The sequence below is a fragment of the Orussus abietinus genome, unplaced genomic scaffold (assembly GCF_000612105.2).
Source record: "Orussus abietinus isolate OABI.00-Male unplaced genomic scaffold, Oabi_2.0 scaffold220, whole genome shotgun sequence".
Classification (NCBI taxonomy): Eukaryota; Metazoa; Arthropoda; class Insecta; order Hymenoptera; family Orussidae; genus Orussus; species Orussus abietinus.
This window is the reverse complement of record NW_019394408.1, coordinates 6,030-78,118: the sequence shown is the minus strand read 5'-3', so window position 1 is coordinate 78,118 and position 72,089 is coordinate 6,030. Positions and strand designations below refer to the sequence as shown.

General features: G+C 38.6%; 2 protein-coding genes across 4 annotated transcripts in view; one reads left to right on the top strand and one right to left on the bottom strand.

Annotated features, from left to right (window-relative positions):
• The window catches only part of LOC105696143 (nucleolar protein 6), a 12,824-nt gene extending 4,124 nt beyond the window's left edge, over positions 1-8,700 (top strand). For all 3 annotated transcript variants that reach the window (XM_012418369.2, XM_012418368.2, XM_012418370.2), the window contains 5 exons: positions 407-844; positions 2,329-2,492; positions 5,630-5,883; positions 5,967-6,376; positions 8,373-8,700. In XM_012418369.2, the coding sequence (XP_012273792.1) occupies positions 407-844; positions 2,329-2,492; positions 5,630-5,883; positions 5,967-6,376; positions 8,373-8,609 (1,503 nt within the window). In that variant the 3' untranslated portion in view covers positions 8,610-8,700. The remainder of the gene's footprint in view (positions 1-406; positions 845-2,328; positions 2,493-5,629; positions 5,884-5,966; positions 6,377-8,372) is intronic.
• Positions 8,701-26,690: 17,990 nt separating this feature from the next.
• LOC105696136 (casein kinase I) lies at positions 26,691-66,099 on the bottom strand (the record flags this gene model as incomplete). The annotated part of the gene is made up of 7 exons (XM_023432191.1): positions 26,691-27,267; positions 37,964-38,070; positions 44,390-44,515; positions 50,460-50,540; positions 52,172-52,246; positions 52,787-53,106; positions 65,865-66,099. Coding segments are annotated over 7 exons (1,014 nt in total), but the record flags the coding sequence as incomplete, so codon positions are not given.
• Positions 66,100-72,089: the final 5,990 nt, after the last annotated feature.

Sequence of the window (72,089 nt, the reverse complement as noted above, 5' to 3'; positions counted from 1 at the left end):
TTTTGCCTTTATCCCGTTCAAATGCAAGTGTATCGATTACCAGAGTGTTCTAAATTGTCTTAACATTGTCCTGACCTTTTCGTTTCTCACATCAGAGTCTTCGATAATTGTATATTGATCGAAATATGAGAGCTCGACGCCATTTTGGTTCTGGTCTGGGCTAAGTTAACATTTTCTGTTTTTAAATTCAAATTTTAAATGTGTCAGGACAATTCTTAAATGATCACGAGTAATGTGTCATAGTTACGGACAGTTTGGTCCAATACCCTTACAAAAAAGTGTTGTATTCGAATCGATTGATTAGAAGGGGGTTTCACTTCACCTTAATCAGAATTTTGATACACGAAGTGTGATGCACGTATGTATGCTTGAAAATAAATTCGTACAATCTTGATATTTCATATAGACTAAAACAACAAAGTTTACATACGGCACCGGAGAGGAAGCAGCGCTTGAAGTTATTTTAGCATTTAATGATTTAGAAAAGAAATTAGCATCGTTAACGGATTTACCTCTGGCAATAACTGGGGTGCAGGGATCCAGCTCAGTGCTTCGATATACCAAAGTGTTTCCACCTCTCGCAACGGCACCTCGAGTTCAACCTGGAATTACCGAAGAAAGTGAAAATTGTCTTATACTGAAAGAGCGTATGTTGGAAATAGTTCCTCGACTTGTTCATTCAGTCGAGGGAACCATACAATTATCTACCAGCGGAAAATGGCCAGATGAGCTGGAAGCTATTCAAAAAATGAAGGCTGCCTTTAATATTCAGATTGGAGAGGGTCTTAGGAAACAGTATCAATTAAGAACACATGCCAGTCTGCAGCATCTTGACGTAATGAAAGTATGTAGTCAACATCATTTTATAGGAGTTAAGTTTCCGATAAGGTGCATTAATTAGTGTAATGGGTTTCCACGGGGGTAATGTTTGCATGAATATCTGCTCTAATTGTAAGTTTTTTTGGCTAATAAGCAATAACCGTCAGATGGCATGGCACTCGGGAATATTTTCAGCGCGGAAACCATATGCCACTTTTGGTTTTAATGAAACAATACCTGGAATGTACCTTACCGATTCTTTTTATCGATTCATATCTCTTGGTTCACGAAATACCAAATGTTTTGATTTTTAAAGCTGGTAGCCAGTTTTATAACATGGCACGACATATAGCTGGTAATTTGGGAATTTATTGCTTAGCAATTTACTATTTTGATCATCTATTTATTATAAAATCTTTATTTCACTCATTAAAGTTAACATGGTTTTTTCAAGTTTTGTTGCCATTACCTCCGTCTTGCAATTATTCTATCTGTCAAAGCAATATTAAAATAATCTATAAAGTCGGCTTCCCCCCCACATTAGGAATTTTCAGACCTGTATAAACGACCGTGTTCCCCGTTAACTTTCTTATGTTGATATACTTTCAACAGAATGTGGCAGAACAAACAGACCGTTAAGATAAAGTGAAACCCTCCTTAAGATGATATGAAAGGCGTTGAGGAATTTAATCGAGATCGATAAATTAAAATTCATCTATACCCTTTTTACTGGTAACGTCATTTTGAATTTGTTTTCTTTTTTTTCTTTTCTTGCTACGACACCCTTTCAAGAAGTTTTCCTCTTCACTATCCGAAGATCCTTCTATTTCTCCACTTTCAATGCAAACTTTCACTCTCATCTTCNAACACAAAGAATTTTTTATCAGAGCTTTCATAAAAGCCTTCAACAAAAAAGACTTGCAACAAATAATTTCACAATATTGAATGTGCAAGTTTGCAATAGATATCTAACTAGTGAATTGACAAGTTTGAACATGAAAACTATCGAATCAGATTGTTTACAAAAAGTTTCTATGGACAAGGAATAAGTTACATACATGTGGGTAAAACGACCTACTTAAAAAATATTTAATGAGTCAATTGACTCACATCCGTTAAAATAGGTATAGCACATATGGATTTTTGGAACTAAGGAGGGGGGAGAGGAAGAAATTAGCATTTGTATACATTTCATAATTTTATTAAAAACCAACATATGTTTTAAAAATAAATTATTCAAGTTCTTCTATATATATATAGCAATAAAATCGTAAATAAGTCAAATTGATTCGTTTTAGTAATCTAGTGTTAAAACTCTATCGAGCTTTTTGACCGATAGAATTCGTTTTCATTCCATATAGGTTGACTATTCAATTAATATATATTTAGTTGAAACTTTACCAAGATTCGTGATAAACGCTTATAATAAAATTTCTTTAGATGGTTATCTAGTTCCCAATCGATGAATGTGTGTCTGGTAAACATAGTTGATGGTTGTATTTGTTCTAGGAAGGCTTTGTGTTTCGACTGAGGATAGCGCAACAAAAAGAAATAGCTTTATTAAAACAAGAAATTGGCGAAGACGGTGTAATTAAGTATAGAGATAACGAGGAATCAATCGCCCTGGAAACAAAATTATTTAATTTACCTAAATTGAATGGTGCTTTGCATGGGTAATTATATTGTTTCTTTCTTCACGTGTATACTATGTTTAAGGCCCCAGTAGACGTGAGTTGGCCATTTTGAATTGGTGGCAGCCAATATTTTGCGAAACGACTGACATTTTCAATCTTACACGGAAGGTACCTGAGGTGTCCCCCTCCGATTTTGTTCATTTTTAAATTTGTTATAGAGGACTAAAATCTAAGGGACCCGTGTTTTTTTTTATCGGCGGATAACCACTTAGGGGGTGAAATCAGGCTTCAAAGTTGGCCGTGCAAGGGGGTGAGTTGGCTGTTTCATATAGAAGCACTTGACCGATTTTCATGAAACAACCGTCAAAATGTAGGGAGTGAAGAATTATGAAACATGTATTTGGAATTTTTCGAAAAAATTCATTTTTAAGGGGTGAGCCACCCCTTTGAATACTTCTTTTGCCCCTTACGCGAGTAGTAATTGCTCTATCCAAATGAAACTTGGTTAATTAATAGACCAGGATAATACAAAAAAAAGCATATTTTGTTTTTTTTCGAAAAACGAATTTTAAGGGTTGTAACAACCCTTTAATAAAATGATGTATAATCTCGTTTTAAAACCAGCTTTGTTCGACTTTCTTGGACTAAAAGGACTTTAACGATTAAAATTAATAAAAGAATACGGTCAGGTACCATCCGATACATTCGAAGGGTAAATTACCCCTTGGGTTCAAAGGAATGTGATTCGTAGAATATAAGACAATGGAGTTAGCTGTCCTCGTAACTAGTGCGTAGTCGAGTGGTAATGCCGCGCGAGCGAGCAGTATGCAGTGCCAGATTTTCAACTACTATGTGTTAGTAATACTTCATTCTCTCATCTTTAAAAACTACAGTTACAATGTAAAATACAAACACGGTTACGTTCGGTTTTTATATTAATACAATCTAAATATAAAACAATGTAATCCGTCTACACGATTCGATGATTGTTTTATATTTATATTGAATTAATGTAAAAACTGAACGTAACCGTGTTTGTATTTTACATTGCAACTGTAGTTCTTAAAGATGAGAGAATGAAGTATTACTTACACATAGTGGTTGAAAATCTGGCACTACATACTGCTCGCTCGCGCGGCATTACCATTCGCCTACGCACTAGTTACGAAGACAGCTAACTCCATTGTCTTATATTCTACGAATCACATTCCTTTGAACCCAAGGGGTAATTTACCCTTCGACTGTATCGGATGGTACCTGACCGTATTCTTTTATTAATTTTAAACGTTAAAGTCCTTTTAGTCCAAGAAAGTTGAACAAAGCTGGTTTTAAAACGAGATTATACATCATTTTATTAAAGGGTTGTTACAACCCTTAAAATTCGTTTTTCGAAAAAAACCAAAATATGCTTTTTTTTTTGTATTATTCTGGTCTATTAATTAACCAAGTTTCATTTGGATAGAGCAATTACTACTTGCGTAAGGGGCAAAAGAAGTATTCAAAGGGGTGGCTCACCCCGTAAAAATGAATTTTTTCGAAAAATTCCAAATACATGTTTCATAATTCTTCACTCCCTACATTTTGACGGTTGTTTCATGAAAATCGGTCAAGTGCTTCTATATGAAACAGCCAACTCACCCCCTTGCACGGCCAACTTTGAAGCCTGATTTCACCCCCTAAAAGTGTTTATCCGCCGATTAAAAAATACACGGGTCCCTTAGATTTTAGTCCTCTATAACATATTTAAAAATGAACAAAATCGGAGGGGGACACCTAAGGTACCTTCCTTGTTAGACTAACACTGGGAGTACCTAGATAAACACGGAATGTGTGGATGGGTCAGTTTTCGCCGGATCATGCAGTAGGAAACGAGATGTCACTTTCCAAAAATTGATCTGCCAAGGCCAGTGATAGACTTACGAGTCCAAGGCAATAATCATGAGACACAATATCATCGCAAACACAGGCTAACCGATACACATTACAAGTCCACTGATTACTTCGGCACCAATAACTTGATGACACTATGAGTTGCAAGAGTTTGGAGAAAAGTTATCCAAAGCTCCAGTTGTCACCTTTCATCTTAGGCCTTGTTATATCTAGATTTCGTATTGGACCTCCCACTTCCAAATTTTCAATAAGCAGAAAGGCTTTAATTGTGTGGGTGAGTAGTGAAAAGCATGTTGGCAAAATGGGCAAAACAATGTCGCTAGTATCGCCATTATAGGAATCGATTAAGCTTCGCACATTTTACGCAAGTGGCGCAAAGATCATTTACGATTCCGGCTACGTCTACTGGGGCTGTAAGGTGATACGAAAGGCGTCGAGAAATTTAATCGACGTCGATGAAATCAAATTCAACTATGTCCTTCTCAACGGCAACGCCATTTTGGATACCCGAGAGGTAATATAACCTAGCACGCCACGGTACCGACATTTATATTATGTTGACGTCTGTTACGTTCTACATAGAGAATCATACAAAATGAAGTGCTTCATATGTCATTTCGAAAGGGAAGTTCCCCAACCCGGAAATTCAAAAAATTTTGAAACTTGGGGGATATTTAGAGTGTGCCTAGGTGAGTCACAATTTTTTTTTCGGCGGTAAATCACTTTAAAATGGTGAAATTCTCCCCTAAAAATGATTCGATTTTCAGTTTTCATTTTATTTCTCGCAAACGATGAGAGATACGGCAAAATTTTTCCAATAAAAGATAATTCTCTTAAGGTGATGGGAAGGGCGAGCTTTAACGGCCGGTTGCGCGGATAAACTTTTTTAAAAGATGGATGAACCGAATCGCCTGAACCTTTGGCACACGATTATGGAGATGATAAGACCGGCTTTAACCATCGAAAATACATTTTTTTTTTAATCTGACGTAGACCAGAATTAAGTTACGTATTTTTGCCATAATTCTTTCAGCCTTCTAGAAGGCTCTAAAGTAACATCGGTCTAAGGAATAAGAATGAGGACATGAAGTATTTCCTATTCATATAATTCGCAATACAGAAAGCAACAGACAACGTAAATATAAATGTCGTTAACGGGGCATGCAGATTCAAATAGTCCATTAAATTTATAAATAGTCGATTAAATTTTTCGATGCCTTTGACGTCACCTAAAGAATAGAAAATACAATAATATTTAACGTCTTTTTTGGGACATCCTTTTTTAGTTTACATACGCAACAACCTTCATTTGGAGCTGCATGTTGCCTCTCAAAACGATGGTTGGCATCGCAATTAATAGACAATTCCCATATGCCAGATATTGCGGTGGAATTAATTTTAGCGGCGATATATCTTAGACCTGAACCATACAGACCGCCACAAATGCCTCAAATTGCATTTTTAAGATTTCTGGAATCATGTGCTCGAAATGATTGGAGTACTGACCCCATTATTGTAAATTTCAACGATCTCCTGTCCAGTGAGTTTCTAACAATTTTTTACTTTAATGACGACGCCAGTAAGATTAACGAATTAAAATGCATTCCATATTTGATGTTTCAGAGGAGGAGATTCTGGAGATCGAAAACCTTTTCGGTACAGCGCGTGATACGCTGCCACCACTTTTCATCGCTACACCTTATGACTTAAAAAGATCATTGTGGACGAAGAAAGCGCCTACTCAAGTCATACTTAACCGTATCAACTGTTTAGCAAGAGAGGCTTTGAAACTCTTCGAATTACAATTGTTTAGTGGAGCGATACTAGACTGTAAACCATTATTCAGACCTGCCTTGACAGAATACGACTGTTTAATATACCTGGAGCCACTTTTAATTCCCAGACGATTCGAAGCAGTCGATTTGCATGAGAGTCATCCAACTATACTGTGGCATCCTTTCAAACAACACTCTAAACAAAAAATACCAGTACTTAATTTTGATCCAGTTCAGCTCTTTCTGCAGGAACTGAGAGTAAGTTAAGTTTATCAAGATTTTTTTCTACACTGTATTTGTTTGTGGATCGCAAATCGTTGCTTGATCGATAATCCAGCTTCCTCTACATAGTTTAAGGAGTAATTTCTATTTAGTACTTTTAACCCTTTGCACTCTGAACGATTCTGGACGTTGGCTATCAGCTACTCAGCGCCACTACGGCAGAAACGAACACTTACAGACCATCGTATTATTTATTATAATTTTGGAACTAAGTAATAATATAATGATATTGGACTTATATGAATTGGTTGAAATCGAAGAAAGTATATTTGCAAAAAAATCAATATTTTATTCTTTATAATTTTGTACAGTATGATAAATTTTGAAACACTCCCCAATATGCATTGCAGGCTGATTAGTGCATGTTTGACAATAATAAGTTGTTTGACGTCTGCCACCAGGTGTTTTCCTGTTAGAACACACAATGCAGTCCCGTTTTCTTTGCCCCACATCGGGAATATGTAGTTTATTGTCTAATCTATTGTCCGCAGAAGATGTGGATGCCTCTCACGTTCTCGTCTGACACAAAACCCGCTGACATGTCTTGTATATCTTAGTATATATCTTAGTAATTTTACGATATTTTGATTTGATATCTTGTGCCATTTCAAGAGAAAACTTCATGTATGTTTCCCTGAAGTTTTCTCTTGAAATGGCACAAGAAATCAAATCAAAATATCGTAAAATTACTAAGATATATACAAGACATGTCAGTGGGTTTTGTGTCAGACGAGAACGTGAGAGGCATCCACATCTTCTGCGGACAATAGATTAGACAATAAACTACATATTCCCGATGTGGGGCAAAGAAAACGGGACTGCATTGTGTGTTCTAACAGGAAAACACCTGGTGGCAGACGTCAAACAACTTATTATTGTCAAACATGCACTAATCAGCCTGCAATGCATATTGGGGAGTGTTTCAAAATTTATTCCCTGAAGTTTTCTCTTGAAATGGCACAAGAAATAATGTCTCAAAGAAGAATGTCTCAAAAAGTTGCGCTGAAATAACTCAATTCCCCCTAATAGCTAATAAACTTGAATGTCCCCTGAGAGGGGACAGCGGAGTGATTTGCTAGAATTACGATGTCCCCTGAGAGGGGACAGCGGAGTGCAAAGGGTTAATTGTACGTATACTTACGACCAGCGTTGTTCATTATCGGCACGCCATTCGTATGAGGGCATCCATAAGTGCTGCTGTAAGTGAAAAATCGACGGACATGCGTTCTTTTGTCGAATACCCGTTCAATCATTTAAAGTGAAGCGAAACACGTCGAGGAACTCGATCGACGTCGATAAAGAAGATTTTTCTAAATACTTACGTTGCCGACGTTCGTTTTTATATTAACAGCTGGGTCGAATTATATTGGGTATTGCACTACATGCCATACTCCACCTGTCGGTTTTGTACAATAATTATAAAGAAATCGAAGTAAAAGTCCAGAAATCCTCTGGATTCATGCTTTCTGGGGCCCTAATTAGCTGCAGAGGGACCCCCTGCGCCATCTGTGATTTCCAGATCAATTAAATTTTCACTCCGAGACCTCGTATTACCATCGTTTTGGCATAGAAGCACATACAACACTTTGTTTGCCTTTATCCCGTTCAAATGCGAGTTTATCGATAACCAGAGTGTTCTAAATTGTCGTAAAATTGTCCTGACCCTTTCGTTTCTCATATCAGAGCCTTTCGATAGTTATAAATTGATCGAAATATGAGAGCTCGATGCCAATTTGGTTCAGGTCTGGGATAAGTTAAAAAATGTTTTAAAAAATCCAAATTTTGAACGTGTCAGGACAATTTTTAGATGATCACGAGTCATGTGTCAAAGTTTCGGACAGTTTGGTCCCATACCTTTAAAAAAAATGTATTCGAATCGACTGTTTTGAAGGGGGTTTCACTTCACCTTAAGTCAAACGTCCTATGTACCTATAATGTTGGTCATACCCTATTAATCATTGAATTCTTTCAGGCTAGTTATGGCGAGTTCACTTTATTCTTCCACGATACGTACGGAGGAGAAGTAATAGCAGTTTTATTAAGGCCTGCTGCTTTAGAAAGTATTGAGTTTAAAGTGCCTCATGTGAAATGCAGAAAACTCAACCCTAGTGGAAAACTAGTCCTGAACGTGGAGGCAATGATAGAAGACTTCTACATCTTGGGGAGAGGACTCGTTAAGAATGTCCAAGTACTTTCTAGAAAAGCGTAATTGCAGAACGGCATGTATTGCAGACATGCTTCCCTTATGTATACTTATGTAACATAGATGTAAAATCTCATATTAAAACAATTTCTATCAATCGAGTATATGTAAATGAGTTATTTGTTCCTTGGTTTTAATGGATTTGAACTTTAACTAAGTGCTAGGCTACGAGTATACTACAACCGATCAGATCCGACTGAAATTTTTTGTAGACGTGACTACCCTTTGTCGGTTAAGGGCGCTCACCACTAGCGATTTTGCAGGGCCTCACGGGGACAACGATTCCGAACGTATTTCTAAACCGATCGAGCTTAACGAGTGCTCATATCGAAGATGAAACGTTGACCCGTGTTTATATCATATAAAAAAGTGCAACGACATAATTTCAATGCCCTTTTACCTAGGAAGGAGGCGCTCGATCGAAAATCGCTCCCATATAAACACACGTCAACGTTTAATCTTTAAAACGAGCACTCGTTGAGCTCGATCGGTTGAGAAATACGCTCAAAATCGTTGTCCCCGTGGAGCACCTTTTTTAGGATTTTCGAGTTTCTCGCGAGGAATTTGGGCCTTCCTTGGCAACCGTTGCCTAGAGTCGGCAGACTCTAGGCGGAGCGTCCAACTGGCGGGTGCGGGCGGCCGGGGGTCACCCACGTTTCGGCGCCTGGTGCAGAGGCGTCTAGCCGTTGTGTGAGTCCTATACGTGCAAAATACGCACACATTTTTCGACCGTTGCTAAACACCGTCCATTGTGCGTCGCGTCTCCCTCATCCGAGCGAGAAAGTACGTTTTGGTTACCTCCTACCGAATTCGATGCCAATGCCATCTAGCGGTGGAAGTCATCGTCCCCACTTTGGTGGTGAACGCCGTTAAGCGAGATCTGTATGAAAATGGAATGTAAAGTAAGTGGGGAGAAGAGGAAAGAGTCCTCTCAAAGGTCCAATTCTACGAAAAGACAAAAGTTCGTAACGACTTTTTTTCTTTACTTGCTAAGCGTGTGACATGATGATGTATTTACAAGAATAAGCTTCCGCGCAATCCGAGTGTCTTTACCATTAAGCACCCTTACGGGCATTACTATGTGAATAAGTAATTAAATAACAATTCATCGATACGATACGAATTAAAAATTAAAACCAATCACAGCTTACAAGTATAGTAGAAATCTAAAGGTTGAACTACGTTAGACCAGCCTGAAGAAATTCGTACGTGGTATCGAATAGAAATTCCGTTAATGATGAATAGAGTCGGTCTTGGTCTTGCACCGTCCTGCTTTACAAAAAGTACATATTCAAGACCAAGACAGATTTTTCCGATCGCTAAATTCCACCTGGACCGGTCGATCCGGGTCGATTCCGTCCAATTAAGATATGTGCACTTATATCTAAAACCACATATTTAATTCAACCGCATTTTTCCGGGCCGGTCTAATGTATTTCAACTTTAAGAGCGACAAGAGGAGAGTGGCATGCAATCGTATTTCCGTAGAAAGCGAAAGCCGAGGGATTTTTACACGCCAGTACAGGCCCGTACAGATAAAAATTCCAACGCCATAAGTGCCGGTATTAGCTGGTGGCGCCGGTGGCAATTCGGAGAAGTTTTCAGTAATAGTCGACGTCATGATTAATTCTCGAGGTCGACGCCGGCAAAGAATTCAGAAGTCTCCATAGAAGCCCAGAAGGATACGAACATTCGATGCTGGACAAATAGTATGTTAGCCAACGGATGGCGGCGCTGCAATCACCTCTCCATCTTATGGCGATATATAGCAAATTGCATTCTTTCTTTATCTTATAATACTCGCCTTTTTATATGCGTCTCTCTTTTTCCCATATGTGAGATATCGTTGGCTAACTCATGCGATTTTTCTTTTACTCCCACTTCTGTTTTGTTAGTCAACTTTTAGAGCATCAAGCGCTAATATAGGATCTGGGCTTTTAAGGGACTTCTGAATTCTTTGATGCCGGCAAAGAATTCAAAAGTCTCCATAGAAGCCCAAGATACGAACGTTCGATGCTGGATAAATAGTTTGTTAGCCAACGGATGGCGGCGCTGTAATCACCTCTCCATCTCAATCTTATGGCGATATATAGCGAATTGTATTCTTTCTTTCTTATAATACTTGCTTTTCTATATGCGTCTCTCTTCCTCCCATATGTGAGATACCGTTGGCTAACTCATGCGATTTTTCTTTTACTCCCACTTCTGTTTCGTTAGTCAACTTTTAGAGCATCAAGCGCTAATATAGGATCTGGGCTTCTATAGGACTTCTGAATTTTTGGATGCCGGCAAAGAATTCAAAAGTCTCCATAGAAGCCCAAGATACGAACGTTCGATGCTGGATAAATAGTTTGTCAGCCAAAGGATGGCGGCGCTGTAATCACCTCTCTATCCCAATCTTATGGTGACATATAGCAAATTGCATTCTTTCTTTATCTTATAATACTCGTCTTTCTATATGCGTCTCTCTTTTTCCCGTATGTGAAATATCGTTGGCTAACTCATGCGATTTTTCTTTTACTCCCACTTCTGGTTTGTTAGCGAACTTTTAGGGCATCAAGCGCTAACATAGAAGCCCAGAAGGATACGAACGTTCGATGCTGGACAAATAGTATGTTAGCCAACGGATGGCGGCGCTGTAATCACCTCGCCATCTCAATCTTATGGTGATATATAGCAAATTGCATTCTTTCTTTATCTTATAATACTCGCCTTTCTATATGCGCCTCTCTTTTTCCCGTATGTGAGATATCGTTGGCTAACACAAGTGATCTTTCTTTTACTCCCACTTCTGGTTTGTTAGTCAACTTTTAGAGCATCAAGTGCTAACATAGGATCTGGGCTTCTATGGGACTTTTGAATTCTTTGATGCCGGTGCCCATACGAGTCAAATGACAATCTCTTTAATAGACCACCTTCATGTAACGCGAGACAATGCCAACGATTATCTTGGAAACAATTATGCTGTACCGGCTAAATTCAACGATCCCGAACAGCATTGACTATGGCGTTCGGCCGCATGGAAATTTCAGTCTGTACGGGGCGTATGTTGAATCTCTACAAATTTATTCCAAGAGGACTTCAAAGCTTATTGAAAATTTATTCATAGTAGAATTACACGGATTTCCATACAGTGCATGTTCCTTCGTAGACCGTTCTCCTCTTTCGCATTACACTCTTAGACACCACCGTAGAATTTAGAAGCATATTACGAAAACAATTCAATTATTATATACATAATTTCATTTCAATGGTTAGATAATAAATTTAATGTAGAACATGAAAGAATAAGATGCTAACCGCACCTGCGAATTCCATAGTGCAGCCACAGAGATCTCGAGATAAATTCTCGCTTAAATTCGTTGAATAGAAAAATTAGACTCGCACCCTCTGAAGAATAGCCTTTCTTTATATGCGTACGTATATTACGAAATAGTTGACGGAATAGTAGCAGAACTGGGAAGGATAACGCGACCTACTCAAGGGATACACTGTGACAACTATATTCAACGATACGTGAAATCGCAAGGGCTCCAACAACGAACCAAATAATAATGCAGGAACCTATTGTAAAACCCAAGAAACCTTCTACCATAAATCATGTCCCGAAGATTCTCGCTTCCACTTAAGTTACCGATAAATTCCATTAATCCATTAAAAGTCGCCGCTTAACTGAACATTCCACTTTCCAGTTATTATCTTTATCGAATACCAGAGGGTCTTGTTCTGTCGAAGGATATTTCTGGCAAAGGCGTATAAACGTAGCGTTCCATTATTTTTGCGTTTCATGTCGCCCTCCGGAATAATTCGAAAGCAATGATTATACAAATTGAAAGGAAAGTCCTTGCTCCTCGTGAGAGATTAAGGTGAAGTGAAACACGTCGAGGAACTTGATCGACGTCGATAAAGAAGATTTTTCTAAATGCCTACGTTGCCGACGTTCGTTTTTATATTGACAACTGTGTCGAATTATATTGGGTATTGTACCAAATGGCATACGCCACCTGCCGTTTTCGTACAATAAATATGAAGAAATTGAAGTAAAACTCTAGAAATCCTCTGGATTCATGCTTTCTGGGGCCCTAATTGACTGCAGAGGGACCCCCTGCGCCATCTGTGATTTCCAGGTCAATTAAATTTTCTCTCCGAGACTTCGTATTACCATCGTTTTGGCATAGAAGCGCATACAACACTTTTTTGCCATTATCCCGTTCAAATGCGTGTTTATCGATTACCAGAGTGTTTTAAATTGTCGTAAAATTGTCTTGACCCTTTCGTTTCTCATATCAGAGCCTTTGATAATTATATATTGATCGAAATATCAGAGCTCGACGCCATTTTGGTTCTGCTTTGGATTGTTAAAAAATTTTTTTGAAAAATCCAAATTTTTAATGTGTCAGGACAATTCTTAGATAATCACGAGTCATGTGTCAAAGTTTCGGACTGTTTGGCCCAATACCCTTAAAAAAAGTGTTGTATTCAAATCGACTGATTTGAAGGGGGTTTCACTTCACCTTAAGGTGATGTGAAACACGTTGAGGAACTTGATCGACGTCGATAAAGAAGATTTTTCTAAATACCTACGTTGCCGACGTTCGTTTTGATATTGACAACTGTGTCGAATTATATTGGATATTGTACCAAATGGCATACTCCACCTGCCGTTTTCGTACAATAAATATGAAGAAATTGAAATAAAACTCTAGAAATCCTGTGGATTCATGCTTTCTGGGGCCCTAATTGACTGCAGAGGGACCCCCTGCGCCATCTGTGATTTCCAGGTCAATTAAATTTTCTCTCCGAGACTTCGTATTACCATCGTTTTGGCATAGAAGCGCATACAACACTTTTTTTGCCTTTATCCCGTTCAAATGCGAGTTTATCGATTACCAGAGTGTTCTAAATTGTCGTAAAATTGTCCTGACCCTTTCGTTTCTCATATCAGAGCCTTCGATAATTGTATATTGATCGAAATATGAGAGCTCGACGCCATTTTGGTTTTGGTGTGGACTGAGTTAAAAAATGTTGTCCAAAAACCAAATTTTGAATGTGTCAGGACAATTCTTAGATGATCATGAGTCATGTGTCAAAGTTTCGAACAGTTTGGTCCAATACCCTTAAAGAAAAGTGTTGCATTCGAATCGACTGATTTGAAGGGGGTTTCACTGCACCTTAACTCAAAAAAGAAGACCTGCCCAGGACTATATCCTCGAGTTTTCTTTATGGCTAGGTTAGAAATCCCAACTTACACAATCATACCATGCACCCATACTCATAAGGCAAACAGAACTCCAAATTCAGTTTCAATTCAAATACGCCTCTTCTTTTCTCTTTAATGTTACACATCGCTGGAATATCGCAATAGTAAATTAATCACTTTGATCGTATGACAGCAATAATAATAATATAATAATAGTAATAATAATAATGATAATAATGATAATATTTTATTGAACGACTTTACCTCGTGTATCTATGAACGGATGTAATCCGAAGCTAACATATTTTATATTCAACTTTTCGTCCTGGCGGGATCTTTTTAACTCGCTTCAAGAATCATGGTATTTACAGATAAGATACGTTGCGATCGCGCGCCTCCACTTTTTCGCTTAATATCTCGCCATCGCGACTCTCATACCTTTTTAATATAGCCATATATGTATAGTATGATGGTCCATAAGTGAATTTAAGAAGTGATGAAATAAGTTCAATGCTTACAGAATGACCGACACAAGCTGCCAATTTCTGATCAATGATTAGTTACCGCTATCACAAACCGTACATAGCGTCTTTCGCAAGAATATACGTCGACAAAACAAAAATAGTAATATCTCTCGATTGCTCTGGATAAGTTCCAGTAAGGCCTGTCGACGTTCTTCGCAAACATTCGACGACGATTCGTGTACATCTCATCCACAGTCGATATAAAAAATAAGGATCCACTGCATCCTTTGACTACGGTTAATTGTTAACGCTAACAATAGCCAACGCATATTTCAGAAGAGTAAAACTTTACGTGACGAACCAAGATCGAGTTATACAATTTCATATTATTAAACGGAGAAAGAATGTTCCAAGGGGTCTCGGAAAGACTCCTAACTCTAGCTGCGAATTTAATAGTATTAATGCTAATACTTAAAAGTAGCGATTGAAAATGGAATAGGGCGTAATAATAAATAACTTTCAACGGCTTCTGTGATATTCAGTTGTTCCCAGTGAACCGAAGTATTATGCAGGGTATATGTTTAAATACAAACGCATACGAGGCAAGGCGAAGTCAAATGAACGTAGAAGGGTCGACTTATCTGGTGGACATAAATGCCTTCCCATCATACAGAAACAGTGACAGCAGAATATCCGTAGAGAAGACATTCATATCCGTCAGGGTATAACCAAAGCAGAAAACTGCTTCGAACTATCCGAGGCACGACCTGAGGCTGTAGCAATGACATCCATCAAGGTGACCATATCACTTGGCCCCAAACGATTTTCTTCGTAAATTAATAACAGTCAATGAATGGGGCATTTGTTCCGCCTCGCTTTATCTACGCGCGCGTATTTAAACGTGTACTCGGCATTGGAAATCAAGATGTCGAGTTTTTTTCTTTTTTCTTTAGTACACAAACGCTAGGTGGAATTAGACATATAGATAATGTCAATTTTCGGTGTGACGTCTTCGTAGTTATTTATAAATATACAAATAACTCTGTTTCTTTTTTAATCGATCGTTATATTTTATACGTACAATAATTCCGCGATCGAGGCACACTTTTACGGTCGTCGTAGGACAGCAAAGACGCATTTCGTTCAGTAATCTCACAACATTGTGTACGACCGGTAGTCGATCGTGGTATAACACCAAAACCTCGTATATAACGATGTTAACGCGATAGCGACATTTCACGTCCAAAAGAAGAAATCAACTTAAGCGTATCCCTAAATGAAAATCAGTAGTATGGAAATCCGCGCATATTACCGTAACTTTCTTTCGTTTTCAAGCTATCTAGAGCTGTTAATCACTATATCGTGGACGTAACTATCACTCGTTCGCTGAATAACCATTTCTTCCTCTCTCCCACCCTGAGCAAACTATAAATCCATAAGAAGAGTAACCTAAACATAATTTATTCCGACCTATATGGCCAAGGGAGGATAGCGCGGGTATCATACACTGGGAGACATCGATGCCCTCCCAACCTGCACAGGCGTTGCCGTATCTACAGGGGAGGCATTCATGTCCGCCATTGTACACTGGGAGACATCAATGCCTTCCCATCTTGCACAGGCGATGTCGTATCTGCAGGGGAGGCATTCATGTTCGCCATTATACACTGAGAGACATCGATGCCCTCCCAACCTGCACAGGCGATGTCGTATCTGCAGGGGAGGCATTCATGTTCGCCATTATACACTGAGAGACATCGATGCCCTCCCAACCTGCATAGGCGATGCCGTATCTGCAGGGGAGGCATTCATGTTCGCTATTGTACACTGGGAGACATCGATGCCCTCCCAACCTGCACAGGCGATGCCGTATCTGCGGGGGAGGCATTCATGTCCGCCATTGTACATCCGATTGGAGATCATATGGTGGACGAACATTTGCAGACGAAACGATAACTGTTCTCCCTTGCTCGCATCCGATACGCAGGTGCACGCGCGCGCGCACGACGCACGCACACACGCATCCCCGCTTATTCTTTTGACGCACATTCGCAGACATTTCTCATACAGCTATCGATTATAAGTGAACCTTTGTTATCTACTCGCGTATATGAACTTATAAAAGAAACGGTACCTAATGCGCTCGATAGAAAGATAGAAATAGTGATAGAGGGAAAAATTAAATCCAACTTCAGCTGATCTTTAGTTATCCACGCGGAGAGAGTAGATCAGTTCGCAATGGATCTTCCTCGGTGGAACGAGATCCCACGTTGAGATCTGCGTGATACGAGGGTTCAATCCTCGAGTGTCCCTCGAACGAGGACGGTAAGTACATTAAAAGTGCTCTTGCAAAATGTCCTCGTTGACGAAGTGCTGGATAAGTTGGAATCGCAAGACGTTCATGCGGTCCTTTGATATCGATAAAATCAAAAAAGAACGATATTCTATTCTCAATCGGGATTATAACATGATCTGGACCTTTCAATGCGATTGACATAAAAGCTCATTCTCTCGTGTTTTTTCATTATTCTCGTGTACGCCAGCGATGCGTTCGTCGGGTATATCAGATATTTTCGCGTACATCGTTAAGGTGATATGAAACTGACATTTGAAGGGTGATGAAACTTTTCTTCGAATTGGGTGTACCGATTCATTTTAATCTTTACCTGGTGAATGTGGAGACTCTAAGGAAGGTATTGATACCCATGAAATTTCATTTTTAAAAAGAATGAAAAGATGTCTAAAAACAAATATTAAAAAACTGAAATTTCATGGGTGTCAAGACCTTCCTTATAGTTTCCATATTCACGTGGTAAAGTTTCAAAAGATTCGATATACTCTATTTGGAAAAAAGATTCGCAAATGAGACCTCTCTGACGCCACTTTCGTATCACCTTAAGGTGTCATGTAAACATGCCAAAGTCAAAATATTTATAAAACTTTTCTCCAAATTGGGTGCACTGAATCATTTAAAACTTCATCAAGAGATTACGAAGGCTCTAAGGAAGAACGTGATACTCGTGAAATTTTATTTTTCAGAAAAAATTTAGTATTTATCCTGGACAAGAACCAAAAAAAAAACATTTATTTTTAAATGAAATTTCACGAGCATTGTGTTCTTCCTTAGGGCCTCCATAATCACGTGTTAACGTTTTAGATAATTCGGTGCACCCAGTTTGGACAAAAGTTTGATAATCATTTTCACGTTTTGATATATATAGAATGACCCTTTCATATCACCTTAAGGCCTTTATAAACTCGCAACCGCGTCGGGTAGTGTTGCACCCCGTTCACATTTGCAACACTGTTGCTCAACGCGTCGGACGACGAAGCGGTTTTTCGGTGTCTCATCAAAGGGACTGAAATTACAATACACGTTTAAGAACACTCACAAGGATTCATTACCGCGACAATGTGAGTGGCGATGCGCAAGGTGACCTTTTTGCAGCTGGGTCAACGAGACGGATGGACGTACGACATATTTGACATAGCTAGAAAAAATAACATTCGATTACATATACAATTCCGCAGAGGCATATTTTTGTTAATTATCGAATGACGTAACAATGCAGTGGAAAGAAGAATCTACTCTCCCGCTGAATGATTTGTATCACCGTCACGACGTCATGAGCTGAAAAAGTGACGCGTGGAAAGTCATTTCCAAGGAGATTAATATTAATACAGAAGAGTATAAAACAAAGAGAAGTGCCAGCTGTGCTTCTTCTTGTTTGTAATAACGCAATATAATTGTTTGGTGCCGGAGCAACTGCCATGACGCAATTCGAACGACCGTACGAAGGACTAAAGGACGAACAATTGTGGCCCTTCGAGATTTGCATTGTCATTCATAAATATGTATAGAGTTGGATACATTTGTACACTGGCATTCGTCGATGGTTTCCTCTCGGATCTACTGCCCTCTCCGGCCGCGCGGCGTACTAGGGGCGAGAGTAGCGTGGAATTTGAATCGCCCAAGGAGCAGAATGGATTTCCTAAAAAAAATTAATGTTTAGAAACAAAGACGATTAATGAAAATGATTGAAATATTATTGTGTTAAGTTTAGTCTACAGTAATGTTTAAATAATTTTCATTAATTGTCTTTGGTTCTAAAGATTTATTTTCTTTAGGAAATCCATTCTGCCCCTTGGGCGATTCAAATTCCACGCTGCTCCCGCCCCTAGTACGCCGCGCGGCCGGAGAGGGCAGTAGGTCCGCGAGGTAACCATCGACGAATGCCAGTGTACTTAGAGTTCTAAATCCAGTAAGTTACGTCAGAAACGAAGAGAAATTCCCGGTAATTTATCGGTAATTTCTCCAAAGCCTTTTTTATCGAGAAATTATGAGAATTTGAATTTTTCAACAGAGCGAACGAGAGGTTTCGATTAGCTATAGAGAAACATCGTAGAGGGGAATTTCCGTTGTACGTCAATCAAAACCTCCCATTCGCTTCGTCGCAGAATGAAATATGAGTTCATTTGAAACAAATCGCATGGAATTTTCCGTGAAGTTGTACATACGTGAATATTTTTGGCTGGAGGTAAATACCACCCTATAATCAATATTTTCTAATAGTAATTATTATTCTTTAGCTTGAACTTTGAAGTTGATTGAAAAAAAAAAGTTATTTAAATGAAGAAACCTAAAGTATAAATATCAAAATTAACGTTCTCTTAAATTCTCAATGTTCCCGGTAACTTACGGTATATTTCACAGTTACCTTCTCCAATTTAATGTTATCGAGAATTTTCGAACTCTAAGTGTACTTTGCGCAGTCCATCTGATGCGATTGCGAAAAACCGCCTTGCCATGGGTCGCGCTCTATAACATGTAAATCATACTTTATCACTTGGGATTAAGTTTGGGACACCGTTCACGCTAGTATATCATGTTGAGCGAGGAAGCGACGCGGTTGCAAGTTTCTCCGCACCTTTAAAGGGATATGAAGGGGTCATTCTCTATATATAAAAATCAAAATATTTATAATACTTATCTCCGAACTGGGTGCACCGAATTATCTGAAACTGTAACACGTGACCATAGACAAAGAATTCAGAAGTCTCCATAGAAGCCTAGAAGGATACGGACGTCCGATGCTCGATAATTAGTATGTTAGCCAATGGATGGCGCCGCTGGAATCATCTCTCTATCTTTCTTAAACTTATGGCGATATATAGCGAATTGCATTCTTTCTCTTTCTTACACCCAATACTCGCCTTTCTATATGCGTCTCTCTTCCTCCCCTATGTGAGATACCGTTGGCTAAGACAAGCGATCTTTCTTTTACTCCCTCTTCTGGTTTGTTAGCCAACTTTTAGAGCATCAAGCGCTAGCATAGGATCTGGGCTTCGATGGGACTTCTGAATTCGTTGACGCCGGCAAAGAATTCAGAAATCTCCATAGAAGCCCAGAAGGATATGAACGTTCGATACTGGACAAATAGTATGTTAGCCAACGGATGGCGGCGCTGTAATCACCTCTCCATCCCAATCTTATGGTGGTATATGGCAAATTGCATTCTTTCTTTATCTTATAATACTCGCCTTTCTATATGCGTCTCTCTTGTTTCCGTATATGAGATATAGTTGGCCAACACATGCGATCTCTCTTTTATCCCCACTTCTGGTTTGTTAGTCAACTTTTAGAGCATCAAGCGCTAGCATAGGATCTGGGCTTCTATGGGACTTCTGAATTCTTTGACGCCGGCAAAGAATTCAGAAATCTACATAGAAGCCCAGGATACGAACGTTCGATGCTGGACAAATAGTATGTTAGCCAACGGATGGCGGCGCTGTAATCACCTCTCCATCTCAATCGTATGGCGATATATAGCAAATTGCATTCTTTCTTTATCTTATAATACTCGCCTTTCTATATGCGTCTCTCTTTTTCCCGTGTGTGAGATATCGTTGGCTAACACATGCGATCTTTCTTTTACTCCCACTTCTAGTTTGTTAGGCAACTTTTAGAGCATCAAGCGCTAACATAGGATCTGGGCTTCTATGGGACTTCTGAATTCTTTGACGCCGGCAAAGAATTCAGAAGTCTCCATAGAAGCCCAGAAGGATACGGACGTTCGATGCTGGACAAATAGTATGTTAGCCAACGGATGGCGGCGCTGTAATCACCTCTCCATCTCAATCGTATGGCGATATATAGCAAATTGCATTCTTTCTTTATCTTATAATACTCGCCTTTCTATATGCACCTCTCTTTTTCCCGTATGTGAGATATCGTTGGCTAACACATGCGATCTCTCATTTACCCCCACTTCTAGTTTGTTAGTCAACTTTTAGAGCATCAAGCGCTAACATAGGATCTAGGCTTCTATGGGACTTCTGAATTCTTTGCCATAGAGGCCTTAAGGAAGAATGTGATATTTCATTTTTCACAAAAAAAAGTGATCTTGGTTCTAGTCCAGGATAAATAAAAAAAAATTAATTTTTTTTTAATGAAATTACACAAGCATTGCATTCTTCTTTAGGGCCTTTGTAATCACGTGCTGAAGTTTCAAATGATCCGGTGCACCCAATTTGGAGAAAAGTTTGATAAATATCTTGATGTTTTGATACATAGGACGACCCTTTCATATCATCTTAAGTATTTAATATAACGCCTTTTATTTGTCGAAAAGTGGATATCTCGAATCTTTGGGTACACGAGTGTTCGGAACGTTCAGTGATACCGTGATATTACGCGGAATGTCATTCCACCGATTTCAACGACTCCTACAATTTCTGACCAACTTCGGTTTAAGGTATTACTTCCCTAAACGCACTTTTCTTACCATTTTGTTCAGACTTTTTCAGGGTATTGTTTAGATTTTTATCTACAAAACAAGCCCATTCGGAACAAAATTGTCTATCTGGATCGAAAGATAATCGAATTTGAATATTGCTTATTTTGCAGCATGTCTCCATATGTAACGCGTACATAATGGGACGCTGCGTTACATTTTCAATTTTTACGGTGAAACGACTCCTACCATTTCTTTCAAAAACCGTGACAATATAAAGGAATATGTGTTAGTTAATATTAAAAAAAAATGGAATTTTTTGCCCATCGGGAAACAGAGATCGGGTTATCAGAAAAATTCCGAATTTTTTTGCACGTCGCAGAGAGTGCGGCGGGATGTGGCAACCATGTTCGCGGCAGTACATGTAACCGCCCGCGTATTTGACATTTTTCACTGAGGACTAGTGATGCCCCAAACAACGCTGCCACATCTCTGCGCGCTAACCTATGCTTATGTGCGAGTCTATCCGTTCACGGAATACATGTGTGCGTAGCGCCCAAGATGTACAGGCATGGACAAAAAGTTCGCTTTGAGGTATAGGGGTCGCTACATCCCCGAACGCGTCAACTTTTGAGTCCGATTACTAGGGAAGTAATACCTTAAGGGGTTATACCACTTTGAAATTTTCAGAAAATCAAAACAATTTTTACGCGTTTATACTTTAAACGCGTTTCTCTTAAAACTGCATTTTAAAAATCGGTGGGCACTCTAGCTCCGTCAATTTTCAATCAATCCTCTTGAGTCTTTTTTATTTTATTCGTGATAAGTTTATCTAGCGAAATACGTATGGTTTTTTCAATGTATTGATATTCGCGTTTTTTATGCAACATTAATTGACGCAATTTAGGGCAAAATACGTATCTTTCGTTTCAAATCGATGCCATTTTGTGAAAAATGCATATTTTTGAAAACGGCTACGTATTTCGTTAGCTTTTGGGCTACAGAAACTAATTCTTATTCGTTTATTGTTCTAGCTTAAACTTGGACCGAGTTATCGTGCCCATCGCACGATCATCGATTTTCGCAGCGCTCCGGTAAATCGCCTTTCAAGTCGCCATTTTTGTAAATAAAAAAATACAAAAAAAAATATTTTGTTGTTATAATACCTTCCTGTACTTTAATTTGTATAAAAACGATTTAATTCTTCAAAAAAGATTCTTGAAAAACCGTAACTTTAGGGTGGGTCAAAGTGGTGTAACCCCTTAACACCAGAACAACCGACGGATGTCTTTGCCTTTAGCGGGGCGTCTTTGAAATTCGTCATTTTTACGGGATTGGTTGTTCCGGGGTTAAACGCATCCAAGACTTGTACAATTGTACGCGTCCTTGTTATATCACGCACACGTCGCCCCGTTCCTCCCGTACTTTCAGCCTATATTCACTAGTGCGTCAAATAAAATGTACACATGAATATTAAAATGATAACGGATTACTTAAAAATAAACACTCCCTCGACCGACGATCGCGCGGACCTCGACTCGGTTAATGCCTACGAAACTCGCGCCAAATCGAATACGCTACTTGATCGGTATATCTTATATACATTCAGATACAAGAGTATCTGACGGACGATTTAACGCAGGTAGAATCAGGCCTGCAAACCGTTTAACCGTTGAGGATCGCTTCCTGCAGTTTCTTATAACGTGTTTCATGTAGGTTGAATGATGCATGCGCGCGCGCGTGTTCTGTATACATGGGGGAGGAGAGGGTTCTATCGATTAATTGAATATCTCCCGAGCTGTTACTTTTATTAATTTTCTACACCTTTCAACTCATAACTTCACACATAAATCCTCAGTTTGTAATCCAATCGTAGTCCGAAATACACTGGAAGAAATAGCTAGTTACTTCCAGGGATTTTTTTCCGTCTCTTCCCGCTTCAGATTGGTCTTTATACCATTGGGTGGTCGGAAAAGTAATGACGGATTTTCGGTACAGATGGCGTTGAAAAATCCGTCATTACTTTCCCGGTAATCCGATGTATCGTTAATAGGTGTAGTGCTCGTAGGGAGGTCGTGGAAGAAATTAATAAATGGAACAGCTTTAAATGCAATTAATATATATCACACATGTATCATTCGAACAAGTTTGTCCCGCTTTAAACGGATCGACCGTTTGTAACCCTGATTAAAATCCAACCTATCGGATACGTTCGAACACCCTCGCATCGCAGAGAACTACACTGGACGTTCCTTGCTAAAAGGCCAAGTTGACGGCGATCAACATTGCGATTCTCTTGCTAGTGGTTTACAGCGAAGGATGTCCGAAGCCCTAGGGAGCTTCCTTCACCACGGTTCGGCACGTCAATTCCTTAACTTTTTACATTTGCGGCGCATCTCGATATGCCCTGATAAAATGACTCGTCCTCGGAGAACTTGAAGCAGGGTGTACGCGTAAACCCATACCAGTTTACTGATATACAATATGTATAAGTTGCGACCAAAGAGAGAGATAGAGAATGTAAGATCGGTAACGATCAGTGCTGGGTGCTGCGTGAAATTACTCATACCCCTACTTTTCGCAATATCATTAACGGAGTATATCATGTGGATATTTATTCGACGTAGAACACGATGCAGTAACTAATAAAAATAGTTACTTTCAAGGGGACGCTGGTATTCGGTAAAAAGGTGTTTTTCAAACGATACCGGCATTCCCCCTGGTGATATCAATTGTGGTGGTCGGATACTTTACGCTTATGTTAAACACGAGGCTCAGGAGTCGTTACATCGATTAAACATCTTGTAATGACTCTTTCGGGGCAACTATTGGAATTGGTTACTCGAAAGTGTTCCGTCTGAAGTAGGCACTTAAAAGTCGATTCCGATGGAATAAATAAAAACCCTTACTTCTTTAACCGTGTGAGTCCCACGCGCCATTTTCGCGCTCTTCAGATTTCACGTAGAAAAAAGCCCAGTGCATTTCAACGATACGAACAATTGACCGCGCACTAACGATCTGACGAAACGCGGTCAACTTTTTTACAATTTTTCGCATTTACAATTTTTCGACGCGGAATTAAAGGAGCGCCATCGCGCCGCTTGGATCTTTTCGCATCCTATTCGGAAAGCTCTATTGCGCTGTTCGGCTTTTTTCGAATATTGTTTTAACCCCTTGCACTACTTTCACGAGTCTGACTCATGATGAGAATTTTTGGTCAAAACTTAATATCACGAGTCAGGCTCGTGGTCTAATTTCATGTCAAACGTGAATATCACCAGTCTGAATCGTGGTCTTAATCTCGGGCCAGGCATTGATGTCTCGAATGGGGTCTTTTGTCCCAATGCATGATGTTTTTGGATATTTCCCGATATTTTCCCGATGCATGGGTCTTTCCTCACCATTTGGGTTCATCGCTTGGGCCCGGATTCTTCGAGGTAACCCTTAACGCTCCAAGTGTGCCTCTCAAGCACCACCGATGTGCATGTACACTGGCGGACATGAATGCCTTTCCATCATGCATTGCCGTTACCGTGTCTGCAGGGAAGGCATTCGTGTCCACCGCTGTACACTGGGAGACATCAATGCCCTCCCATCCTGCACAGGCGATGTCGTACCTGCAGGGCAGGCATTCATGTCCACAATGTACACTGGGAGACATCAATGCCCTCCCATCCTGCACAGGCAATGCCGTATCTGCAGGGGAGGCATTCATGTCGCCACAGTATATAAAGCTGGAATTGCCACTTTAGCACAATTCAATAACATTTTTTTGCAAAATTTATTGCTATTTTATTGCTATTTTATTGCACAAGGAAAAAATGTCTTGCTCTTATACTTTTCCGAAAAATGGTGGCGATGTCGGCTTGATATAAAACTAGCACTGCCTCGATAAAAAACAATTATTAAGTAAATGTTCATAGATGATTTATATACCAGAATTTATTGCTAATTAATTGCTCGCAGAGAAACCAAATTTCAATTTTTTTCCTCACCCCTAAAGGGGTGAATCGCCACCCCTAGTGCTGATCGCAGGACAGAAACATGAAAAACATGGGAGAATCGAACTATTTCTTCACGTGGGAATTAATTGCTAATTAATTGCTAATTATTTGCTGCGAGAAGAATCTAATTTCAAATTTTTGCACAACCCTTAAGGAAGTAGGCCAACCCCTCTTATGTCGCCCCAGCATAGCCACGTAGGGAATGGGAGAATCGAACTCTTTTTTCGCGTGGGAATAAATTGCTAATTAATTGTCCCGAGAAGAAGCAATATCTTCGTAAAAATACAATTTTCAAACCTACATTAATTAGCGATTAATTCCCACGTGAACAAATAGTTCGATTCTTCCATTTTTTACGCGGCCATGCTGGAGCGACATAGGCGGGGCTGGCCTACCACCTTAGGGGTTGTGCAACAAATTCGAAATTAGATTCTTCTCGGAGCAATTAATTAGCAATTAATTCCTGCGTGAAGAGATAGTTCGATTCTCCCACATTTTTCATGTTTCCGTCCTGCGATCACCACTAGGGGTGGCGATTCACCCCTTTAGGGGTTAGCCAAAAAATTGAAATTTGATTTTTCTGCGAGCAATTAATTAGCAATAAATTCTGGTATACAATTCATCGATGAGCATTTACTTAATAATTATTTTTCTTCTGGCAGTGCTAGCATTATATAAAGCTGACATCGCCGCCATTTTTCGGAAAAGTACAAGAGCAAAGAATTATTTTCTTGTGCAATAAAACAGCAATGAATTAGCAATAAATTTTGCAACAAACTTTATTGAATTGTGCCAAAGTGGAGATTTCAGCTTTATATACATCCGAGGCGTTCTACTCCTAGTGTGCTTCTCAGGCACCACCGATGTGTGGCGCTGTATTCCAAGTGTGTTGGAGTTGCCGATCGCTATTCACAATTAAAAGTGTGAGCGTTAAGGGTTAAATGGTAGGGCAAGGGGTTAAAAACCTCTGCCACTCAAACGGTTAATCTCTACTTACAAGGAAGGTACCTGAGGTGTCCCCCTCCGATTTTGTTCATTTTTAAATATGTTATAGAGGACTAAAATCTAAGGGACCCGTGTATTTCTTAATCGGCGGATAAACACTTTTAGGGGGTGAAATCAGGCTTCAAAGTTGGCCGTGCAAGGGGGTGAGTTGGCTGTTTCATATAGAAACACTCAACCGATTTTCATGAAACAACCGTCAAAATGTAGGGAATGAAGAATCATGAAACATGTATTTGGAATTTTTCGAAAAATTTCATTTTTAAGGGGTGAGCCACCCCTTTGAATACTTCTTTTACCCCTTACGCGAGCAGTAATTATTCTATCCAAATGAGACTTTTTTTGTATTGTTCTGGTTTATAAATTAACCATGTTTCATTTGGATAGAGCAATTACTGCTCGCGTAAGGGGTAAAAGAAGTATTCAAAGGGGTGGCTCACCCCTTAAAAATGAATTTTTTCGAAAAATTCCAAATGCATGCTTCATAATTCTTCATTCCTTACATTTTGACGGTTATTTCATGAAAATCAGTCGAGTGCTTCTATATGAAACAGCCAATTCACCCCCTTGCACGGCCAACTTTGAAGCCTGGTTTTACCCCCTAAAAGTGTTTATCCGCTGATAAAAAAAAAACACGAGTCACTTAGATTTTAGTCCTCTATTACATATTTAAAAATGAACAAAATCGGAGGGGGACACCTCAGGTACCTTCCTTGTTAGAAGTAAAGTCTTCCCTTGAAATATTCTTTCCAATGGCATTTCACCCAGCACTGGGGGAGATACAGCAACGATGGCGAGATGAGACAACAGCCAGGGTGACATCGAAGACGACGACCACGACGATGAGGACGATCACGAGGACTGTGGCTGTCGCGCAACGATTGAGTAAGAATAGTGGTACCTCGGCAGCAAGTGCTTGCCAGGATCGCATTTCGTGGCTCTCAATTTGACAACGGTGGTGGTGTAGGAGTCGGCGTGACAGTGAGGGTGGGGTGCAGGACCGAATCTCGGGACGCCGAGCGACTTCCTGCCCTCAGGAGGGTGACGGCCTCCCGCTCGAGGTCTCGCTTCCGGTCGCCGCTTCCTCCTCGCCTTCCCGACTTCCCGCCGACGAATCTGGCGCCTCCGTGCACTCCGGCACTTATTTCCGCGCACTGTACGGTCCCCCCGAGCCCGACAGTCACCGACAGTCATTTCTGCCTTCCACTCTTTTTCTTCTTCCGCTTGAAGAAACAGCAACATCTGGAAATGAAGCAAACACTAATAGGACTTAGAATCGCTTCTCATTGCTTTGTAGTTTGCGACATCAACATGCACCGAACGAACCGCTCTACGGAAGATAGTCATTTCCCATTAGCGAAGACGGGTAGCGAATGTCTACACTCTACCGATTTTCCACAAAGAAGCGACTTTTAACTGGCCGCTTTCCAAGGTTCCTCTGATTTCACTTTCTCGACAGTATCATGCAGGAGTACTCACATAACGTCGAAGTGCAAGTGCTAACGTTCAACAATTAGTCGATTAATTGATACATATCGGAATACGTTCTTTTGGATTGAGAGCGAGCGAATTTTGAATGTTCACGACAAGCGGTTCTAATAATGTATGTACAGTAGGCACCCCCACATCGGAAATATGGAATGAGACCTATTGAAGAATTTAGTGCTTTTTTAGTGCTATTTTAGAGCTACAACCTCGATTTTAGTGCTGAACGTTCACTCAGCACCCCCACAGAGCATACTGCGTTAAGGGAAAGATTCATGGAAAAAACGAGTATGCAGCATTTTGGTGCTATTTTAGTGCTCTAGAAATACCCAAGTGACAGATCCGAAACATCGCCCCTTTCACCCCAAAATTATCCTTGATCGTATAAGCGCCAAGAGAGAAGAGGTAGAAATAATAACATTTTGCATGTTCTCTTTTCTAATTATTCTGGTGCTATTTATGTGCTTTAGGAATACCCAAGAGACAGATCCGAAACATCACTCCTTTCACCCCAAAACTATCCCCGATCGTATAAGCGCCAAGAGAGAAGAGGTAGAAATAATAACATTTTGTATGTTGTCTTTTCGCATTATTTTGGTGCTATTTATGTGCTTTAGGAATATCCAAGAGACAGATTCGAAACATCACCCTCTTCACCCTAAAACTACCCCCGATCAAATAGGCTCCAAGAAAGAAGAGGTAGAAATATCAAAATTTTCACGTTGTCTGTTAGCATTATTTTGGTGCTATTTATGTGCTTTAGGAATATCTAAGAGACAGATCCGAAAAATCACCCCTTTCACCCCAAAACTATCCCCGATCGTATAAGCGCCAAGAGAGAAGAGGTAGAAATATCAAAATTTGCATGTTCTCTTTTCTAATTATTTTGGTTCTATTTAAGTGCTTTAGGAATCCCCAAGAGACAGATCCGAAAGATCACCCGCTTCACCCTAAAACTACCCCCGATCATATAGGATCCAAGAAAGAAGAGGTATAAATATCAAAATTTGCATGTTGTCTTTTCGAATTAATTTGGTGCTATTTATGTGCTTTAGGAATACCCAAGAGACAGATCCAAAACATCACCCCTTTCACCCCAAAATTATCCCCGATCGTACAAGCGCCAAGAGAGAAGAGTTAGAAATAATAACATTTTGCATGTTCTCTTTTCTAATTATTTTGGTTCTATTTAAGTGCCTTAAGGATATCCAAGAGCCGGATTCTAAAGACCACCCCTTTTACCTCAAAACTACTCCCAATCGTATAGGCTCCAAGACAGAAGAGGTAGAAATATGAAAATTTGCACGTTTTCTTTTCGCATTATTTTGGTGCTATTTATGTGCTCTGTGGATACCCACGATATCCTTAAAGCACTTAAATAATACCAAAATAATGCGAGAGAAGAACGTGCAAAATGTGTTATTATTTTTACCTTTTCTATCTTGGAGCCTATACGATCGGGGGTAGCTTTAGGGTGAAGGGGGTGATGTTTCGGACCTGTCTCTTGGGTATTCCTAAAGCACTTAAATAGCACCAAGATACTGCATACTCGTTTTTTCCGTGAATCTTTCCCTTAAGGTAGTATGCATTGTGGGGGATGCTGAGTGAACGTTTACTCAGCACCACCACCGATTTTTGGTATAAGGGGTGGAGCACTAAAATCGAAGTTGTAGCACTAAAATAGCACTAAAAAAGCACTAAATTCTCCAATGGGTTTCATTTCATATTTCCGATGTGGGGGTGCCTACTATACATACATGTACTAATTCTTCTTTCTAGTCAAAGGGGACCCTACTTTGTAGGGTCTCGTGAGTTCTATGCTTGTGTTAAATCTGTTTCATATCTAGTGTCCGTATTTTAAATCCAAAAGCTTTCAATCAAGCGGCTAAGAATTCGCCGTGCGCAATTAAGGTGATGTGAAAGTGCCGTCGAAGAGGTTTCGTTTATGAAACTTTTCACCGAATTGTTTCAAAGTTCACAAAGTGAATATGGAGACTACAAGGAAGGTCCTGAAACCGATGAGATTTCAATTTTTTAACCATTTGTTAATACGCAGTTTTAAAATTTTGTATAAAAAATGAAATTTCATGAGTGTCAGGACCTTCTTTACAGACTCCATATTCATGTTGACAAATTTAAAACGATTCGGTACACCCAGTTCGGAGAAAAGTTTCATGAACGATTGACTGTTTAGATGCCACTTTCACATCCCCTTAAGACTAGATCAAATGTGCCGGATGAATGTACCGAGTTAATTGTACCGCATGCAATGGCATTAGAAAATAAATAAGCGTCAAGTAACAGAAATAACGCCTTTTTTTGCCCGCAATTATAGATAGAGAGCCGAGACGCAACGCTCTAAAGTAAAAACATATATATTAGTCACCGTTTAAGTTAAGGCCATTGAGTATTCCGTTCAAAGTTACGACACAGATAATGCAACGTCCATCCGTTTTCAGGCAAAAAACCAATTTTTAGTACTGGCTTGGAATTGTAGGATGGATTGGGAAATTACGAAGATGGGATGTGAAATAAACGTCCACAGTTGGAGGGTTTGCTGGACGTTTCCCGTTGATTGCAAGTGCTGAAAAGAATACACAGCTAACAATTGCACATGCAGGTAAAAAGGATGTAGGCAAAAAGGATGTACGCAATAGGATGTACATTGATGACACACGGTTACTATCGATCACTCAAGACATATTATCGTGTTTCTAACCGTGCAATGAATTATTTTTCTACCATGCTTCGACACGTTCGCTGCGAATGAGAACTATTGACCTCCGACTTTTCACGTGGCTCATGAGCTCCTTAAGGTGAAGTGAAACATCCTTCAAATCAGTCGATTCGAATACAACACTTTTTTTTTAAGGGTATTAGACCAAACTGCCCGAAACTTTGACACATCACTCCTGATCATCTAAGAATTGTCCTGACACATTAAAAATTTGAATTTTTCAAACAAATTTTTTAACTCAGTCCAGACCAGAACCAAAATGGCGTCGAGCTCTCATATTTCGATCAATATACCATTATCGAAGGCTCTGATATGAGAATTGAAAGTCAGGACAATTTTACGACAATTTAGAACACTCTGGTAATCGATAAACTCGCATTTGAACGGGATAAAGGTAAAAAAAGTGTTGTATGCTCTTCTTTGCTAAAACGATGGGAATACGAGGTCTCGGAGTGAAAATTTAATTCACCTGGAAATCACAGATGGCGCAGGGGGTCCTTCCGCAGTCAATTAGGGCCCCAGAAGGCATGAATCCAGAGGATTTCTGGAGTTTTACTTCGATTTCTTCATAATTATTGTATGAAAACGACAGGTTGACATGCCATTTGGTACAATACACAATATAATTCGAGACAGCTGTCAATATAAAAACGAACGTCGGCAACGTAGGCATTTAGAAAAATCATCTTTATCGACGTTGATCAAGTTCCTCGACGTGTTTCACTTCACCTTAAGCTTTTGATAAAGATGGGCTTTACTCATCTTCGTCAACTTTAATGACACTCCTTTTCTAGTTTTCACTTAAGGTGAAGTGAAACCCGTCGAGGAACTTGATCGACGTCGATAAAGAAGATTTTTCTAAATACCTACGTTGCCGACGTTCGTTTTTATATCGACAGTTGTGTCGTCTTATATTGGGTATTGCATTAAGTGGCACGCTCCACCTGTCATTTACGTACAATAATTATAAAGAAATTGAAGTAAAACTCCAGAAATCCTCTGGATTCATGCTTTCTGGGGCCATAATTGGCTGCAGAGGAACACCTTGCACCATCTGTGATTTCCAGGTCAATTAATTTTCACTTCGAGACCTCGTATTTTCATCGTTTTGGTATAGAAGCGCATAAGACACTTTTTTTGCCTTTATCCCGTTCAAATGCGAGTTTATCGATTACCAGAGTGTTCTAAATTGTCGTAAAATTGTCCTGACCCTTTCGTTTCTCATATCAAAGCTTTCAATAATTGGACAATGATCGAAATATGAGAGCTCGACGCCATTTTGGTTCTGGTCTGGGCTGTTAAAAAATTTTTTCTAAAAATTCAAATTTTGAATGTGTTAGGACAATAATTAGATACGTCCCTAAAGCTAGCAGCGCCACGTCAGTATAACTACATAAATCATATACCAAAATTTATTGCTTATTTATTACACACATTTGAATTATATTGTTCCAGCCGTTTTAAAAAAATCAGCGGGTATGCCAACTTTAACATTAAGCTGACAGCTCCACCTGACATTTTGTGTGAAATGAAAAAAATAAGTGCTGCAAAATGTAGGAAAAATGTATTGCTTATTTATTGCTCAATTTACAATTTCACTGCTCCACCCCTTTAGCTTTTGGGGCGTATATTAGATGATCAGGAGTTATGTGTTAAAGTTTCGGACAGTTTCGTCCAATACCCTTAAAAAAAAGTGTTGTATTCGAATCGACTGATTTGAAGGGGGTTTCACTTCACCTTAAACTTTTACCTTAAGTTTTTCTCCGTTATGAAAAGCCGAGTCATTCTATTTTCGGGTTAAGGGGGAATGGTACCACAACTCGTCAAACTTCGAGTTGACTGTGCTGCCAACTAACGGCAAGTAGTGGAAAAAGAACTTCATCTCGAACTGAGTCATATGGCAAACAGCAATGAGTTATATATCACTGTCTAGAACTGCTTCAGTATATTGACGAAAAAAAGTTTAGCTTAATTCACTGTAGTGGCAGCACGTGACTATTCAGAAAAGTGGTGCCAAAATATAAAAATCTATAGCAAACTTAGCACTAAACCTCCCACCGGTCGGTCAAATTACCGCTTTTTAAATGGTATTGGTAATGGAGATACAAATTGTTGTTAGGTTTAATGTTAAAAGATGAATTGTGCCCATAATTATGAAAGTGGTTTAAGTCATATATTTTTTGTTTCGAAATTACATTGAATTAATTTCGTTTGAAATAATATGGCGTGAAATAACTGATAAACTCATTTTTTTTTTAATTTTGACTTAGACCACTTTCATAATTATGGGCACAATTGTCCTGTTCATTTTGTGAAATTCTTCGGGATCGTAAGGTGTAGTTTATAACAATGTAAACGCGACACACATCTATGTCAATATCTGCATTGGCAACTAATTTCACCGATGATTGTAGATTTATGATTTCGCTGACCGAGCCACTGCCTAGACTGACTCCGACACAATGTTAAAGATGATATGAAAGACGCTGAGAAATTTAATCGAGGTTGATAAATTAAAATTCATCTACACCCTTTTTGGTGGTAACGTCATTTTGAATACTCAGGTGGTAACATAAGCTGGCGCGTCCCGTCACCGACATTTATATTTATGTTGAAGTCTTTTACAACCTACGTTGATAATTATACGAACTGAAGCGTTCCATATGTCATTTCAGGAAATTAATGATGAAGAGATCGACGTAAAACTAGAAATTCCGTGAATTCATTACTCTAACGACTGTTTGAGACCAGCGTCGCCATCTGTGACGTTTAGCTGCAACTAAATTTTTGCTCTAAAAACACTGAATCAGCTTATATATATATAAATTCTTCGAGCTAGATCCTGAAACTCATCATTTTTTATTCTAAGTCTCCAAGAACCGTAAAACATCGAAAACATGCACGGACCACGCCATGTTGGTTCTAATCCATGATAAGTAAATAAATTTCTTATGAGAAATGAAATTTTATGAGTTTCAGTATCTACTCTAGTGCCTCCATATTCACGTGGTAAAATTTGAAACGATTTGGTGCACTCATTTTGGAGAATACTTTCATCAACGATTTGACTTCTCAGATATATCAGAAAGAATCAGCATTCAGCAATATATGTATATCGGCTGATTCTTTCTGATATATCTGAGAAGTCAAATCGTTGGTGAAAGTATTCTCCAAAATGAGTGCACCGATTCGTTTCAAATTTTACCACGTGAATATGAAGGCACTAGAGTAGATCCTGAAACTCATGCAATTTCATTTTTCATAAGAAATGTATTTACTTATCATGGACTAGAACCAACATGGCGTGGTCCGCGCATGTTTTCGATGTTTTACGGTTCTTGGAGAGTTAGAATCGCAAATGAAGAGTTTCAGGACCTAGCTCGAAGAATTTATATATATATGTAGGCTGATTCAGTGTTTTTAGAGCAAAAATTTAGTTGCAGCTAAACCTCACAGATGGCGACGCTGGTCCTAAACAGTCATTAGAATAATTACTACACGGGATTTCGGCAGTTTTACATCGATCTGTTTATCATTACTTTACTAAAATGACATATGGAATGCTTCAGTTCGTACAATTCTCAACGTGGACCTGTAAAAGACTCCAATATAAATATAAATGTCGGTAACCGGACGCGCCAATTTATGTTACCTCTTGAGTATTCAAAATGACGTTCCCATCAAAAAGGGTATAGATGAATTTTAACTTATCGACCTCGATTAAATTTCGCAGCGCCTTTTATATCATCTTAAAGGGTTGGTTCTTTATAGTAGTCCTTCTTGGCCCTTTATAGCGAGCCGCCATTGATTCCCTGTATACTCTAAGATATACAGGATATTGAAATGATACATTACATAACGAGGGAGGAAAGTAGGCGATTACGGTCGAGGGTGAGTTTGCCACACGGGATTATAATCATATAGTGAACTTCCGGATACGTATACCATTTTTCATCCTCCCTGAAAACCGGAAGTCCGGTTTTTAAATGCCTGCCGAATGATGACGTGACCTGACGATCTTGCGGTGACACCGGAAAATGTAAACCTTTTTGAAATTGTTTACACATACTTGTCATAAACAATTATAAATTATTTAGTTGTACAGGGAATTTGTTAATAAAACGTTCCATCCACCACCCCATCGATTCCAAAAGATTGATATCCCACTGAACACTGTTACATGACTGTTAGGTAAATGTTAAATTTTCGAAGCTAACCCCTAGTAGCATAGAATAATTTCTAAATATTTCTTTGTAATCTTTGCTAAATATCTCAAGCGACAGATTTTTTAAGATTTCTTGTAGATTTCATTCGAAGATATTTGAAATATTTGTTGAAAATCTCAATGACATAATTAGTTTCAATAATTTNTTTTGGTACTTGACAATAGTTAAATATTAAATGGCACACCAGACTTTCAATGAAATTATGTAACGATAAACTATCTGATTTTATAGAAAAACCTTGATTTCATTTGACTAGCAAACAATTACTGATAATGTGTACGCGAGTACGAATTAAAATCACATTTTTTCATACGAGTAGTAAACAAAATATGACATGTATTAATCTTATGACATTTGACGATGAATTATGACAATGACGATGACGATGATGTAATAAAATAGATGACAGCACCAATGTAGTTCTGTTTTGTTACAAATATGTACTGCATATACACAGTAATATGAGGACAGTAATATAATGTAAGATAAGAGTAACAAAGTTACGCTACATTTATATAGATATGATAGGAACAAATGTTATGTAACCTGTTAGCTACAAGTTCCATAACTGTTAAGTTACTGCATTGTAATAAATGTCATGTAACTAGTTATGTTACATAGCTGTCAGGTTATTACGTTGTAACAAACGTTATGTTATTTGTTAGTTTTAAGTTGCGTAACTGTTAAGTTCAGTGTTCAGTGGGATACTACCAATTATCCAACCATACTTTCCCTCTCGGACTCCACTTTTATGCGGGCAGAAAATGTCTACTTTCCCCCTCGGGAGGTAAAGTGAGATGTAGCATGTAATAGGTAACTTTCGGCATGTTCGACAGGCACTGAAAGTCGGACTTTTCTATGGAGAGAGGATGAAAAATTAATTTAATACTCGGTAGCCTCTCGGAGTTTCTCTGTGAGGAGAATCTCCTCGTGAGAGCTTCGCATGTTTGCACCCAAAAATGCCGAGTTTAGCTAATTAAGGTGAAGTGAAACACGTCGAGGAACTTGATCAACGTCGATAAAGATGATTTTTCTAAATGTCTACGTTGCCGACGTTCGTTTTTGTATTGACAGATGGGTCGAATTATATTGGGTATTGTACCAAATGGCATATTCCACCTGTCGTTTTCGTACAATAATTATGAAGAAATCGAAGTAAAACTCCAGAAATCCTTTGGATTCATGCCTTCTGGGGCCCTAATTGACTGCGGAGGGACCCCCTGCGCCATCTGTGATTTCCAGGTCAATTAAATTTTCACTCCGAGACATCGTATTACCATCGTTTTAGCAAAGAAGCGCATACAACACTTTTTTGCCCTTATCCCGTTCAAATGCGAGTTTATCGATTACCAGAGTGTTCTAAATTGTCGTAATATTGTCCTGATCCTTTCGATTCTCATATCAGAGCCTTCGATAATTGTATATCGATCGAAATATGAGAGCTTGACGCCATTTTGGTTCTGCTCTGGACTGAGTTAAAAAATTTTGTTGAAAAATCAAAATTTTGAATGTGTCAAGACAATTCTTAGATGATCAGGAGTGATGTGTCAAAGTTTCGGGCAGTTTGGTTTTTTATCCTTAAAAAAAAGTGTTTTATTCGAATCGACTGATTTGAAGGATGTTTCACTTCACCTTAAAGGTAATTTCCACAGGGAGAGTGTGAAGTTGACAAGTGTATAACTTTCCCTGTGTGGCTCTTTTTTTTAATTTTCATTAGTGATTTTGTGTAACAGTGCCATAAGTGTTGCACGAGTAACGGCGGAGATCACGTTAAACAGCCATGATAGTTTCGTGAACTGCTAATACGGATGTTTACTCATTATTTATATACTTTTTTTTTTAAACTATTTAAAAATCTGACTCTATAAGGAACATTATATTTTTGGAAGGTTGTGATTGTATCCATTCAAGTTATGCAAAGTCGGTCCGGTACGTTTTGTCGTTTGTTCTGTCCGCTATCAGGAAACGGAAGGGTGGAGGAAGACCGTATCCCTCAAGATATCTCCACACAGCAGGGTTGGCGAAGTTTGACCCATGAAAATCAGCGGTTTTCTCCGTTTTTTTCTAGTAAATAGAATACATTACATAAAATCCACCCGGTTTTACCCAGGGTTTTAACCGGTTAAATCCATGTTATAAAATGCATCAGGATGTATGTAGCGTAGAATTTACTGTAATATTGTACGCACCCTGTACCTACACATGCGCTCTACTCCCATCCAAACAAATTAAAATAAATTCTAACCTATCTACGGTGTAGATACCATTCATACAAATTTTAGTTCCTGCGCGCCTTCAGGATAACACAATGGGCCATGTCATAAAATCCATCAGGATGTATGCAGCATAGAATTTTGTTCTAATATTGTATGCACACTGTAGCTACACATGCACTCCACTCATCTTTAAACAAATTAAAATTAATTCTAGCCTATCTACGGGGTAGATAGCATTCAAACATATTTTTGTTCCTGTGCACGTTCAGGATAAAACAATGGATTATGTTATAAAATCCATCAGAATGTATGTAGCGAAGAATTAATTTTAATATTGTATGTAACCTGCACCTACACGTGTACTCCACTCACCTCCAAACATATTAAAATAAATTCTAACCTATCTAAGGGGTAAATAGCATTCAAACATATTTTCGTTCCTGTGCACGCTCAGGAAAAAAGAATGGACCATGTTATAAAATCCATCAGGATGTATGCAGCGTAGCATTTATTCTAATATTGTATGCACTCTGTACCTACACATGCGCTCCACTTCCATGTAAACAAATAAAAATAAATTCTAAACGATCTACAGTGTAGATAGCATTCAAACAAATTTTCATTCCTGCGCACCCTCGGGATAAAACAATGGAAAGTACCCGATTTAAATATGGCTTAAACCAGGTTTTAACCACTGTCTTTTAGGCAACGATTTATGCGAAAAAATGGCAAATATGGTTTAAACCGGTTAAAACCATTGGGCTTGGCTTTTTGTAAAAAAATCGGATTTATGCCAACCCTGCCATACAGCTAACCTAACCTAGCTCAATTACGGGGCTGGCTGGATATTTGGTCGTACAGGTGAATTTTTGACTAGTATTACGCTAAAAAATAACTCAATAACTTGCTAACAAATTTTACCGTTGGTAAAATAGTTAACGACGAAACACTCTGCTTTATTTAAAATATCCCCTGCACTAACATTTTTGGGAGCGCAGGGAAAATTATGTACCATTCCCCCTGCAACCAGCGGAATTTTATAGCTTACATATAGATTATTGAAGAAAAGTTATTAAATGAAATATTCGATAAAAATATCAAACCCTGGCTCACGTGTGTCATTGTAGGTCATGCAACGAATGTGTTTAATGTAGTGGATGTTAAAGTGTGACCATATGAAAATGCGGTCAAAACGAAAATGATTCATGACGCACTCATGACATTCATTCTCGCACATGAAGTAGATTGAAGTTAAGCGAAAAGAGATAGGTACTAATGGGTGAAATACTTACTTGGTTTCGTCGATCATTTCGACCTCTTGAGGTGCAGTAATTGGAGTATTGGAATGACCAGCAGTGGGATCATCATTAGCCAATTCCCCGTTCGTCGATGATACCACCTGAATAAATCAATGAAAATGATTAAAATTCCGCGGTGAAATCTCGGGTAAGGAATTTAACTCTACCGTTCATCTCGTCTCATGACCCCGATCATCCGATCGGCAATAACGGATGATAAAGAGTTTCAAGGCTTCGAATTAATTGATTGATCCGAAAGCACAACGGGATATCTACGAGATAGCCTTCTTACGCTCAAACAATGGTATAATACAGAAAACTACACGATAGAAAGGTAATGAGTGCACTATCTCCGAGTGGCCGGATCAAGGTGACGTGTTAACCTATAAAAATGAAGACCTCGGTTTGGGGAATTTCACTACTACCGGGAAACCCAAGCCGTCGTTTTGCGTATGTGGTGCACAGGTACAACAGCAATCGTCATAGCACAACAATAATGTTTAGTAATGATCAACTTCAAAAGGCACAATGTAGCATGCTACAAAACGCAGTTTACGTGGACTGACCGTTACTCGTCGATGCTTCGTCTAAAAAGAAATCGAAGAATTTATGATGAACGTATCGGATTAATCCTTTCTTAATGAGCTCTTTTTAACGCGGCCCTGAGCAGAGTCTAAAAATCCCTGCTGAAATTCGGTTGTATCCCATATAAAGCACTCATTGGTGTATCTAAGGGTGACCGTAGCTCTGTCATTTATCATTTACCAGAGATGAGCGGGGAGATGTTTTACGCCATTGTTTGAAAGGGAGGCATGGCTCCGTGGCGCCCTCTACGCCCTTTACACCTCTATAAAAATTGGAACTACTTTCAAAGGGGCGAAATCTTCGTGATCGGTAAAATAGGGTATACGTGGGTGCCGCGTAGAGTTCGAAAATTCTCGGTAACATTAAATTGGAGAAGGTAACTGTGAAACATACCGTAAGTTACCGGGAACATTGAGAATTTAAGAGAACGTTAATTTTGTTATTTATACTTTAGGTTTCTTCGTTTAAATAACTTTTTTTTTTTCAATCACTTCAAAGTTCAAGCTAAAGAGTAATAATTACCATTAGAAAATATTGATTATAGGGTGGTATTTACCTCCAGCTAAAAATATTCACGTATGTACAACTTCACGGAAAATTCCATGCGATTTGTTTCAAATGAACTGATATTTCATTCTGCGACGAAGCGAATGGGAGGTTTTGATTGGCTACGGAGAACGTACAACGGAAATTCCCCTCTACGATGTTTCTCTATAGCTAATCGAAACCTCTCGTTCATTCCGTTGAAAAATTAAAATTCTCATAATTTCTCGATAAAAAAGGCTTTGGAGAAATTACCGATAAGTTACCGGGAATTTCTCTTTGTTTCTGACGTAACTTACTGGATTTAGAACTCTAGTGCCGCGTCGTAGTCAATGGGTGCATTCAGAAGAGACAACTGTTGAGTGATCGGTTAGCGCTCATCTGCTGAATGGGTACGTTCACTCAACATGTTTATTGATCAGACGCCATTTTATATATCACAAATTTTTTACGCTACCTACCCTCAACGTGTTGGGTATATCAAATTCAAATTCAAACCGTGTAGATTCAAGTTAAAGAAGCAAGGATGGCAAATGAAATCAGTTATTACAGTGAAATGTATGAAGTAAATGGTCTTCGATACGATGTAGTAGAGTGCAGAAGTGGATAAAATGTTACAAAATGGTACGTTATTTCGAAATGTATACTTAACCTTAATCTAATGTATTCTATCTTCCTAATATAGACCAAAAAACTAATAATAAATAAATAATTAAGTAAGTATGAACATGTGTTTTTTTTCAGACGTTACATTCTGTTGCGAATATTTTTCTAAAAATATGTCATCTATAGAAGTTGTTGATGTATATAACGAAAAGGTGCAAAATTCTTCAGGTAACGAAGTAGCTGAAATAATACACGACGTACATGTACTGTAAGCACTGACTGCTAATATAATTAATATAATTAATATAATTATATTAGTAGTCAGTGCTATAAGGAGGTTAGGTTACACAACACTGGATGCCGTCATATTATGATCACTGAACAGTCCATTCAGCAGAAAATCCCAACATGTGCCCAACTCATCGGTAACCGCTTTTCTCCTCCGAATGCACCCAATCATCTATGCGTAACAACTTTATTTGGTATTCGTAGTCTTCTTTCCCAACCTACGTTGACTCTGATACTAAAAACGAAAAGCCGATAACTTCATTGTATCCATACTGTGGTGTATTTGAAATCTGCAGACGCGTTTTTCTTTACCGATAGAGAACATTTCGCCTCTTTGAAAGTAGTTCCACGGCGCTAGGGAGCCGTGCTTCACTTTCGACAATGGCGACATCTCTCCGCTCATCTCTGCATTTACATTTGGCCTTTTTCTGAAAACCGCCTACGTCTAGGGAGGAGACCGTTTTACTGTATTAGAGGATGTAACTGTTTCAATGCTATCGTTGAAACCTTGCTTTAAGGTGATGTGAAAGTGGCGTCAAAGGGGTCTCGTTTATGAAATTTTTCTCCGAACTTTTCTTCCGAATAGTTTCAAACTTTGTAACGTGAACGTGGAGGCTTTAAGGAAGGTCCTGAAAGTCATGCAACATCAAATTTTTAAAAATTTGTCTATAGGTATTTTAACATTTTTTATAAAAAATCGAATTTTATGGGTGTCTCAGGACCTTCCTTATAGCCTTATATTTACGTTGTAAAATTTCAAACGATTCGGTACACCCAGTTCGGAGAAAAGTTTCATGAACGATTGACCTTTCAGATGCCCCTCTCACATCCCCTTAAAGAAGTTAAAACTATCCTTTTAACGAGTGAACTTGCCGCTGCATTTATTTCTTATTACATTCCGAGGTTAGTACAAATAAATTTAATGAACGTGAAAATTTAGGTTATTTACTGACTAATGGAACTAAAAATGGAAAACTCGGGTTGTACGTAATGGTTTATAAAAGTTTAAAAGAATCATTCTTTCTCTAACAAAACTCTTTAAATTACGCATCTTGTTTAGTTAACGGATTGTGTTTTTGGTCTAGGTATTTCATAGTTTTCTTATTATTTTCTAACCTTAAAAGGAATCGTAAAAAGGCAGGTTAGGGGCGAGGAAAGCCGGTTAAACATTGAATTCCGAATCACCTCGAGCCAATTTTTGCAATGACAAAGCATCAAGTTAAAATTCGCAGTAATTCAAAGGACAGAAACCGGCCATTCGAACATATCCCGATGTTTTCGGGTATTCGCGATCCAAGCACGATTTTCAGTGCGATTCTGGGTCGACTTCAGGGTGGACAGGCAGAGAGAAGGTAGGAAACGATCACTGAACTATGTTCATCCTCGAACACCACTGATCTATATACTAACTGGATAGCTGATATCCTACAAAATGGCGGAACGTTTTGAAACGACCAAAGCCCTCTAGCCGTGGGCACATAAACTAACATTGCAGTATTTGCGCATGCGTCAAAATAACGCGCCACGCAACCGCAGATAGTATAAGAGGGGTCAAATTAATTTAAAGGAAAAAAATAATTGCCATTTTTATTCGAATACTTACGAGAAAAAAGATAACCATTTTGTTTTAATCACATAAACTAACATTGTAGTATTTGCGCATGCGTCAAAATAACGCGCCACGCAACCGCAGATAGTATAAGAAGGGTCAAATTAATTTACTGGAAAGAAAAAATTGTCATTTTTTTTCAAATACTTGCGAGAAAAAAGATAATCGTTTTGTTTTAACCCAAGCTTTTTTACAATATGTCCTGCGCACCATTCTACCCGTAAATTATGTCTCTTCTATCATTTATATCTTAAACATTTACCATCTTGGACTGATGGTTCAAAACCTTTGCATATGCGCACACGTTGCTTATTTAGTATCGTTGCCAATATGTAGTTTGCGCTCATGCGTTAATAATTGTTTAGAATTTTACGTTTCCAACATGGCGGGTGCCGCACATGCCCGATATGTGTATCCGCTACCCAGTGAACACTGTTAGACAACTGTTGGGCAAATGTTACGTTTTTAAAACTAACACGTTATGTAGCATAAAAGTAACATGGAAGTTAGATGTTAGTTATTATTTCCCACTCAGTAAGGTAACATGTTATGTAACATGTTATATTAATGTTATAATTTCAGTTACCTTAAAATAATATTAATTTTTCATACATTTAATAAAAAGATCACGCAATTTTATCCAAAATTATATAATTTTTTTTATTTTTAATTATTTTTTGGTACTTGACAATAGTTAGATATTAAATGGCAGATCAGACTTTCAATGAAATTATGTAATGATAAACTATCTGATTTTATGTAAAGACCATGATTTCATTTGACTAGCAAACAATTACTGATAATGTGTACGCGAGTACGAATTAAAATCACATTTTTTTTATACGAGTAGTAATCAAAATATGACATATATTCATCTTATGACATTTGACGATGAATTATGACAATGACGATGACGATGATGTAATAAAATAGATGACAGCACCAATGTAGTTTTGTTTTGTTACAAATATGTGCTGCATGTACACAGTAATATCAGGACAGTAATATAATGTAAGATGAGAGTAACAAAGTTATGCTACATTTATATAGATATGGTAGTAACAAATATGTAACCTTTTAGCTACAAGTTCCATAACTGTTAAGTTATTGCATTGGAACAAATATCATGTAACTAGTTAGCTCTATGTTACGTAACTGTTAGGTAATTACATTGTAACAAACGTTATGTTATTTGTGAGTTTTAAGTTACGTAACTGTTAGGTTTGGTGTTCAGTGGGTAGGTTATAAACGTCTTTTAGGGCATGTGTAAACACGTAAAAATGTTGGAGGAATAATTAATTTGGCGCTTGTGTTTAAAATTCTTGCGATTTAACCCAGTGTAACACGTTCCGTGCCACGCCGTGTACCACCTCAGGTTAAGGTGATGTGAAACGCGTCGAGGAACTTGATCGACGTCGATAAAGAAGATTTTTCTAAATGCCTACGTTGCCGACGTTCGTTTTTATATTGACAGCTGTGTCGAATTATATTGGATATTGTACCAAATGGCATACTCCATCTGCCGTTTTCGTACAATAAATATGAAGAAATCGAAGTAAAACTCTAGAAATCCTCTGGATTCATGCCTTCTGGGGCCCTAATTGACTGCGGAGGGACCCTCTGCACCATTTGTGATTTCCAGGTCAATTAAATTTTCACTCCGAGACCTCGTATTACCATCGTTTTGGCATAAAAGCGCATAAGACACTTTTTTTGCCTTTATCCCGTTCAAATGCGAGTTTATCGATTACCAGAGTGTTCTAAATTGTCGTAAAATTGTCCTGACCCTTTCGTTTCCCATATAAGAGCCTTTGATAATTGTATATTGATCGAAATACGAGAGCTCGACGCCATTTTGGTTCTGGTCTGAACTGAGTTAAAAAATGTTGTCCAAAAACCAAATTTTGAATGTGTCAGGACAATTCTTAGATGATCGGGAGTGATGTGTCAAAGTTTCGGACAGTTTGGTCTAATACCCTTAAAAAAAAGTGTTGTATTCGAATCGACAGATTTGAAGGGGGTTTCACTTCACCTTAACGCGTATTATCGGTGGTACACGTGGCACGGAACGTGTTAATATGACATTTCTAATTGGATTCATTACTTTCTATTTAGAAATAGAAGGGTATAATATACTTCGCGCTCACGTGGAAAACTAGGAACGCATTATACGTTGTAATACACGCGTATAAAACTACGTATATTACACGACGTAGTATATCTACCCAACCCTGGGTATCAGTTACACAGTTAGTATATAGATCAGTGCATTTTTCCGACGTTGTAATATCAAATTTTATAAAAGTGGCCTTTCAACTAAAAGCAGTCGTAAAAGAAATTTCAAGTATGGCGTTGTTTAGCAGCGATCATTTTTAACAAAAAGGCGTTTAAAATCGCTGCTAAAAGTCAGGTACGAGTAACGGCCAAGAACATTGAAACATATGAAATACGTTCCAGTATGAGTATAGCTCAGTGGTCGCAATCTCGCAATTTCATAAAAGCGGTCTTTTAACTAAAAGAAGTCATAAAAGAAATTTCAAGTATGGCGTCTTTTAGCAGCGATGATTTTAACAAAAAGGCGTTTAAAAGCGCTGCTTAAAGTGAGGTACGAGTACCGGCCAAGAACATTGGAACATATGAAATACGTTCCAGTATGAATATAGCTCAGTGGTCGCAATCTCGCACGTCCCTCTCTTCGCGAGGCTCACGGTCGAGAAACGGAAGAAAAGGAAAAGGAGGGGAAAAAGGACTAGGATAGAAGGTGCCAAGAAAATGTGCAGGTGACTCACCTGTACGGAACCGTGTCTGTCGGCGGGCGTCAACGTGCCCCCGGCTCCCGATTGCTTGACGGCGTCGGGCCACGTGGTTCCCACCCCTTTACCGCCCCCTCCTCCCACCCCTCCACCTTCGATGTCCTGAAGGAAATAAGCGCCGCGACGTCGCGAACGCAATGTGTTACTCGGATCGATTCAACTCTTTTCCGCTACGAGTTCTCGCAAAAACGAGACGGCTGTTATAATGTCAGATTTAAGGGGATGTGAAAGTGGCATCCGAAAACTCAATCGTTCATAAAACTTTTCTACGAACTGGGTGTCTGAAATAGTTTCATACTGTGAAACGTGGATATGGAGGCTCTAAGATAGGTCCCGAAACTTGTGAAATTTCATTTTTTATAAACTATTTTTGAAATAACTGTAAACAAATTTGATAAGAACTGAAATTTCATGAGTTTCAGGACCTTCCTTATAGTCTCCCTATTCACGTTCTAAAGTTTCAAACTATTCGGTGAATCGAGGTGGGAGAAAAGTTTTATAAATAAAATCTCTTTGACACCACTTTCACATCACCTTAAGGGGATGTGAAAGTGGCATCCGAAAGCTCAAACGTTCATAAAACTTTTCTACGAACTGGGTGTCTGAAATCGTTTCATACTGTAAAACGTGAATATGGAGACCCTAAGGTAGACCCTGAAACTCGCGAAATTTCATTTTTTATAAACTATTTTTAAAATACCTGTAAACAAATTTGAAAAGAATTGAAATTTCATGAGTTTCAGGACTTTCCTTATAGGCTCCCCATTCACGTTGTAAAGTTTCAAACTATTCGGTAAATCGAGTTGGGAGAAGAGTTTTATAAACAAAACCTCTTCGATGCCACTTTCACATCACCTTAAGGGGATGTGAAAGTGGCATCTTAAGAGTCAATCGTTCATGATACTTTTCTCTGAATTGGGTGGACCTATTTTTATCAAATTTCACCACGTGAATAAGGAGACCCTAAGGTGGGTCCTGAAACTGGAGAAATTTCATTTCTTATTAAAATTGTTGAAAATGGTTACAAACAAATTATCTTAAAATTGAAATTTCATGGGTTTCAGGACATTTTTTATAGCCTCCACATACACATTGTCAAGTTTGACAGGATTCGGTTCACTCAGTTCGGAGGAAACTTTTACAAACGACACCTCTTTGGCGCCACTTTCACATCACCTTAAAATGACCTGAAAGTGGCAACTTAGAGGTCAAATTGTTTATGAAACTTCTCCGAACTGGGTGTCACGAATCGTTTGAAATTTTATCAAGGGAATATGGGGATCCTAAGGAAGGTCCCGATGTCCATGTAATTTCATTTCTTTTTATACAGAATGTTTCATCTATGAAAAATGTTTCATGTATCAATAACAAGAACCAATGTTTTTGTCCGTATATATTTTGGATATTTGACACCTTTTGAAGGCTTAGAAAATAAGTTTGATAAATGAATGCAGGAGAATGTCCGTTTGTTTCGTGAGCAACATGTGTTTTTTGAATAAAAATTTAGCAGCCGCTATATGTAACAAATAGCGGTGTAGGAGGTTAGAGTATTAAAAGATCAGGCAAATGGAGTATGCCATATTCCGTTTAATACTCAGCATTGTACGTTATAGTTGTCAATATCAATAGAAATAAGTAACGTCGTTCGATGTTTTAGATGATGTATCGGTTAGGAGAATGTCTTTTTATCTACGTTAAATGTCTTGGCGCCTTTCACATCACCTTAATCATAGAAAAAGGAAGTGTGGGAGACGGAGAGAAAACGGAACTTAAATATGGCTGGGAAAGACTTCTTCTTTTCCGAAGATGAAAGGATGCTGAAAAGGACTTCTCTCGGTAAGAAGCGACTCTGTCAGTTCTTCGACTTCTATTGTTTAAGTAGCCTGCTTTAAGGTGAAATGAAAGTGGCCTCTGAGGCGTGAAAATATTTATAAAACTTATCACCGAATTAAATGCACCGAATAATTTGAAATTTCAGTGCGTGAATATGAAGCGCTTAATGAAAGTCCTGAAATTTCATTTTTAATTATTATTTATCCCTCACTACGACTAACAAGGATGGTATCCAGGTCGATCTCTCCGATTTGATTTCTTTTATAATATGTTATAGTAGACTAAAAACTAAGCGACACGTATTTTATTTTATCTGCCATTAAAAACTTTAAGGGGGTGAAACCACTATCCAATGGAAGGCCTGAGGGGAGGCTCACCCCTTAATTTTTTTTTAATTGAGAAAATTATATTTTTCATTTCTCGTTATGAGAAAGCTCTTCCCGGTGGATTGGTTAAAAAATATTATGTTCTTGTGGGTGAAACTGCCAAATCGCCCTTTGACTCCCTAGTAGCACAAAATATTTGTCCTATATTTTCTATATATTTAACGAATATCGTACGTTGTGTAAATATTTAGCATACATTTGAAATATTTGCAAAACGTTTACTTTAGAATATTATCCCTATAATATTTATATAACATTAGCTCCATGTTTTGCTAATATTTTTCTACCAGATATACAAAACATTTCGTTTCATTTTAATACAAGTATTTTATAAATATTATCTGCCGAATACATTATAAACGTTTTAAAAATATTTAAAATCAAAATCACACGTTTTGCTCCCATAATGAAATAGCGGAACGAAATATTAGAAAAATTTCTCGTGTTTTTTGATACCAAATGAAGTGTCCGATAATAGTCGTGAAGTAAAAGAAATGTATTTTAATTACATGTTCATAAATAAAAAAATATAATTTCTATATATGTATATAAATTACTGAAACTGAATATGTCATTGAGATTTTCAACAAATATTTCAGATATCTTCAAAAGAAATCTACGACATTTAGCAAAGGTTATAAACAAATATTTAGAAATTATTCTATGCTACTAGGGATAGTACGCCATCTCATGTTATCACTGAAATATCCACAATAGCGTTACAGCCGAAAAAGGTATAAATGAATATTATTTTAACGACGTTAATTAAATTTTCCTTTGGCGCCTTTCATATCACCTTAAAACCATAAATTTCATACATTCAGGGTCGATACGGACCATTCTAATGTGCTTTAACCTTTATACTTTTTATCTGCATACTCACTCGCGCGTGTTCATATCGATTTCTCAACCGTTTCCTTTTAAATTTGACCCTGCCAATCTATTGTAATGTATATTTCATGATCCTCGGAATCTCGTTACCGTCAAGCTACGTAAACCTACATGTCTTTAAAAAAACCAAAGCATTGCCGCAAAAATGTCACTTTTCTTGAAATGCCACCGTTGGTCAAAAATATTCGATAAATAAAAATACTAGATAATTCGAATGAACTTTGCAATATCGGAAGCTCGTAGTCAGTGACGAAGTCAATACGGCGGTATAACAAAAGACAAAGAACAAAACGCGGGATTTCGTTCAAAGTAAGAAACCAAATGCAAAAGATAGATTGCGAAGAATGTCAAGATCGTCCACGGATGATGTTAACAATTGATCATTACATCGGTGCCTGCAAGAAATAATATAATCAATATAGGTAATAAGACTCGTCGAATGGAATGGTCCACTTTCCTATACAAAGTGAATTAGTATGCTACATAACTTACTTTGTGGAACGATTTCGGCATTTGTAGCAAAACGATTGGTACTAAAACTTACAAGGAAGATATCCCAGGTCGATCTCTCCGATTTCATTTTTTTAATAATATGTTACAGTAGACTAAAAACTTAGCGACTCGTATTTTTTTTTATCTGCCATTAAACCCTTTAAGGGGGTGAAACCACCATCCAAAGTAAGGCCTGTGAGGGGTCCCCCCTTAATTTTTTTTTTAATTTAGAAAATTATATTTTTCATTTCTCGTTATGAGAAAGCTCTTCCAGGTGGATTGGTTAAAAAATATTATGTTTTTGTGGGTGAAACTGCCAAATCGCCCCTTGATATGCCTTACTTTGGATGGTGGTTTCACCCCCTTAAAGTGTTTAATGGCAGATTAAAAAAAATACGTGTTGCTTAGTTTTTAGTCTACTATAATATATTATAAAAGAAATCAAATCGGAGGGATCGACCTGGGATACCTTCTTTGTAAGATGGTTTCGGCAACACATATTTTTGATAGGTCACGTCTTTTGAAAGCTTTAAACCGAAAAAAAAAAGAAAACTTTTAGGGCGTTGGCGCAACACTTTAGAATACTGGAGTAATCGAAGATTATTGAGAAATATCTGGGATCAAGGGGATCTGGAAAATATCGAGAAATGTTTTATAAATGTATGTTGTGAAATTCTCGGATATCCCGTGCTCTGTGACCGCTCTGAGAGCAATAATTTCATTGCCGCTAAATGTGGCACATGACGCCGTTGGTCAATTACAAGAAATTAATAAAAAAGAAATTAATTAAATTAATTGACATCTTTTTGTTCTTTCTCTACCCAAATAACACCATTGATGTAATCAATCTTTGTGGAACGATTTCGGCATTTGTAGCGAAATGATTGCTACTAAAACTTAGAAGTTAGATTTTACGATCATACGTACTTTGTAGGTAATAGAGCTCGGACGACTACTCGAATAAGCACTAGACGAATATACGAATATATAAGGATGAAATCATAAGGAAGGCGTTTAGGTCTTCAATGTAATCATATCTAGTATTAAAAGGGACCGGTCGTAATGTGCACTGGGAGATATCAATGCCTTCCCATCCTGCACAGGCGATGTCGTATCTGCAGGGGAGGCACTTATGTCCGCCATTGTATACTGAGAGACATCAATACCTTCTCTTCCTGCACAGGCGATGCCGTATCTACAGAGGAGGCATTCATGTCCGCCATTGTACACTGGGAGACATCAATGCCTTCCCATCTTGCACAAGCAATGCCGTATCTACAGGGGAGGCATTCATGTCCGCCATTGTACACTGGGAGACATCAATGCCTTCCCATCCTGCACAGGCGATGTCGTATCTGCAGGGGAGGCATTCATGTCCGCCATTGTACACTGGGAGACATCAATGCCCTCCCATCCTGCACAGGCGATGCCGTATCTGCAGGGGAGACATTCACGTCCGCCATTGTACACTGGGAGACATCAATGCCTTCCCATCCTGCACAGGCGATGCCGTATCTACAGGGGAGGTATTCATGTCCGCCATTGTACACTGGGAGACATCGATGCCTTCCCATCCTGCACAGGCGATGCCGTATCTGCAGGGGAGACATTCACGTCCGCCATTGTACACTGGGAGACATCAATGCCTTCCCATCCTGCACAGGCGATGCCGTATCTACAGGGGAGGTATTCATGTCCGCCATTGTACACTGGGAGACATCGATGCCTTCCCATCCTGCACAGGCGATGTCGTATCTGCAGGGGAGGCACTCATGTCCGCCACTGCATGTTGAGGAGGGGTACATAGATTGAGGTATACTGGGGGTTTCGCGTATGTATATCTCGAGTAAATCGTAACAACAATAGACTACGTTGCCAGTCCGAAACGCGTTATTACGTCGCATCTATGTTCGTCAAGTCTACCAGCTTCGAAAAGCTCAAGCGATCGATTTTAGAATATTTACAGAGAACTGTAAAAATGAGAGGTGGCTTACATAAGAGCCGTGCATCTCGACGCGAACCGCATCCGTCATAAGTATTACATCTTCCTCAAATTCATCGCTTTCCTAGATTTAAAGAAGTGAATAGAGATCGATGTAAATAAATCGCTCGACAACCATTAGTACTTTTATCTACTCCTGCTTTACTTTCTGGACATAACGATTTGGGAAATAGTCCGAACTAGACGGAGTAAAATCCATTATTCTATCCCTGGTGGTTACCATCTTTAACGGCATATGCTGTTTGTACTTTTAATGTAAAGGAAATACGATTAAGATATTAGTCCGTCAATTTTGTCTGTCGATTTCTGGTCAATATCTCGTGTCACTAGGTAACGGAGCGTCACTAGAAACGGAGTGTTATGCGAACGTGATTATTTGAGTAAGGAAAAAGTAAACCACACAAAGTCATGCCGAAATGTGTAAAAGCAGAGCGTTAATTACCTTGTAAGTGGCAGGGTGTCGGTCGCGGTTCGGTGATACTATAATTTCGTGTCCTGTCTGCAACGATCCGACCGGGGTGGACTGCAATTAGAAGAGTTATGTGAGACTACGATGGAACAGGAGCGATCTTGTATAATAAGACCAATTCTAGCCAGTTGACTACGATTTCATGTACGAATTTACCTACAAACATTTATTTATAACGTACTGAGACGGTCGGGTTAAGCCTAGACAGAGATGGCGACCGTCACTCGATCGGTGGCTCTTTTCAGTATCTGTATTTCTTCTACAAAATATAGAACGGTTTATGTAAAAAGAGTAGGAAAAATTAAGAATGCGATAAGGTAGGAAAGAAAATTAAATAACTTACAATTGGCTCGTTGGTACAATGTGTACTAAAGTTCACTAACCGACGGACGTTTCTACGACCGCTTTTTAACACTTTATTCACCGACGAATTTGGAAGTAAATGCCGATCACGGGTATCGTAAAGCCAATTAATACTAAACGTACCAAGTACCCTTTCAAAATTTACTTTAAAATCCAGGAGAAACCAGTCATATGTAAAACGTGTAATTAATTATTTTATTTTCAAAAATAAAAAGATATGGTTAATAATTTTATTAGAAATTAGAAGTTATGTTTGGACTTTACTTTAATGAATTAAGAATTTCTTTCTAAAAATCAACGTTTATTTCATTAGGGGCCTAATGACACCTTATGGTAAGAATTGGTATGTGTAATGTACCGGTACGTTTTGTGATAATAAGTTTCCGATAGATAAAGGGTTAACACTATGCCGTCCGCACACGTAATCAGGAATCTTTTGTTTGGCGCCGGTAGGACTCGTTTGGATCATTGCGCCTGTCATGCACGACACCAACGTGTTGTCATCGACATTTGTTCGACTGTTTTCGTGGGACACCAACGTATTGTTACCGGCATTTGATCGACTGTTTTCTTAGGACACTAACCTATTGTAACCGGCATTTGTTCGACTGTTTTCGTGGGACTCCAATCTATTGTCACCGGCATTTGTTCGACTGTTTTCGTGGGACAGTAATCTATTGTAACCGGCATTTGTTCGACTGTTTTCGTGGGACAGCAACGTATTGTTACCGGCATTTGTTCGACTGTTTTTGTGGGATACCAACGTGGTGTCACCGGCATTTGTTCGACTGTTTTCGTGGGACACTAACCTATTGTCACCGACATTTGTTTGACTGTTTTCGTGGGACACCAACGTATTATCACCGGCATTTGTTCGACTGTTTTCGTGGGACTATTATCACCGGCATTTGTTCGACTGTTTTCGTGGGACAGTAACCTATTGTCACCGGCATTTGTTCGACTGTTTTCGTGGGACTCCAACCTATTGACACCGATATTTGTTCGACTGTTTTCGTGGGACACCAACGTGGTGTTACCGGACAGCATAGTGTTAACAGACCCTCGATCGATATCAAGCGGGCAAGAGAACGTTATGTTAACGCGGAGCCCAGCTGGTAACTGCCCAAGAGATAACACCAGGGCGTTTGCGTTATTATCCACTTACAAAACACTTACGTAGAAGTATTCGTATTAAGGAAACATACTACCATGTGTACCGTGTTCATTTATCTATATTTTTCAAGTCTCCGTTAGCACGCCCGCGCCTGTTTAACAAGTTCGATAAGCACAGATTGAGGACAAGAAACGGGCCTTTTACCAACCTTGTCGGACTTGGTCTTTCCTATGTGAGATGGCGCCGCCATTCTTAACGCTCTGAGTTGTTCGAAGTTAGCTGGCTATAGAATACAATGAGGGCAGCATGCAAAGTCGAAAAATTAATGAGCTAGGCTCTGTCCTAGCGGTTGAACGCCTCATGCTTGTCTAAGGGTGGGCGAGCTGAGATATACTCACCTTGAAAAGATGATATCGAGTAGTCAATTAATTAGGAGGTAACCGAGGTAGGAAAGGCGCGACTCAACGACTCCTCGACTTCTTCGACTGACGCGAACGGAGGCGAAAAGGCAAATCAAAGATGCTAGACGGTGCTTTCAAAGTGCTGTTACATTTGAGAAACGCGAGGAACGCCGGGAGCGTCGGCGATCATTGATATACGCGTCTTGAAATATTCCATCGAAAAATCCGGGAACAAGATTTAAACGGGTATCCTAGATTCGGACCTATCGCTCGGTGTTCGTCGTTTCTCCTTTGTTTTCGCTCGGACGTTTTTGCTTCTACTTGTGAAATATCGTTAACCAGACGATCCATCCCGCGGGTTTAGTGAAAGGGTGTTGGGCCACGATTGCATGATTCCGTGCTCGTAATCACTTGACACCCACCATTGTCTTGCCTGTCCAGTCGAACTCTCCGTCGTTAAGGAACCCGCGCCGATCGTATAGGTCCTGAAAGAGCTTCCTCAGGTACTCGTAGTCCGGCGTCTCAAAGAAGTCCAATCTCCGGACGTAGCGCAGGTAGTTGGCCATCTCTTCGGGGTGGCCTTCGCAGAGGACCTCGATCGGGGTGGCCCTCTTCGTGTCTCCGATTTTCTGGTACCGTTCCTTCAGGGTGTCGGCCTTCAATCCTTGCCATGGCAGACTCCCCCGCAAAAAGTACATGAACATGTGGCCCAAGGCTTCCAGGTCGTCTCTCCTGCTCTGTTCTAGTGGACCATTGAAACACATCATAAGAGCTCTTTAAACGAAACGTATCTCAATATGCTAAACATGTCAGACATTTATATTAGCGTCGCAGGAGTATTAATCCTTTGCACTCGAGAGGTGACTCTCGGTCACCATTTGATTTTATGCGGAAACCCAATGGGCAACAATGTATATATATTCCTAGTAGCATGGAATAATTTCTAAACATTTGTTTGTAATCTTTGCTAAATATCTCAAGCGACAGATTTTGTAAGATATCTTGTACATTTCATTCGAAGATGTCTGAAATATTTCTTGAAAATCTCAATGATATATTTAGTTTCAATAATTTATAAACTTATACAGAAATTATAGTTTTTAATTTATGAACATTTCGTGAATTTGTCAACGTAGAGTATAACAAACGTTAATAAAAATGCAAATGTCGGGAACGTGGCGTGTCAGCTTATGTTACCACTTGAGTATTCAAAATGGCGGTACCACCAAAAAGGGTACAGATGAATCTTAATTTATCAACGTCGATTATATTTCTTAGCGCGTTTCATATCATCATAAGGTTACCTAGTTTGATTCATAATATCGCCATGATCCCAGATGGAAAAATATGGAAAAATATGGAAAATACTTTCATCAACCATTGCAAGAGAGCGCTGGTGCATGCCCGGTGGATATCACGTGTTTTTAGAGCAAAAATTTAATTGCAGATGGCGTCAGTGATCCTTTAGGGTATCGAAAATCGTGAATCGACGGGATTTCGACAGCTTTCCTTCGATTTCTTTATAATTATTCTTCCAAAACGACATAAGGAACGCTTCATTTCGTGTATTTGTCAACGTAGAGTATAACAAACGTTAATATAAACGCAAATGTCGAGAACGTGGCGTGTCAGCCTATGTTACCACTTGAGTATTCAAAATGGCGGTACCACCAAAAAGGGTACAGATGAATTTTAATTCATCAACGTCGATTACATTTCTTAGCGCATTTCATATCATCATAAGGTTACCTAGTTTGATTCATCATAGCATGTGGTATTATCATCATAGTATTTCAGTTCAAATCTAACCTACTTTCACTTATTGGACACAAACTATATTAAGCAAGGAAACGTAAATCTACCACGCGCGAGGCAAGCTGTGACAGTCTATAAAGGGTACATTGTGACATTGCTGGGCCTAATCTGCAAAATATAGATTCACATTAAATGCACTACAAATGACATTTTTTATGTTTTTATCCGTTGTCATTCTCTCTCTGATGTTGAGGTTACCGAAGACGATGATTAATTTCACATCTACTTTCTGCTCTCCTTGCGCAAACTTTTGTTCATATCATAAATTGATCAATAGTTGTTTAATAATTCATATAAATCAAAGAAGTGATTTTTTATGAAAAAAAAAAAAACTATGCTAGTAATATATTTAATTGTTATACATTCAGGGTGTCCCATTTAACTCTTAAATGAAATTAATGCCAGGGTGTTCCATTTAACTCTTAATCTTTAATGCCAATGACATTAATATTCACACAAGCATTAAGGTGAAGTGAAACCTATTAAGAAATTTAATCGACGTTGGTAAGAAAGATTCCTCTACTTACATTATCGACGTTCATATTTATATTGTCAACTCTGTTGTATTACATTGATCTTTGTACGGAATGGCATACTCCATATGTTGTTTCCATGCAATGATCATAAAGAATTCCAAATGAAACTTAATAAATCCTCTGCATTCATGATTTTTAATACTCTAAGTGTAGAATGCCAACCTGTGCCATCTGTGGCATTCAATGCCAACTAAATCCTCCTAAAAACACTTCCGTGTAAAAAAATGGCTATAGGATTGTGACGAATCTCCCTTCCAAAATTCACTGTTTAAAAAGAATTATTGATATCATATAACAGGGCCAAATATGTACATCACATAATATCGTCTCGTCTAATCGGAAATCTTCTTTTTATATGATTCCACGCTTTGCAGATTCATTGCTTCTTTGTGTTATTACTACAACATCAATTATTTATTATTTAATTGTCACTTATTAATATGTTAGACGCTAAGTGATTCCTTTTCGATAACTACTCGGTACTCAAAATTATACAATACTTCACTGACTGAAGCAATAGATTGTTAAAATTGCTTGTTCATGATTAATTAAGCCTTTACCGTAATGAAGTATCCCAGTTGAGTGTTGATACTACAAGATGTTACATCTCGTTATACTTTTATGCACATAAGAAAAATACAACGATCACTCATTATTTGCTACTAAATTTTTAAAAGAGAAGTATAATACGTTCAATGACATTATGCCCATAGTTAACCATTTCATGAAATCCTAAACTAATTGTTTGACTTTATTATTTACAAGGAAGGTATCCCAGATCGATCTCTCCGATTTGATTTCTTTTATAATATGTTATAATAGACTAAAAACTAAGCGACACGGATTTCCTTTTATCTGCCATTAAGGGGTTACACTTTGACGCACCCAAAAATTACGGTTTTTTCAAGAATTTTTTTTTAAGAGTTAAAACGTTTTTATCCTAATTAAAGTACAGTAAGGTATTATACTACTATTAAACTCGCTCACTGCGAAAATCGGTGATCGTGCGGTGGGCAAGTGTATAGGTGCAAACGCGTTTTTCATAAAACTGCATTTTAAAAATCGGTGGGCACTCTAGCTCCGCCAATTTTCAATCAATCGTCTTGATTCTTTTTTTATTTTATTCGTCATATGTTTATCTAGCGAAATACGTATGGTTTTTTCAATGTATTGATATTCGCATTTTTTATGCAACATTAACTAACGAAATTTAGGACAAAATACGTATCTTTCCTTTCAAATCGATGCCATTTTGTGAAAAATGCATACTTTTGAAAACGGCTACGTATTTCGCTAGCTTTTGGGCTACAGAAACTAATTCTTTTTCGTTTATTGTTCTAACTTAAATCTGGACCGAGTTATCGTGCCCACCGCACGATCATCGATTTTCGCAGCGCTCCGGTAAATCGTCTTTCAAGCCGCCATTTTTGTAAATAAGAAAAATACAAAAAAAAAGGATTTTTTTTTGTTTAATAGTAGTATGATACCTTACTGTACTTTTTAATTGGGATAAAAACGTTTTAATTCTGAAAAAAAAAATTCTTGAAAAACCGTAATTTTTGGGTGGGTCAAAGTGGTGTAACCCCTTAAACGCACAATAGGAACAATAACAGTTCACACTTGTAAGAAATACTAGTGATACGGTATATTTTACGGTTTTCAATAGAGTTCTTGCTTTTAAATTTTACAACTGTGATGGTCATTTTTACCCGTGCCTTTATACGTGTAATTTTTACTTCCCAATGTTATATATGTAACCCTATCAGATGCAAATATAACTACAATTTATTTACAAGAATTCTGCAGTTGCTGCTACAGCCGCAATGGTTAAAAAGATAAAAACTTGTAATTATATCTACAATAATTGTTGTTAAGGTTACACCAGTACTTCTACCCGCGAGCATATGTAATGATTACAATATTATTTTTCTGCATGATAAATGGTATTTATAATCTAATTAACGTTTTATGAAACAATTAATTATATCGCGCCTAGCGTCGGATATATCAGATGTCCACGAAACGGTCAATGAACCGTTCGTTGTAAAACAGTTAATTAGACAAAGTAAGAATAATAACGTAATAATTTGTACCGACTAGTAACGGGAAACTTGGCTTAGCCTTGTTCGGCAGCCGTCGTATTCATACGGCAGACCGCTACTTTTTGCAGCTGGTGCATAAATAACTATTATGTAGCGCAAGCATAGTTTATACGTTTTTTTCGCGACTGTCTTCAGTACCTAAAAGCGAATTTACACGGTGCCAGTAACTCGTGCGAGTCACTAAAACCGAGTTCTTTACAAGATAGTAGCGTTTACCCGGCCTTCCAGTACTTGCATAGTTGTTGCGTACATACATCCTGACACATTATATTCAACCATATGTTTAACAATCAGAGTTATCAAATTCTCAGGATTTCAGCCCCAATGCCGAGAACATCTTTCCTTCGCGTTTATTTATCGCTTTACAGCGGTCGTAGCAATTTATTTTAAACGTCGAACCGAGCGACGTAAATTGCTTCACGCTCACGGTTTCATTTATTCTCAAAAAAACCCTTGGATTTGCTAAATTTCCGGTTTCAAATGGTCCAACCCTAATAAACCCATAAAAAGGTTGACTCCAAAGGCGCCCAAGTGTTCGACTACCTAGTGGTACTTGGAATTTTCCGTGGCCGGGCAACTCTTGTCGATCTCGGACGACCCCATGTGCGAGTCACTTGGGACCCTCAAGGATGAAGTAAAGGGCGGCACATAAAAATTTGGCACGTCCAAGGGAGTTAACCAATCGGTATTGGAGGAATCCCTCTTTTACATTTTTTGGGGGTTTTTCCGGAGAAAACTCAAGTAATTTCAGAATTTCCAACATTACTCCTCCCACACGATTCTCTGATTCGAGAATCTCAAATTTGTTAAACTCCCACTCTGCGAGGGAGGCACGCGGACGCTACCTTCGAGAGCTTTGCGATCCTCGAAGAGCGTCACTTGGTTCACTACTTTCAATCGGTCGACTTGGTTCCCACATTTTAACCAGTCGACTTGATTCACTAATTTCAACCAGTCAATTCTCAGCAAGAGAATATCGCGCACGGATTTCAACAGAAATCACCCGACCATAAGAGCAGCTTAGCTCAGGTCCACATTCATTTAAAAACCAGCCGTACAATATTAAGTTGGCGTACGATCGTCGCGTTATATTCGTGTTCGCGAGTTTAATTGCAAATCGCGAGGTCCCGGATTTGCGCCCCGAGGAGAGCAACAAACGCTCACGTAGACGACGCGACAGTACATAGTAATAAGCAGAAAGTCATGTGCTATAACCCAAAAATGTCGAAGGGGCGACGCAAATTTAAACATTTTACGAACAAAATGTTTAAACAGTATTTGAACATGTTGTGTGAAGAATTAATGGAAATTGTCCAATCGGATGAAAATCCTACTAAAAATCCAGAAATTCGAATTCCAGAGGCATTCTTCCCCATGATACAATTCAAAAAATGTCAACGTGGGGTTTTCTGTCCACCTTTGGGCCATTTCAAAACAACATTCAATAAAAATTGCACAAACCTGCTTCAATTTGCTCTTGGAATTTGCACGCTGCCCTCGAAAAATGCGTCTACACGTGTCTGATATATAAGTAAGTACAGTAAAACACGTGGTGCAGATTATAACTCGCGCCAGTAAATAGCATTGCTTTCTATTCACTCGACTCGCATTGGCACTTGGGCGAGTACTCCCACCGATTTTTGATATAAGGGGTGGAGCACTAAAATTGAAGTTGTAGCACTAAAATAGCACTAAAAAAGCACTAAATTCTCCAATAGGTTTCATTTCATATTTCCGATGTGGGGGTGCCTACTATACATACATTATAAAATCCATCAGGATGTATGTAGCGTAGAATTTATTCTATTATTGTATGCACCTTGTACCTACACATGCACTGCACTCACCTCTAAACAAATTAAAATAAATTCTAACCAATCTACGGTGTAGGTAGCAGTCAAACATTTTTTCGTTCCTGCGCATCCTCGGGATAAAACAATGGACCATGATATAAAATCCATCACGATGTATGCAGCGTAGAATTTATTCTAATATTGTATGCACCCTGTACCTACACAATCGCTCCATTCACCTCTAAACAAATTAAAATAATTTCTAACCAATCTACGATGCAGATAACATTCAAACATATTTTCGTTCCTGCGCATCCTCGGGATAAAACAATGGACCATGTTATAAAATTCATCAGGATGTATGTAGCGTAGAATTTATTCTATTATTGTATGCACCCTTTATCTACACATGCGCTCTACTCACTTCTAAACAAATTAAAATAAATTTTAACCTATCTACGGTGTACGTAGCATTCAAACATATTTTCGTTCCTGCGCATCCTCGGGATAAAACAATGGACCATGTTATAAAATCCACCAGGATGTATGTAGCGTAGAATTTATTCTATTATTGTATGCACCCTTTATCTACACATGCGCTCTACTCACTTCTAAACAAATTAAAATAAATTTTAACCTATCTACGGTGTACGTAGCATTCAAACATATTTTCGTTCCTGTGCATCCTCGGGATAAAACAATGGACCATGTTATAAAATCCACCAGGATGTATGTAGCGTAGAATTTATTCTATTATTGTATGCACCCTTTATCTACACATGCGCTCTACTCACTTCTAAACAAATTAAAATAAATTTTAACCTATCTACGGTGTACGTAGCATTCAAACATATTTTCGTTCCTGTGCATCCTCGGGATAAAACAATGGACCATGTTATAAAATCCATCAGGATGTATGCAGCGTAGAATTTATTCTAATATTGTAAGCAACCTGTACCTGCACATGCGCAACACTCACATCCAAAGAAATTAAGATAAGTTCTAACCTATCTACGGTGTAGGTAGTATTCAAACATAAGGTCTGTTCGTTTGCCTACACTATCTACACTTTTACAAAAAGTGTACACTTTGGCGTTCGTTTTGTCGGAAGTGACGCAGATGTCGGTGTTCGTTTTGCGAGGGCATCTACCCCGAGGGTACACTTTCTCTACACTTTCTACCCTCGATCACGAGCAAGAGCAAGAAGGGTAGCCCGCGAATTTGGCGGCAAATTTGAAAATTGAAAAGATCAACAAACACGAAAATACAAAATTTATGCTAACATCTCATCGTAACATAAAGAGAAGTAATTATTAATGCATCTTCTTCATGGATAGAACGATTTAGCGTTTTAGTTTTGTACGTAATGTTTGAACAAATTTACAATAATTATGTATTACTACGTAACCGCGGTTGGAATGAACAAAACTATAATTTTTCCCTTTCGTAGTTAAATTGTTTTTCGTTCAACTGCAATAATATTCTGACCCTTATTGATCCTCAATACCTGAAATTCGTGAAAGGAATTTTCATCTTCTACAATTACAAGGTAATAGAACGAATTGTAGGATTTGAAGAAAACAAAGACAGCTCAAGAAGGAAGGCTGGAAGAAGCATTACATTTCCGTATTCATCATCGTCCGATACGGATAACCTCAAAATCGCGTACCTCTCTACTAAATCGGTCATCTAGGACTTTCGTGAGGTTTCTGGTGTTCGGGACGTCGATGAAAGTGTATCTACCCTTCTGTACTTTTCTAGAAAAGTGTAGTGCCCTCGTTACCCTCGAGTGTAAAAACTGCAGTCAACGCGAATGTTACGTCCGTAAGAAAAATGCGTGTAGTAATTAGAGTACATAGTTATAACTTCACGAGACCTCGTACCATCCTGGGAATTTTGACTTTTTCCGCTTTCTCACGGTGTGCATTTGGCCGCCAAATGTTGTTTGCCTTTATGCGAAGGAACCAAACTTTCCGAAGGATTGGGTAAACAAAACCATAAAAAATACCCTTGGACGGTACGTGATCTTACAAAGGTATGGTCAGGCCGTATTCGACCTGGCTACCCTTTTGCTACCCTCGTTGCCGAAGTCGTGGGAGGCGACTTTTTTGGGCATCTCCGCCGACGAACCAATCACGTAAAAGTTAGAACAAATTTCTATCCCTTCCACAACGCGGCAACATTTTTCTGAGGCACCGCGAGTCCTTGCGTGACTCCAAAAGGACACTCTGCTTTTTACAACGAACGAAGGAAGCCCTCGATTCTCATTTCGAACAACGTAACGCGAAGCTGCATCCCTCCGTACGCTTTATCCCAGTAGAAGTCTGGTTTAAAAACAATTAAGGTGAAGTTAAACATCCTTCAAATCAGTCGATTCGAATACAACACTTTTTTTTAAGGGTATTAGGCCAAACTGTCAAAAACTTTGACACATCACTCCTGATCAGCTAAGAATTGTCCTGACATATTAAAAATTTGGATCTTTCAAAGAAATTTTTTAACTCAGTCCAGACCAGAACCAAAATGGCGTCGAGCTCTCATATTTTGATCAATATACAATTATCGAAGGCTCTGATATGAGAATCGAAAGGGTCAGGACAATTTTACGACCATTTAGAACACTCTGGTAATCGATAAACTCGCATTTGAACGGGATATAGGCAAAAAAAGTGTTGTATGCGCTTCTTTGCTAAAACGATGGTAATACGAGGTCTCGGAGTGAAAATTTAATTGACCTGGAAATCACAGATGGCGCAGGGGGTCCCTCCGCAGTCAATTAGGGCCCAAAAGGCATGAATCCAGAGGATTTCTGGAGTTTTACTTCGATTTCTTCATAATTATTGTACGATAACGACAGGTGGAATATGCCATTTGGTACAATACACAATATAATTCGACACAGCTGTCAATATAAAAACGAACGTCGGCAACGTAGGCATTTAGAAAAATCGTCTTTATCGACGTTGATCAAGTTCCTCGACGTGTTTCACTTCACCTTAATCAGAACTACTAGGAGCTGTTCGCCTTCTGGCGTGCAGTGCAAAGAACAGCGAACAAATCTATATTTTCGTTCCTGCGCATCTTCGGGATAAAGCAATGGAAAGACCCCGGTTTAAATATGGTATAAACCAGATTTTCACCACTGCTTTTTTGGGTAACGATTTGGGCGGTAAAAACCAGCAAATATGGCGTAAACCGGTTAAAACCATTGAGCTGGGATTTTTGCAAGAAAACCGGATTTATGCTAACCTTGGATACGACCGAGTCACTTTATTTTCTCTCCCTGACCTCGTGTTGCCTTTATCTTAGCACAGACACCCAAAAAACACTTTTTTTGCGTATATCTCATTCAAATGCGGGTTTCCTAATTGACGAAATTTTCTAAATTGTCGTGTAACGTTCCTGAGACAGTATCAAGGCCTTCAAGAATTGTATATCAATCGAAAGATGATAACACGGAACTTTCAGTTTAACAAGTTCTGTGCTACATTTTTAAAATGTGCAAAATAAGGCGTCGAACACCTTTTAAAATAAACAAGAGTTTTAAATAAGATGATTTAAAAAATATAATAACCTTGGCGTTTATGGGTAATTGGATTCGTATTGGGATGTGCTATAATCGTAAGTGATTAGAAATTAGTGGTTGTATTTAAAATACTGATAGTGACCTTCAAATCTTGCGTGAGCCTCCACTTAAATCTAAATCAGTGACTAAAAAAGACCTTCCCCCAAACAAGGCTCTGAAATCTTTAAACTTTCCTATAAAATATCTTGTGTTTCCAAAAATAGTAAAGTTATTTGAGGTGGAGTAAGTAGAAGATCCGGTATATCGGTAGTATTCAGTCTCTTTTCTCTGCATACCATTACAGGTATTTAATGCTAAACTTTGTATTTCAAAAAGTCATTAATATATGATTCAAATAATACATACTTGTATATAAAACTAATTGAAATCAAACAAACGTAAATATTACTCATTGTAAACGACAAAAAGGTGAACAAAACTATTAAGGTGAAGTGTAACACGTCGAGGAACTTGATCGACGTCGATAAAGAAGACTTTGCTAAATGCCTACGTTGCCGACGTTCGTTTTTATATTGACAGCTGTGTCGAATTATATTAGGTATTGTACCAAATGGCCTACTCCGCCTGTTGTTTTCGTACAATAAATATCAAGAAATCGAAGTAAAACTCCAGAAATCTTCTGGATGCATGCTTTCTAGGGCCCTAATTGACTGCAGAGGGACCCCCTGCGCCATCTGTGATTTCCAGGTCAATTAAATTTTCACTCCGAGACCTCGCATTCTCATCGTTTTAGAATAGCAGCGCGTACGACACTTTTTTCGCCCTTATCCCGTTAAAATACGAGTTTCTCGATTATCAGAGTGTTCTGAATTGTCGTAAAAATGTCCTGACCCTTTCGTTTCTCATATCAGAGCCTTCGATAATTGTATATGGATCGAAATATGAGAGCACGACGCCATTTTGGTTCTGCTTTGGCCTAAGTTAAACAGTTTTTTTGAAAAATCCAAATTTTGAATGTGTCAGGACAATTCTTAGATGATCACGAGTCATGTGTCAAAGTTTCGGACAGTTTGGTCTAATACCCTTAAAAAAAAGTGTTGTATTCGAATCGACTGATTTGAAGGGGGTTTCACTTCACCGTAATACATTATAAACGTTTTAAACATATTTAAAATCAGTTACACGTTTTGCTCCCATAATGAAATAGCGGAACGAAAATATTAGAAAAATTTCTCATGTCTTTTGATACTAAATGAAGTGTTCGATAATAGTCGTGAAGTAAAATAAGGGTATTTTCATTATATGTTCATANGTTTATAAATTAATGAAACTAAATATGTTATTGAGATTTTCAACAGATATTTCAGATATCATCGAATGAAATCTACAAGAAATCTTCAAAAATCTGTCGCTTAAGATATTTAGCAAAGATTACAAACAAATAGAAATTATCCTATGCTACTAGGGCAGTTTGAAACTTTAACACGTGATTATGGTCGCCTTAAGGAAGAACGCGATGCTCGAGAAATTCCATTTTTGAAAAAAAAAAAATGTCTTTTTTGGTTCTTGTCCGAGATAACTACAAATTTTTTTTCGAAAAATGGAATTTCAGGAGCATCGCGTTCTTCCTTAGGGTCTCCATAATCTCGTAATGAAATTTCAAATGATTCAGTACACCCAATTTGAAGAAAAGTTTTATAAATATTTCGACTTCTTGGTATGTATATGTTACCGTTGAATGACCGAAATTGGAGAATGTCGACTTTCACCGGTGAATGTCAACAGATACCAAATACGTCGGTGAAAGATCGAATATTTCATTACATTGTTGTACATTCGGACCCTCTCCAGTGTGTGTCAACATCACACACCGGTGAATGTCAACATTTACCGGTGTAAGTGAGAAATAAGGGTATTTAGCAAATATTTCGGACATACACGAGGCGACTATGTGAATGTTGACATTCACCGGTGAAAGTCGATATTATTCAGATTTCGGTGTTTCACTGTAACATATATACGACACCTTTATATCATCTTAAGTCCACTGTTAGTTAAAGAATCACTATTACGAAACGTGATATGATAACGTCGGAAAAACGTGACGACTACGTCACGCGCATTTGCTTCTCTCGCCCACCGCATGCGTTTTCCGTATGCCACAACTTCAGTGTTTACCGTACTTTGCCATTACCTAAATGAAAAGCGAGTTTGCCAGAATAAAGCCGTAACCAAAGTCCAATTTCATGGTTAGCTGAGAACAACATAAATTCGATTTCAAAAGTCCCTGGTATTTATTTGATGCTCTGTATTTACTTCACGCGCTTTTGCTTCGTGTAATATATCCTTTATGCAGTTTATTTTTCATACATGATTTTAACAATAAAAGTTGTTAAAATCTTATGCATAATTTTGACAAAAACGGTATAAAAGTCTCTCTCCTCACTTTTATCCTAAAAGCGCTCAAAAAGGAACTCACAAGAAGGTATGAGGAGGTATTGCTGCTAAAATACGTTTTTTAAAGATAAAAGTGAGACATAAGTAAGGCCCTATATCTTGACCTTCAAAAATAACGAAAGCGATTTCTTAGGTAATTCTTTGATATGAGGAAAATATAATAAATTAAATGTAAAAGAATTCACCCCTCACGACTTCATTTATTACAATATTGACAAATAGTTATGAAGTAATATATACCTTGAACTTGCTTGAGACTCGACAATATTATTATGGACTATCTTTTACGTGTTTGCATGAGATCAACAATTTAATAGATTTATTTTGCAAAATGTAACTCTAAAAAAGAATTATTTGACGCAAATTTGTTTCACACCAGAGATGTATACGTTTACCTTATGTTCCATGGAAAGAGAAGGTAAGGAGGGCCGGCAAGATTGATAGTAACATTTCATTGTTTGGTGACATCTCTAGTAGCATAGAATAATTTCTAAATAATTCTTTGTAATCTCTGCTAAATATCTCAAGCGACAGATTTTTTAAGATTTCTCGTAGATTTCATTCGAAGATATTTGAAATATTTGTTGAAAATCTCAATGACATAATTAGTTTCAATAATTTATAAACATATAGAGAAATATTTTTTAACTTATTAACATAATAAAAATACATTTTTTCCTTCACGACTATTATCGGACACTTCATTTGGTATCAAAAAACACGAGAAATTTTTCTAATATTTTCGTTCCGCTATTTCATTATGGGAGCAAAACGTGTGACTTTTATTTTAAATATTTTTAAAACGTTTATAATGTATTCGGCAGATAATATTTAAAAAATACTTGTATTAAAATGAAACGAAATGTTTTGTGTGTCTGGTAGAAAAATATTATGAAAATACATGGAGCTAATATTATATAAATATTATAGAGGTAATATTCTAAAGTAAACGTTTTGCAATTATTTCAAATGTCTGCTAAATATTTACAAAATGTGCGATATTTGTTAAATATATAGAAAATATAGGACAAATATGTTGTGCTACTAGGGATGTTGATTAGCGTAGTAAGTACTTATAAAGGCAATTCATTGATTTAATGTATCCAAGAGTTACACGTGAGCGTGTCCGATATCAATTTTAGATATCAATGCTTAAAGCATCAAAATGTCATTTGTCTCGAGAGATTTAGAAACGTTACCACCTGGTAGACCGCTCCTCTGCATCTACTTAGTAAATTAATAATAGATATTTTTATTATATGGAAATTTACCTTTTCCTAGATGGGTGTTGATGCTCATGTAGCGCGCAGTCCCCGTCAGACTCTTGTGTTCCCGATATGGTATATGCTTGTTCGTTTCCAAGTCTATGTACTCTTTGGCCAGTCCAAAATCTATTATGTGAATAATCTTCTCTCGCTTCGTCGTGCTTCTCCCTATTAGGAAATTCTCTGGCTTGACGTCGCGGTAGATTAGATGACGACTGTGGACGTATTCTATCCTATGGAGCTGTACAATTTAATCATCGGTTATACGTTATATACTATCTACAGAACTGACATTAAAAGATAACATTTGCAAGATTTAGACGAAAAGGATTCAAACATTACGTGACACTTTATTCTGCTTCTCCTTCAATTTTGTGAAAATGTAAACCCAATATTACCAAGAAAGTAAGTGCGTGGTTTTCACGGGCGTTAGAAATGAAACTTATAAACTATAGAGAAATACTAGATATTATTAATTAATCCTAATTAATCTGTCACCAAATCCCCTTACGCGTTCGGTACTGATTGTTTTGGGGATATTTATTTTTATTTTTTGCTTTTATTATTCACTCATGAAATTTTATTTTTCAAAATTTAAGTCTTTTAATTCACTCCAGGCTAGAAACAAGATCACATAATGGCGTGAAATAAACAACATTTTTATTTCACGCCATTTGAAAGTGTTAAATCATTCGACCATCACCGAAACATAGTGATCATTTGTCAACAATTAGGATCGCGATTTCATTAATTAACTACGGAACTGTTAGGACTAATCCATAATCTAACGCTAAATTTTAATTGGAATACTCTCTGCAGCGATCTAGGTGTTCTATTTCTTTCTTATTTCAAATTCCGTTTATCTTTCCTCGTGTCTCTCCATGTCATCTAGCACCATTAATTCAGTAACGTATTATGCTCATAACTTAAATTGATGTATAAACAGAAACTCTAGCGCTTCGCTCTTTTATCTACTACCGCGGACCTTTAGCTCATGATTTGTTTACTTCTAGGAACTCATGGTCCTATAGCCCATCTCTTTTATTCCCCACCTAAGCCTCCTTAAACAACATTAACTTTTCCCTTTCTCAGTCCTCATTAACCAATCGCCTTCGATTATCAATCCCACTTTCATTTCACTATGCCTATCAGCGAACGCTTTGCAAAAAACTTCGCCCTAGAGGACAGCATACGAAAACGCTTAAAAAAGGAGTCCTTCTGGGCACAGTCAGAATCTTCTACATTCTCCGGCGGACTAACTTCAATCGCTTCGCACGCGACATTGCACTTCAAGAACCGGACTTCAATTGTACACTTTCGAACATAAGCTCAGATCGTTAAAATAAATTGTTAAGTTTTTCAAGGATCCAACAGAAAGCTTAGAATATAAAACAAAGATATTCGTGTTGTTGAACCATCTGATTGGAGTGAGGCGGCCTAAAGAACATTTGAGCAACATTTGGCTATGGACAATGCGAGGCACTCTTTCTCGAAGTGTTCTGCACGTGGTTAGAAAATAGCTAAAGAAAGGACTCGGAATTAATGATCCCGATCAGGGGGGTCTTCAAAGTGGCCACTTCAGGGTCTGCCATGGCGACGCATTTCCAAAAGGATATCGTATGGCTATCAGACATCGCGGACCTTCTCCAGGATTCGAGGAAGTCTGTGCCGTCCTGGAGAAACGAACCTTTGGGAAATGCTATCCTAAAGTCAGCCAATCAGGGCTCAGCATCCCAAGTGCATCCCTTCCTAGGTTTCGACAGAGGAAAGGGAAGAAAGTGCATCGAGAATGCAACTTTCCATATTTTTTAACGGCGTTCACCACCAAAGTGGGGACACAGACTTGTCATAATAGTCGGTAATTTCACCTCCTACAACATGATTTCCCCAATTTACTAAGAAAGCCAGATTATTCATGCATTTTCCTAGAAAACCGATTATTTCCTATCCAAAACCCTCGACGAATCACTGGAGAGAATTCCCTTCCGAATCTACGATTCAACCAATAAGCTTTTAGATTTCATATGCGTACGCGTTCTTGAGTTAACAAAAAGACTAGATTTTCACGAACAGATGAGAATAGAGAAGAGCAGAACAGAGAATAGCGCCGAACGGAGCAGACTGCTCTAGAAACATCGAACTACCGCCTAAGGTTCCTACCGTATTCAAATGTGTAAAGCTGTTGAAAATAAAAGTAATTTTATCGCTTCAACACAGGAATCCAACATATGCCTTACTTTAGATGGTGGTTTCACCCCCTTAAAGTGTTTGTGGCGGTCATAGCATATACATATCAGAAGTTCTTCCTTCTACACGGGCCTTCGATTGCCCAGCGGTTACGCTCACCGCTCATACCACGTAGTCTCTCGGGTTCAAATCCCGCTCAGGGGAGATTTTTCGGTGTTTAAGGCAGGGTCTGCCTGATAGCCTTACCGACGAGTCCACACAGGAGTGGGTATATAATGGGTACACACCATCTCTACACCTACACCTAAATGTTTAATGGCTCGTCCTCGATCGATCCAATACCGTAGCGTAAATTTAGAAATAGATTTAGATTAACGAATAAATAATTTCTACAGCGATAACGGTGCGAGCGTATCTCTGCGCTCGAACCACGCGACCCTTCGCGCCGTCATAACTTCTTCGCCGAGGGTAGAGGACCGCCATAGAACCCCATGGTCAAGGCGCTCGTCTCCCTTTTTTTGATGTTTTAGAGGTCTCCTCTTTAAGGGCGTCCATCTGTCGCTCTCGACTCATATGGAAACAATCAAGTCGCAGACTTTTCCAAACCTTCCGAGAAGGACAATTTATTTCTTCAGCGCTTAAGCCTCGCTTTCTTAATTTCGGCACGTACCAATGAGTGGCAATTTGTCACCATATTTCTTAAGTCCTTTCCAAGTTCCTTCTCGGAAGTACTTCTCTAGGAGTCCATCTTGCAGTCCCCACCTACACCTCCTTGGCTGCAATGACTTCCCTTGCTACGTTCCTTTGCAACCAATCGGCTGCATTGCAAAATGCAGCCCATTTTTTTCTCTCGACCTATCCTCGGAGATCCTTACAAAACTCCACCTTCTCAAAACTTTCTCCGAGGTCTCGATACTCCGAGATCTTCATCAGAAAATCAGAATCCGTTCATCCTCCGAAAAAGGCATTTTCTCCGGCACCGACGCGACTAAGCATCAGTTCAAACGTGAACACTTTAGCTCGGGTCGTAACACAATGACATTCTCACACGGTTCGCTGCTCCGCAAACGCAAATAAACGCTACTTATCACATCAGAAATACTCGCGTGAGTTTCCGTTTAAGTTAGCGCGAGATCCATCGCACTGTAGTGCATTGTACAATGGCAGATAAAAAATGAAGGAAATATTTCGAAGAGACAAAGGCAAAATGATCGGAGGTCCATGGGCGGGCCTATTCCCAGAATGATGGACGAGGAAAAGCGAGCATGTTTAGAAGATATGAGGATTGCCTAAACAATTGATACGGCTAGACCAAGACTGTCCCTACGAACAGTGGACGGAACGGCACTTGGTCGAGGATCGTAGAACGGAGCACTTGGATCCATTTGATATACGTCTCTTTGAGCGGTTATACTTCTGGTTTGAACGATAAGTCAATTAATATACCCGTTGAAGGAAATGTTTCGAAGATACAAAGGCAAAATGATCGGAGGTCCATGGGTGGGCCTATTCCCAGAATCATGGACGAGGAAAAGCGAGCATGTTTAGAAGATATGAGGATTGCCTAAACGATTGATACGGCTAGACAGTTCCTCCGAACAGTGGACGGAACGGCACTTGGTCGAGGATCGTAGAACGGAGTACTTGGATCCATTTCATATATGTCTCTTTGAGCGGTTATACATCTGGTGTGAACGATAAGTCAATTAATATACCCGTTGAAGGAAATATTTCGAAGAGACAAAGGCAAAATGATCGGAGGTCCATGGGCGGCCTATTCTCAGAATCATGGACGAGGAAAAGCGAGCCTGTTTAGAAGATATGAGGATTGCGTAAACAATTGATACGGCTAGACCAAGACGGTCCCTCCGAAAAGTGGACGGAACGGCACTTGGTCGAGGATCGTAGAACGGAGCACTTGGATCCATTTCATATATGTCTCTTTGAGCGGTTATACATCTGGTGTGAACGATAAGTCAATTAATATACCCGTTGAAGGAAATATTTCGAAGAGACAAAGGCAAAATGATCGGAGGTCCATGGGTGGGCCTATTCCCAGAATCATGGACGAGAAAAAGCGAGCATGTTTAGAAGATATGAGGATTGCCTAAACAATTGATACGGCTAGACCAAGACGGTCCCTCCGAACAGTGGACGGAACGGCACTTGATTGAGGATCGTAGAACGGAGCACTTGGATCCATTTTATATACGTCTCTTTGAGCGGTTATACATCTGGTTTGAACTATAAGTCAATTAATATGAATGATATGAACTATATATATCATGAACTATAAATAAAACTCGATAGATTCGACTGGCCTCCGTTCTACCCGGCTAGTTTGTCGGGCAGTTGTTGTATGAATCCCGATTGTTTTTGCAAGTAGAATTGCAAAATGGAATATTCATACAACTGCTCACGTGAAGAAGGAAGGTACCCGAATGAAGAGTGAAACTGTCGCGAACAAAACAACTTTAATTTATTATAATATTAAATAGACGAATGACTTATTGAATGTTGTCAGCTCTTCACGCGTGAATAACGATAACTGTTGCAGAGATGATGGTGAAGGCTGACGAGAGACGCTAAATTATCGAGAGACGGAGACTGACTGACTTACAGAAAAAATACAGAATTCCTCCTCCGTTCGCATTACATTTTTTGAGGAGGTGGTCGCATATTTCTTGCATAGCGATTGGCTGACTGATTTTAAGAAGGGCGGTTAAAATCGAATAGTCAGCCTCGTGATTGGTCGGTAGCTGTCCAATACGGTTGGGTGAAATCGGAAAACTTCTAGTTGCTGTGCAGATGGAAAACCATGCTGTATGCACGTGTGCATGTTGCGCGCACGTGTAAGCGGTAAAGTTAAAAAAGGTATGACGGTAAAGAATAGGGACGGTCAACCCGAGAAAATTCTAAAGAACCCTAAACCTTCGCGATGGGACGGACGGGGCAATATAGCCGTATCGTACAAAACTAAAATTTACGAACAGATTTCGGAGTCAGGAGATTGCTAAATTGGTAAATGGCCCGATGGGCCCAAGCAGGCAGTAAGTCCCTTTCTGGGAATTTGTCTGACATTTCAAAGTCCGTGATGAATTTACATATATGAGTGTCGCGCACGGAACAATATACCCGTTGAAGGAAATATTTCGAAGAGACAAAGGCAAAATGATCGAAGGTCCATGGGCGGCCTATTCCCAGAATCATGGTCGAGGAAAAGCGAGCATGTTAGAAGATATGAAGATTGCCTAAACAATTGATACGGCTAGACCAAGACGGTCCCTCCGAACAGTGGACGGAACGGCACTTGATCGAGGATCGCAGAACGGAACGCTTGAATCCATTCTATATACGTCTTCTTTAACAATAAGTCAAATAACTATACCTGTGAATCTACTGAAAATATAGACTCGTCAATAGTAGATTCGCCTTGGGTAATTTCACCTCCTACACTGTGAATCTACAGAAAGTATAGACTTGTCAACAGTAGATTTGCCTTCGGTAATTTCACCTCCTACAAAAAAATACGTGTCGCTTAGTTTTTAGTCTATTATAACATATTATAAAAGAAATGAAATCGGAGAGATCGACCTCGGATACCTTCCATGTGAGAACGTAAGTCCTAAACTTGCCAAGTGTTCTGGTAAGTGACCTGTGTGCTCCTAGAGTGTAAGCGGATCGGAGCAGTGTGCTCGAATTTGCTGCGAATCATAGAGACTTCGCTGTGTGCAGGAAGCATCCGTTTTGCGCATTTCAATGGGCGAACATCGAACGTTTCAGTTACTCGGTTTCCTTCGAATATTCTAGAGCAGGGCCTAACCGTTTTATTTGCCTGTGCTGCTATTTTCTCGAAGGTCGTGCTGTTGGGTACCTGTGGCCAAACTTTTGAATCTTCTCTGATGTTAAGCTGAGAGTCACAAATGATAATATTTACTTTAAACCGGAAGATTTCGAAGGCTCCGAGTAAATATACAGCGAACGAGCTAAAAGAGATGCCTAAATTACTAGGTTGATAACGATGGGGTCTAAAGTAGAACGGAT